Source organism: Macrotis lagotis, chromosome 3 (genome assembly GCF_037893015.1).
Source record: "Macrotis lagotis isolate mMagLag1 chromosome 3, bilby.v1.9.chrom.fasta, whole genome shotgun sequence".
Taxonomy (NCBI): Eukaryota; Metazoa; Chordata; class Mammalia; order Peramelemorphia; family Peramelidae; genus Macrotis; species Macrotis lagotis.
Window position 1 is genome coordinate 79,661,090 of NC_133660.1, and position 72,089 is coordinate 79,733,178.

Sequence of the window (72,089 nt, forward strand, 5' to 3'; positions counted from 1 at the left end):
AAAGGGGGGGGGGGGACAGAGAAAGGGAAGGGGAGTGGGGGAAATAAGGGGAAATAACAAAAGGAAGGGAAGGGAAAAGGGAAAAAGGGAAAGGGGAAAGAAAGGGGAGGGTGTGATATAGGAGGGCAAACACACTAAAGGGGGTGGTTTTCAGAAACAAAAGACTGGGGAATATGGATAAAAGAGGGGAAAGGGGGAAAAATACAAACAGAGGGAAGATAGCATGGAGGGCAATAAAGAATTAGTAATCATAACCTTGAATGTGAATGGGATGAACTTTCCCTTAAAAAACCAGAATCCTACAATATGCTGCTTACAAGAAACTCATTTGAAGCAGAGAGATATATAGAGAGTAAAGGTAAAAGGTTGGAGCAAAATATATTTTGCTTCAGCTGAAGTAAAAAAAGCAGGGGTAGCAATCCTTATCTCAGACAAGGCAGCAGCAAAAATAGATAGCTAAAAAAAGAGATAAGGAAGGAAACTTCATCCTCCTAAAAGGTACCACAGACAATAAAGTCATTTCAATATTGAATATATATATGCACCCAGTGGGACAGCACCCAAATTCTTAGAGGAGAAGCTGAAAGAACTACAGGAAGATATGGAGAGCAAAACTCTACTAGTGGGAGACCTCAAACTCCCGCTATCAGATCTAGATAAATCAAATCATAAAACAAACAAGGAAGAAATTAGGGAGGTAAATAGATTGTTAGAAAAATTAGATATGGTAGACTTATGGAGGAAACTGAATGGGGATAGAAAGGAATATACCTTTTTCTCTGCATTATATGGAACTTATACAAAAATTGACCATATACTAGGACATAAAAACCTAATGATCAACTGCAGAAAGGCAGAAATAGTGACTACATCTTTCTCAGATCACAATGCAATAAAAGTCATATGCAATACTGGGCCAAGGAGATATAGACCCAGAACAAATTGGAAACTGAATAACCTCATTTTAAAAAGTGAGTGGATCAAAAAACAAATTATAGAAAGAATAACGATTTTATCCTAGATAATGATAATAATGAAACAACATACCAAAACCTATGGGATTCATTCAAAGCAACTCTCAGGGGATATATTATAGCTCTAAATGCTTATATGAATAAATTGGAGAAAGAGGAAATCAATGAACTAAACATGCAACTAAAAAAATTAGAGAAAGAACAAATCAAAAATCCCCAATTAAATACTAAATTAGAAATTCTAAAAATTAAAGGAGATATTAATAAAATTAAAAGCAAAAAACATTGAATTAATAAATAAAACCAAAAGTTGGTATTATGAAAAAACCAATAAAATTGATAAACCTCTGGTCAATTTGATTAAAAAAAAGAAAGAAGAAAACCAAATCGCTAGTATCATAAATGAAAAAGGTGAACTCACCAACAATGAGGAGGAAATTAAAGTAATAATTTGAAATTATTTTGCCCAACTCTATGCCAATAAATTTTACAATCTAAGTGAAATGGATGAATATTTACAAAAATATAAGTTGCCCAGGTTAAATGAAGTAGAGATTAAATACCTAAACAACCCTATCACAGAAAAAGAAATTCAACAAGCCATTACTGAACTCACTAAAAAAAAATCTCAAGGGCCTGATGGATTCACAAGTGAATTCTACCAAACATTAAAGGATCAATTAGTTCCAATCCTATATAAACTCTTTGGAAAAATAGGGAAAGATGAAACTCTGCCTAACTCTTTCTATGAAACCAATATGGTACTGTTACCTAAACCAGGAAGAGTTAAAACAGAGAAAGAAAATTACAGACCTATTTCCCTGATGAATATAGATGCCCATTATCACCACTACTATTCAATATTGTATTAGAAATGTTAGCATCAGCAATTAGAGAAAAAGAAATTAAAGGAATTAGAATTGGGAAAGAAGAGACAAAACTCTCACTTTTTGCAGATGACATGATGGTCTACCTAGAGAAAACCAAGAAATCATCTAAAAAACTACTTGAAACAATTAGAAATTTTAGCAAAGTTGCAGGTTATAAAATAAACCCTCATAAATCCTCAACTTTTCTATATATGTCTAGCAAGATACAGCAGGAAGAGCTAGAAAGAGAAATCCCATTCAAAGTAACCCTAGACAATATAAAATATTTGGGAGTCTATTTGCCAAGACAGACTCAGAATCTTTTTGAAAACAATTATAAAACACCTCATGCACAAATTAAATTAGATTTAAATAACTGGGCAAATATCAACTGCTCATGGATAGCTAGAGCTAATATAATAAAAATGACAATTCTACCAAAACTAAACTATCTGTTTAGTGCCCTACCAATCAAAATTCCAAAAAATTACTTTAACGGGTTAGAAAAAAATGTAAGTAAATTCATATGGAGAAATAAAAAGTCAAGAATTGCCAGGAGCTTAATGAAAAAAAGTGCAAAAGAAGGTGGCTTAGCCCTACCCGATCTAAAATTATATTATAAAGCATCAGTCATCAAAACTGTTTGGTATTGGCTAAGAAATAGAGTGGTGGACCAGTGGAATAGACTAGGTGTAAAAGCAGGAGATGATTATAGTAATCTGCTGTTTGATAAACTCAAAGAGTCCAGCCATTGGGATAAAAACTCCCTCTTTGATAAAAATTGCTGGGATAATTGGAAGTTAGTATGGAAGAAACTTAGATTAGACCAACACCTCACAGCCTTTACCAAGACAAGATCCAAATGGTTACAGGACATAGACATAAAAAACTATACTATAAGCAAATTAGAACATAAAGGACTAGTCTACCTGTCAGATCTATGGAAAGGGGAACAGTTTATGACTAAGGAAGAGTTGGAGAACATCACCAAAAAACAATTAGATGATTTTGATTACATTAAATTAAAAAGCTTTTGCACAGATAAAACCAATGCAACCAAGATCAAAAGAAATGTAGTAAATTGGGAAACAATCTTTACAACTAATGATTCTGACAAAGGACTCATTTCTAAAATATACAGAGAACTGAGTCATATTTTTAAAACAAAAAGCCATTCCCCAATTGACAAATGGTCAAAGGATATGCAAAGGCAATTTACAGATGAGGAGATCAAAGTAATCCATAGCCATATGAAAAAATGCTCTAAATCATTAATTATTAGAGAAGTGAAAATTAAAGCTTCTCTGAGGTACCACCTCACACCTCTCAGATTGGCCAGTATGACCAGGAAGGATAATGATCATTGTTGGAAGGGATGTGGGAAATCTGGGACACTATTACACTGTTGGTGGAGCTGTGAATTCATCCAACCCTTCTGGAGAGCTATTTGGAACTATGCCCACAGGCCAACAAAAATGTGCATACCCTTTGACCCAGCAATACCACTACTGGGTCTATACCCTGAAGAGATGAGGGAAAAGGGTAAAAACATTACTTGTACAAAAATATTTATAGCAGCCCTGTTTTTGGTGGCAAAGAACCAAATCCAGTAAATGTCCATCAACTGGGGAATGGCTTAGCAAACTGTGGTATATGTATGTCACGGAACACTATTGTTCTATTAGAAACCAGGAGGGACAGGATTTCAGGGAATCCTGGAGGGATTTGCATGAACTGATGCTGAGTGAGATGAGCAGAACCAGAAAAACATTGTACACCCTAACAGCAACATGGGAGAGATGTTCAACCTTGAAGGACTTGCTCATTCCGTCAGTGCAACAATCGGGAACAATTTAGGACTGTCTGCAAAGGAGATTACCATCTGTATCCAGATAAGGAGCTGTGGAGTTTGAACAAAGTTCAAGGACTATTCCCTTTAATTTAGCAAAAAACAGATAGCTTATTGTCTGATCTTGTTACCTCTTAGACTTCTCTTCTCTTTAAGGATATGATTTCTCTCTCATCACACCCAATTTGGATCAATGTACAACATGGAAACAAAGTAAAGACTGACAGAGTGCTTTCTGTGGGGAGGAGGGGGGAGGGAAGCAAGATTGGGGGAAAATTGTAAAACTCAGATAATATCTTTAATACAAATAAATTTTAAAAAAAGAGATCAGAAAGTGACACAGACAGGCAGACCAATGTTGTCACCAATAGGTTGTTTAATAAATGCTAAATATCCACTCAAAAAAAAAAAGAAAGAAATTTCGGATCTTCAAAATATAAAGTGAAGGAGAGCAATGATGTCAAACTCAAATAGGAACAGAGGCCACCAAAGCATATATAATGATCCCTGTGGGCCATATATTGCCTTAGAAAACCACACATGCTAATGTATTTATTTTTTATTTATGCATCAACATATTAAAATCACATAGGAACTACATTTTAATCTGGTTCAGGACACTCTCCAGACTGCTCTGGGCGGCATGCTGCCCTCAGGCATCATGTTAACACTTCTTAAGTAGATAACAGATTAAATAACTTTTCACCTTTGTCTCTCCAATATCTAGCCCATACTAAGTACTTCATATTTATTTAATTGTGCTAAATCCTTTTCAGTGTATTCAAGAGCAAATTTTTAAAAATCAATTCCCAAATCCTCCTAAAACTCACTGAATACTAATAAGGAACCTTGTTCAATTTTTACCTGACATGTGAAAAATTGCAAGAGGAAGGAAACATGAAAAAGTGAATATAGAAACTTGGGTTCAAACTCTGCCACTCATACATACTGACCATGCCACAATGAGCAAATCACTTAACTCCTATGCACTACAGGTGACTCTCCAAGACTAGAAATTACAGTTAAGAGGTATCTATAATATCTTGAATTCATATTCCTTTTTCTAACTCAGCTTCCAATTCCAGATCCCAGATAAAAATTCTAACATAAACCATAATTCTCTGTCATTTTCTCCTTAATGAGCCTTTGTCAAACTTATAAAACGTTTTCTTCAATACAATTTATTTAACAAAGTATTTTTTGAGTACCTACCATGAGGAAGGCCTTTGCTTGAAGTTATCAACAAGCATAATATAATGCAGTCTAACAAGGAATTGTTCATCTATTCTCTGGCAGAGTTTCAACATCCAGTTCTCTCATAGCAATTAAATCACAACTCTAGATTCAACAAAATGAAATAATACACATCTATGATACAAAGGGGTATTAATCTCCTGAAACTAGCTTCCCTGAGTTCCTAATATATGTTGATCATAAATCTCCAGAATATAGTCTCTGTCTAAAAGACAAAATGTGAATAGGCTGCTTAGGACAGAGTGAGTTCTCTTTCATAGGCAGTCTTGTTGTAAAAATAATTCTTGTTTAGGACAAGTTGGACTAGATTGGTTTCTAATCCTCTTCTGACATTGCAACTCTGTGAACTAGGGGTCAGTATTCCAAATGCTTTTTGTGTCCCTGTGTTGGTGGGGTGGGAGGTAGAAGGAAAGGAATAACAGTCCTGTATTTGAAGGATTTGAGTTCAAAATTGAATTGAAAAATTTGATCCATATTTCTGTTACTATAGTGAACTCCTCTTTCTAAATTTAAGTAAACTCGGTCCATAAGCATTTTCAAATGTATGATGTAGTCAAATCTTACTCTAAACATTCCATTTGGCTTTCTGGAATGAGAAATTTATTACTCATATAGGCAAAATGTTCAACCTAATTTTCTACCATTAGAACTTGTTTGCAATGTGTCAGACAGCAGCATATGCTACTTGACTGCCAATTCTTACACAGATTAATTCCTAATTACATCATGCTGTTTGCATGGCACTGTTGAAAGGCTGTTCCTCCAATAAAAGATAAAAATATAAAGTAATGAAAATTAAGGTCATGCAGTCATGGTTGACAACTGGTCTGTGGTTATTTTCTTCTTCTAGATATGTTTCTGTCACTGCAGAGACATTCAAATAGCATTTAATATAGAGCAGAAAATTTGGCAGCCAACAAAATACTTTACCACAAATTTCTAATAACTATAACCAACTTTTAAAAAAAATTTCCACTATAGATGGTAGTTCTAAGATGCTCAACATTATTTCCACATTTCTAAAAACTGACAGGTATCTAAACAGAATCACATCTATTCAAAGTGGAAGAGTTGAATTTTAGTTTTTCCTCTGGGCCAGCACATATATAATGTAATAGAACTTTGATTTTTCAATGAAAAATATAATTTAGTAACTGTAGTTGCCTGACTTTTTTTTGGGGGGGGGCAAATTAACCAAAAATGTTATCTAAATGGAAAGTCCTACACTTACAATCAATGAATCCAACTGAATGTAAACTGAAAAGGTGCTGTAGAATAAAGCTACACTTAAAATGAGGAAAAAATTCAAGTTCAAATCTTACTAATTTATAAACTCTATGGTCATGGGCCAATCACTTGTCTATCCTGAATCTCAGTTTTTCTCATCTATTAAATGAAAGTATTGGATTATATGATCTCTGAGATTGCTTCTCTCTCTCTAAATCTATCATTCTATTATTACCTATACCATTACCATATCCATAACCAATTGAATGAAAATTTTTACCCTTTATAAATCTGATCTTCATTTGATTCCAAACTTCTTTCTACATCACTAATTTAGAAAAAACATCTTTTCTCATACTTCACCTTCTGTAGCTTTTTATTTTAAAAAAATTCACACAGTAATTGACATCGCAATTTACAGGCACCTAAAGTAATTGTCATCATATAAAAATGATACTTTCTCTTAGAGCACTGATAAACTCCTGTGCATGTAGCAAATGTTACTTGATGCTCTACTTTTTGTTTCTCTACCTTGTTTAATACAAATGCTTTGGAAGAATGATGAGCTATAATTGTTACCTGAAAATCAGGAAGCAAGAATCAGTGCCAGACATTTTACTTTTTCTCACCTAATTAACTCAGTAATTCTAAATTTGTCAGAAAAACAGTGAGTAGAGTGAAGGCAGGCCAATGCCATCTTCTCTCTGATTGCAGTTTTCCATACAGTCTTGAACATATTAACATGTAAAAAGAGATTTTCATTGATGGAAGAAATATGGTTAAATGTAGCTGTTCCACTTGCTGCTGTCATATTTCTAAATTAAACAGTCATGCAAATTGTGCCAGAAGGAAGAATAAGGGTTAAAAACAGTTAAAAGATAACCAGCATTTTTTTTACAGTAAAAATAGGACGACAGGAATAGGTGCCGAAAAGAAAAAAGAAAAACATTATTTTATTGTTAAAGAAATTGTAAACCTTCCAAAGCAAAACTTTCCTCTCAGTCTATGTTTATATTCCTTTACTACATTTTATTCTTTTTGGTTTTTCCTGTTCTCTGTTAGTGAAAGAAAACATTTTCTCCCTGAGACTGGAGGTGTCTTTTTCCTCTCCCCATGTTGAACTGAATAGACAGGAGGACCTCACCAGGAGCAGGATAGCATTCAGAGGTCTCGCACCAAGCTCAGGTTGTCAACAAGCATTCGTTAGTGCTTACTGTGTCCCAGGCACTGTGCTAAACCCTGAAAATACAAAGAAAAGGCAACAGTTAGTCCATGCCCTTGGAAGTTCACAGTCAAATGGGGGAAAATATGAAGCCTTAAGAACGAGAGAGAGAGAAGGGAGAGAGAGAGAGAGAGAGAGAGAGAGAGAGAGAGAGAGAGAGAGAGAGAGACAGAGAGACAGAGACAGAGACAGAGACAGAGAGACAGAGACAGAGAGACAGAGAGACAGAGACAGAGAGACAGAGAGAGAGAGAGACAGAGACAGACTCACAGAAAGAGGTAAAGAGAGATAAAGGAAGAGAGATAGAGAAAGGAAGAGAGATAGAGGAAGAGAAACAGAAATAAAGAAACAGAGACAGAGACAGAAAGAAGTGGAAATTATCTTAGAGTGAAGGGTCAAAATTTAAGGGCTGTAAAAGTCTTCTTAGAATGGAACTTTAAGTGAAACTTGAAGGAAATCTGGAAGAGGAGATAAATAGGGACAGAGAACTCTGGGCATGGGGGACAGAGCAGGGTGAGCCAATGATTATGTCAGGACATAAGCAATGGAGTGATGTGTATAAATGATTTCCCAAAGGTCACATAGATGAACTGGTAGCAAAGCCAAGAACAAAATCCAGATTTCTTGATGCTCTCAGCTTTTCAGGGGTAGAACCTTCATCATGGTCCTCAGTTCCTTACAGAGAACAGTTAGACTGCTTTATACAGTGTATATCAGAGGAATTTTAAGTAAAAATGAGATAAAAATGCTTACATGATAACTTTTTTAATATTAGCATTTTTTTAATCTCAAAATTTAGATAGTTTAAATAATGCTGACTTTTCGCCTCAAAAGCTCTTCTAGGTCACTAATTTCTAACTATACAATGCTTATCAGGAAATCCTAATCTCCAAAAAGAATTTCAGGTGAGATCATGAAGCTTTATTCCTAATCTCACAGCCAGGAAGAGAATTTCTGGTGGGATTAGGAATTCTTAGTTGGTTTGATGTGGTTAAGAAGTGTCAATCTGTCTAGAGATTCAACACTTCATAAAAGCTTTCCTTGGTCTAAAAATATTGCAACATTCTCAGGGTACCAATTTTGCTTTGTTGCTGTTTGCCTTGAGAAGGGTGGCATGTGTTCCATTATAAACTACAGCATCCTAAAGCAATGTCTAGATATATGGTATGTGCTTAATAAATATTTATTGAATAAAACAAACCTCAAACTGAAGACTGTGTAATTATAATGGCCAAACCTGTTTCCCAAAAGAGAAGAAAATTCATCTTCCCTTCTTTCAAGAGCTGGGGGACTAAGGGAGATAATGAATAGATTTGGTTAGTATGTTTATTACTTTTACTAAATTATTTTTTCCAGTCTTTTAAGTTCTTTACTACAGGAAACAGCTCTCTGGGGGGGGGGGGGGGAACTATAGTAAAATATTGGGAAAAGAAAGAAGATATAAAAACAAAAAGTAACAATATAAATTTATTTTAAATTTCATTGAATTAGCCTAAATGGGAAGATAGCTTTAGGTTTTTTTTTTTTCTTAAATATCTTGGTTTTAACAAACAAAAACCAAGAAACCTCCAAAAAAACTATTATTCTGAGGCAATTTAAATTCTTCTTTTAGACTATACTTAAAACAATATCTGCAAACTCTCTAAAAAGACTTTTGTTTGAATTTTATTCCTTAAACTAAATTAAATATCTTGTTGTTTTTCAACTTTTGAGAAAAATTCTTTTGTTTCAAAATTGGGGTTGATTAGAATTTAACTGGAGTCAAATCAGCTCGTCTAGAAAGAATGAAAATTTGTTATGAATCAAAGCCAAGGATTCAGCTCTCACAGGATAGTGCTAAATAGTTATGTTTCTTTTGTCCTTTTGGTTTTGTTCTGGACTTGTAATTCCATCAGTCTATGGAGTATTGACACAGAAATTCCATATACCAATGCAAATCAAAATGGGATGGGGATGAGGAGGAAAAAAATTAATACTAAAAAGATAAGTGACTTACCCAAATTACACAGCCAGTGTGTATAAAATGTATGACTTGACTACAAGCCTGCTTCTTTATTCTCTAAACTATGCTTCTCTCAGTTTGGATTTGTTTAGATTTGGGGTTAGACTTATGATTTGATTTGAATAAAGAGCTCCCCTTAGTCAACCTTTCTCACCAATGTAAATTCGTAACTATTCCATACTCTATATTCTAAGAAAATAACTCTCTTAAACCTATCACCCTGAGAGAATAAGTGAATAAAGTGAAGTCTTTTTAAAAATTCTATTGTTATGTGTCTCTAGTGAAAGAACTCATACAATCATCAGCAACCCTTCATTTATATAACTGCTCACATTCAGGCCGTGTTCATGACCAACCAAACATATTGTGTTTCTAAGAGCTGGTTTGATCCCTGTTGCTCACAAATTGAGATTAGGATGTAAATTTAGATTCATTTCTGGTATGGACAGTTGTATCATTTAGTAGACAGACCAAGAGGAAACCTTCCTAAGTATTGCAAGGAATTTCTGTCCAGGGAAGCAATGGTAAATATGCAACAAACAAAAATCTCTGGAAAAAAAATTGAATGACATTCTACATTATTAACATTTCCTCCATCATTTCCTTAAGTCAAGATAATCAACAAAGCCATCAATCAAGCCCAGATATGTAGCATTTGCAATTCTCTGAGGTCTCTTTGGGCTGTTTTCAGCACCACTCCCAACTGTATCACAGTATGATGACAGAAGCATAAGAACTGGGATTTTGAACAACAAAACTAAAAATTGACCCCAGTTTCCTTGGGCAAATAAATCATTTCCCAACTCTGGGCCTAAGTGCCCTTATCTGTTTAAAAAAAAATAATAAAAAATTTGGCTAGGTCTACTTCAAGGTCCCTCAACATATTAACATCCTAAATGTTAAAGAAAGTTCTTTATGTCTAAACTAAATCTCTTAATCCCATTATGCAAATTTATTTCTTTCTCTTCCAGCCTTTAAAAATGAAGATAGCCATCCTCCTGCACAGTTCATGAATTTAAATGTTTAGAGATCATCAGTCCTGTGTTTGTAGCATATCTCAGAAAATATCTAGTAATGGTCCAAGATGTTTAGGTAATGGAATTGAATTTAAAATATTTTTTTTAAAAAATAGATGTTTGGATTAGCTACTTAATCCAGAGAAGGATAGGAGAGGTATATGCAGATAGAGATAGCTGGAGGTCTTATGTTAATTTGATTTTGTGCTTTGGTTTGGTTTGGCATTCTTTTAGGCATGAGTATTTTATGTAAGTATGTTATATGCCTGGATGGAACCTCAGTGACTGTATTTTGTAGTAGGAATATGTACTGGAGAAAGTTAATTTTGTCATTAGCAATTAGGACTCAATTTATTGTTTTATTGATTGTCTAAAATGTTAATAAATGCAGATTAAATTTAAAAGTGCATCATGTGTACTTTTCTCCCTCACCCCCCACCCCTCCCCCAGATCTCCTGGTTAAACATTTACCAGTACACTTTAGACTAGCTCTTTAGTCTAACAAGAAAAGGAGATATGCAGATAAAGAAAACTGTACTGGCTGATGAATATCCATGAGTGCTGCCCTAGACTTCAAAAGAATTCTACCAACTCCTGTATTTAGGCTTATCTGCTTACCTAAGGCCAGTGCATTCATAAATGGCATCATCAGTTCCTTTTCTATACTGCAGTACAAAATCACAAGACCCCTAATATCTCTAGGCTATCCCATGGCTTGGTTAGTTATTATAAATTATCTGGATAGAGATGACCTTCAGGAAGCATCAAGCAAATAACAGATGTTATTTCCCCTAGGGAAAGGACAAATCAAGTTGGGAACTCATCAGGTAGCAAACATGTGGACCAAATAATGCATATGCCTTCTTGTATCCTCTTAAATGATACCACATACAGACCCTGGTTCTATTTTTGGGGGTTTTGGAACTGGAACCATGATTAAGAAGGAGAGCCAGGAGCTTTCATATTGTATTGCTAGAGGTGGAATTCTTGGACAGGCACAAGATGGACCAGAGTGAAAGCATTTGCCAAGAATGCTTTCTTTAATCAAGAATAAAAGTTGGAAGTTCTAAGATGACCAAATACCATCATAATTCTGACCATAAACTATGTTGACTAACAATCTGGAGGCTTTATTCTCATGATCTGCTGGGTATCTTCCAAGAAACCAAACCAGAATATGTGTGTAGACCTGAGAAGAAAGGCCATACTGATTATTAGATGGTTAAGAAACAGGCTTGGTTATATCATGTTGTTACCAATTTGTCCCCAGAAAATCACCCACTAATACTCCTGTTGTTGCTAGAGCATTGTGATGCATTGATAATATGGGAGGGAACTATATCCATAAGGCCAAGGACTCCCACAGCATCCAGACATCACCAGAAATCCTGTTTCCTATCAAATCAGGATAAAATGGTTGTGGAAAAGGCATTGAGAAAGATATCATTGCACAACATTCCCTTCATTCTAATAAAAATAGCATGCAAGTCATAGTGATATATGGAATGAGTAGCTAAAGACTAGAAATCAAATACCTATACTCCCAGTTGAGTGTACATGTGTTCACATATTTTGAACTATTAAATCATCGATTTATAGCCCCCCCTTCATTTAAATCCAACTCACTTTCCTATCATAGCATCACCTCCCTGATGCCATGGTCTTCTTCAAGAATGAAAGGGCAAACAACAATGACAACAGCAACAACAGCAACCACCTCTAATTCCTAGGATGGTCTCCCCAACCTACTCTTTCCCAACTTCAAGACCCAACTCAGGGACTTTTTGGAAGTGGCTCTTTCATAAAACTTTCCCTGAGCCATATGAATCTCCATGAAAGGAGAGATGTATGGTACAATGCAAAGATCAATGTCTCTAATGTCAGAAGTGCTGAATTTCAGTCATGCCTCTGGTCTTTACTACCTCTGTGACTTTGGGCAACTTACTCAGTCTCTTGGGGCTCAATATTTTCATCTGCAAAATTTAGTTGTACTAAATGTCTTCTTTTGGCAATAGTTCCTATGAATCTCTGAGATCTTTTAGACCCCATCAATATGTCTAAGAATTTTCTGAATTATATCTCTTAAAATTGGTAGTATTATACATCCCATCTGCCTATTAGACTATAAATTGCTAGAAGAAAAAGACCGTTATTTTCTAGAGCTATTTTTCTAGTTTTCTAGACCCCAGAATGTGCTTAAAGAGAGCTGATTGACTAATTACTTACTCTCAAATTTTTGCTTTTTAAGACCTCAGAAATTGACAAATAATATAAATCAGGATTTAAGTGATGTTTTCTTCATTGTCTAAACCTAAGAATTTATAGGTAAAATATTAATAATGCAAATAAAACTTAAAAGTATATGTTATGTACAGGTTTGTTTGTTTTTCAGAAATCTAATTGTTAAATATTTACAAGTCTACCCTTGCAAAGGCTCAGCCCTGCAAATATTACATGCATGATCGATGTTTGATGGATTCTGTTTGATGTAGGATTATTGGACAGTAAGGATTGTTAAATACTGGAATCAGTAAAGGAAGAAATCTACTTATTTGCAGGATTTGGAAGTGAGCTGGATTTATAGAACATGGTCAGGAAAGAGGAAGATTACCTCTAAAGATCTCTTTGACTACTATTATTCCAAGATTATGAAAATAGGAAAAATGAAGTCACTTATGCACAAGCTACATCACAAGGTCACATATCATGAAAACCTATCATCTGTAAAAAGTATTTTAAAATTATTTTAAATTTTAAAATTATGAGATTATAATGGAAATGTTAGTGCTATATCATAGCTATACATATATATGGTACACTTCTGGTAATCTCATTAATTACCACACTTGCTCAATTGATAGTCTTTGAGTATCATCTATTTCTTTTTTTTTATTGGAGTTAGAATGAAAAGTCCTATGCAAATTGTCCTTGAAGTAAAAGAAGCCTGAAAAAGCTTTATTATATTTTACTCTTCATTTCATAAAGGGGAAATGAAATGACCAGAGAAATTTTCTTTTGTTTTGGCATATTCTATAATTGAAAATGTTAAACTGATCACTGTCTCCTCTTGTTAAAATTTATTTCAGAAAAATACTCCCCAAAGGAGTTATTTTAGAAAAATAATATGTACCCCTCAATTGATGTTATCACAGCTGGATGTGGAGTTAAATCCCTAGCTGCATTTTAACCACCAAGAACCAAGCACCAGATGGCTTATCAGCACCTCAGTCCAACAGCTGTGTCCTGAAATGCACAGCTGGTCTTCATATTTGAATGACAATATTTAAATGATAAAATTATGTAATATAGAAAAATATGCTCAGTTAGCACAGATTCTGAAAACTAGATGTCTGAGTTCCGCTTGCTGGTAAATGCACAACTTCAACTATGGATTCAAATTCCATCTATTTATGCTGATCATTCTTGACTGGAAATAGCCGCTTACTACTGCCTGGAAACATTCCAATGTTAGTCATATTGCATATCTATCAGTCTATAATGTTTCTTCAGGATAATCAGAGTGATAAGTTTTCTTTTATATAAAAATAATAATAATAACATTTCTATTTTGAAGATGGGGTGTTTTTAAAAGGGATAATTAATAGATTTTTATGGGTTTATCAGAATGAGATTAAAGGACTTTTGGTAGAAGACATATCTTCAATAGTTTTGGGATGTTGTTGCTCATCTTCCTGCTCAATTACCAAATTTGACAGACATTATGATCAACAAAAAAATGAATATTTGCCCCAAAATAAAGCAGGATTTGTCACAAAACAAAACAGAAGGCAATTTCTTAAAGAAAATGTTCCCAAATTCTTCTTCTGACATGAAACATTTTCCATATTCTAATGACAGATGGCTTTTCTGGTATGCAATGTTTTAATAACTAAAATAAATAATAGTGACTTCCTAACTGCACAATTTGATGGATGCTCTCAAAGCTTCTCATCAAACATTGAACAAGCCACATGATACCTCAACGTGTCACAGAAAACCTCTTCTTTTGAGGCAGTGTCATACTGTCGAAAGAATAAAATCACAGAATGACAATTGGAAGGAAACAGAACTCATCACTTTATACATGAAGAAAAGTAACTTGGTCATGGTTCCAGATCTAAAAGTGTCAGAGTAAAACTGGAACAATGGTCTTCAGGCTCCAAATCCAGTACTCTACTAGGATTGAGAAGATATGAATTTGTTCATTTTTTTCATTCATCCAACAAATTCCTATTGAATCCTTATTATAAGCAAGAGACTGTTCTACATGCTATAGTGAAACAAGAAATAAGATTCTTGCCCACACAGAAATTGTAGGTAGGGGATAACAATTTAAAGAAAAATAATTATATAGAAAGAGCAGGGAGTTGGAGGTTTGTACCAGTTCTATTGTTTTAATTATATGTACTTGAGCAAGTCATTTAATTTATCAAGATGACAATTTCCTCATTTGTAAGGACTAAGTGACTCCTGTGATTCCCTTCCAGTTCCTAAATCTATCTTATGGAATAATTAAACTGAAATTCCCTCAATTATTCTCTCTAGAGTGTCATAGAATCAAAAGATATTAGAGCTCTAAAGGACATCAGAAAACTTCTAAACAAATATATTTTATTTTCTGAATATGGAAATTGAGGTATAGAGATGTAAAATTATTTTGCCATGGTCCAGGAGCTAGTAAATTTCTTACCCTCTTCCTTAAAAGAAGGAAAACCTTTCTATGCCCTAATTTTCCCTTTATGTCTATTTATTTCCATCTATTTCAAACTTTTTAAATTAAGTATCAACTGCTTATAATTCTTCATTAAACTGAACAATTATGAAGCATCTACTATATATATATATATATATATATATATATATATATATATATAAAATATATATATATATATAGCTATAGCATTAAGTGCTAGGTCTCCCCAAAACTGAAACTGAAATAAATCATGTCACAAATCCTGATCCTCAAAATTCTCCTAAGGCTAAGATAGGCAAAATATGACAAACTTAAAAAAGAAAGGAACCAAACAAAGAGGAAAATCTGAGGAGAAAGAGTCTGTTAGTTAAAGCAGGGGTGGGGTGGGGAGAGAGACAGGGAGATTGAGAAGGGATCAGGAATAAGTTTCCAAAAGAATGTAGCATCTGCACTGAACCTTCAAAGAAATGACCCCAAGTATTCCCTGAACGTAATGGTGTCTGTAGTAAGATCTGGACTAGTGCTATGAGTTTTGAAACTATTGATACTAATGAAGGCAAAGATTTTGAGAGATCTGAATAAGAAGTAGGTACAGAAGTTATTTGATTTCATTATTAGTTGCTATTTATTAAGATGCACAAATGAGAAAAGTAACCAGAACAACCAGGAATAACATCTCATCAAAACTATTGGGGCAGTGAGGTGGCACAATGGTTACAGCATTAGCCCATGGAGTCAGGAAAGACCTGAGTTCAAAATCTGGATTCAGACACTTAATAATTACTTAGCTGTGTGACCATGAACAAGTTATGTTATCCTATTGCCTTGCAAAAAAAAAATATTGTTAAGGAGTATTTGAAAAATATGCATCTCTTGTTTTTTTTCTCAAGGTGTTTTCCTCTGTAATTCTGGCATAACTAATGAACTTGCTAATCTTGGTTGCTATTTTTGTTTTTCTTCTAAAAGTGTAAAGGAAATTTTGAATAGAAGATAGGAAGGGAGAATATATTAGTACATTTCCCAATCTTTTTTCTCAGTTGTTATCCACCAATACCAACCCAATCTCAACATGCCCAAAAATAGAACTTTTGCTCCTAAATGTGCTTCTCCTTCAAAACTCCCTTTTCTAAGGCATCACTATCTTCCCCCTTACTAAGGTGAATAACCTCTTAGTCATCCTTGTTTCCTTCTCTACTTTATTCCACCTCCCAAACCTATTCAGTTGCCAAGTACTATTAATTCTGCTTTATCAACATCTCTCAAATCTATATCTTTCTTTCTACTTTCACCCCACCACCCAAAAGAAATCCTCATCACCTCTGACTTAAACTATTGCAACAGTCAATTAAACTCTCAACTTCTAGATTCCCTTTTCCTTAATCTATCCATTACACAGTTGCTAAAAATCTTCCTAAGTCACAGATCTGTCCATTTTTTCTCCTCTTCAAGAGTTTTCAATTATCTCTCTATTGCTCCTTGGATAAAATAAAAATGTATTAAACTTTCCTCAGTTTTTTCCATTTAAAGCTCTTTATAATCTAGTCCAGTCTAATTCCTAATGTCCCTTATGCATGGAATGCATTCCAGTCACTTCTTTTCATTTCATCTTCTACCTCCATACCTTTGCAAAAGTTCATCCCCATTCCTGGAATTCACTGGAATGGCACTCCCTTTTCAATTCTGCCTTTTAAAATCACTAGATTTCTTCAAAATTCAGTTCTTATTCCCACAGTTGTCCCTAGTTACTGGTGACTAGAAATCTTCTGGGTTGAGAGTTCTTTTGTTGTAGCTATAGTCTATGAGCCTCCACACAGGACTAAAGGGCTTATAGAATCACTAGTCAGATGAAGTGACTCCATGCTAGAACTTTTTATGTTGTTGTTCATCATCTTCAGTCATGTTCTATTCTTCATGACCCCATTTGGAATTTTCTTGGCAAAGATGCTATTTCTTTCTCCTATTTCTTCTTTCTTCTGTGGATGAGGAACTGAAGCAAGCAAGCAGGGTTAAATGATTTACCCATGGTCACATAGCTAAGTGTCTTAGGTCAAATTTGAATTCAGGTCTTCTTGACTCCAGCATAGCACTCAATCCACTAAACAAGTCTGCCTAAACTAGGACTAAGTCTTTTCTATTATATGGTCTGTATTTAGCACTGAAACACATATCCCTTGATCCAAACAACTATCAGAATTCAGTTCCATATTCCCAATCTTTCCTCTAGTCTGATCTACAAATGAATTTGAAGAAAAACTAAAATCAAATGAAGGAATAAGGAAAAGTGGACAAAATACATATATTTATCAACAGTAAAACATCTTGACTTTGCTGCTTTATTTTAGTAATGAAAAATCTCACTACGAGGGATTCATATTCAGGTACCAGCTGACTTCTCTTGAGTCCCTGTACTCCTTATCATATTTTCAATTGCAGTCTGTCAAGCTTTAGGTTTGGATTATTCTCAAAATCTACCACTTTTGCTACCATATACATACTGCTAAACAAGCAACCTTTCTTATGGGATTTACTACAAATTTACTTACAAATCCTCAACTGGGCCTACACTGCTGCTAAGCAATCCTTCTACACACCTTATCAACTCACTGCCTCATTCACAACAACTCACAGTGGTTCTTCCAAATCTTTTTGTTAAATCTCTTTTCAAATCATCAATGGTATCCCCCCCCCATTCTCTGTACTGAGAACCTTGCTTCTTATTTTACTAAAAAAAAAAAAATTGAGGCTATTTACCAAGAACTCCCTCTTCTCCTCCCCTGATTATCTCATATTAGTCAGACATCTTCTGCCACTCTGTCCTTCTTCACCCCTGTCTTACTTGAAGTGGCCCTTCTCCTAGCTATGCTAAACCTCTTTACCTACACAAGTGATGACATCCATGTCATTACCTCTAATAAATTGCCACCTTTATCATTTCCACTTTCTCACTTAATTTCATCTCTCTCTGTCTACAAGAAGCTTCCTTACTATCTGCTATCTATAAAGATGATGTCTTCTATCCCTGCTATTGTCCCATATCTCTATCGTCCTATCTAAAATGGGCTCATCATTTCCTCTCCTCTCATTCTTTTCTTGACTCTCTCTATAATCTGACATCCAAAAAACATTAATGATAGCTTAATTACTAAATCCAATGGTCTTTTCTCAACCCTCATTCTTCTTGACCTTTCTGTATTCTCTGACACTAACTAATCACACTCTTCTTTTTGATACTCTCTTTCATCTAGGTTTTATTTTCCTCCTACCTTCTCTTTGGTCTCTCTGTTATAAATCTCTCCTTGCTCCTGTCCAATGTTCATTAAGCAGCCAAAGTGATTTTGCTAAAAGACAGGTCTGACTATCCCACTCCCCACTCTCAACAGAATTCCATTCTTTCCCTAATAACTCCAGGATCAAATACAAATTCTGTTTGGCATTCAAAGCCCTTGATAATCTAGCCATCTTCCCCTCCTCTTTTCCAATCTTCTTATTTCTTATACCTCTCCATATTCTCTTTGATTCGATGACACTGGCCTTGTTCACCAAATGAGACATTCCATCTCTAGACTTTGGGCTTTTTCTTTGGTTGACCCCTACCCTCCCCCACCCCATTCCTATAGTGCTTTCTCCTCTTCTCTGCCTCCTGACTTTTCTAGTGTCCTTCATATCCCAGTCAAAATCTCACTGTCTACAGGAATCCTTTCCCAATCTCTCAATTCTGATGCTTAAGGCACGAGCTGCCTTCTGTCTTTATATCTCCAGTATTTCTAGTATCTGGCATTTTGTAGGTCCTTAATAAATTCTTACTGATTTGCCTTGACTCTTAATCCTTTCTAACTCTGAGATTCTCTGATTCCTGATAATCTATCTCTCTCTTTATATGGACTTCTAAAACCACCTGATAAATAGAACTATAAATATATGAATGTGTGCATTTGAAATTGGGAAGAACTGAATTCAACTACTGCCTCTGGCACTTACTAGCTGAAAACTCATTTAATCTCTGTCAGTGTCAGATTCATTATGTATAATACGAATGAGGGGGTTGGACTCAGTGTCTTCTAAAGTCCCTTCTAGATCTGAATCTGCAACTTTCTGTCTGTCTGTCTGTCTCTCTCTCTCTCTCTCTCTCTTTCTCTCTCTCTCTGTTTCCCTCTTTCCCCAAACACAAACACACACACACACACACACACACACACACACACACACACACACAATAGAAAGAACACAGGGCTTGGAAATTAGGAAGACTCCTCTTCATGAGTTCAAATATGATCTCAGATACTAGTAGTATGATTCTGAATAAGTCATTGAAACCTGTTTGCCACAGTTTCCTCACATGTAAAATGAACTGGAAAAGAAAAGGGCAAACTTCTAGTATCTTTGCCAAGAAAACCTCAAATAGAGGCTGCTAGGTTGTGCAGTGGATGTGGATAGAGCACTGGCCCTGGAGTCAGGAGTACCTGAGTTCAAATCCAGCCTCAGACATTTAATAATTACCTAGCTGTGTGGCCTTAGGCAAGCCACTTAACCCCATTGCCTTGCAAAAACAAAAAACCTCAAATGAGATCATGAAAAGTCAGATAAGACTGAATAACAAGTATATATGTATATGTATAAGTATGTATCTATAAATACACACATATGCATATATTCAAACTTTCTGTCTTATCATTCACCTAAGAAATACCAGCTACCTAAGAAATGTTTTGATGCATTCCCTATATTATATTGAATTACTATTTGCAAGTCATATATTTATTAGCTTTTCATTTCTTATTTCCCCAGTTAGATTTGGAATTCTCTTAGGGATTCATTGATTTAGATGTAGAAGGAAAAGAAACCAGTGAGTCCAACCCCTTCATTTAAAAACTGAGGAAACTGAGGCTGAAATGAGTTTTCCAGACTAAAAGTGCCTAAATCAGGATTTAAACTCAGATGTTCCTGACTCCAAATCCTGTTTTCTCTAGATGCTTGTAGGATAGGGACCAGGTCTTGTAATTTCATAGGATTTAGAGTCAAAATGAATCTTAAAGCTCATCTAATCTGAGGCCTCATTTTATAGAGGAAAAAAAAAACCTAAGTCCACAAAAATGAAGGGGCTTCTTTAAGGTGATGAAGCTGATAAGATGCAAGATGGATTATGAACTGGACTTGACTGTCTTTGTTTTTAATTTAGTGCAGTTTTAAGATGCACTTGGAAAGTTCCTGACTTTCTCTCTGACTTTAATTGCACTTGATAGTCCAGGGTAACTCAAAACCAGCAGGAAATTACAAAAAAGACAAAGGGCAAGCTATTTTCAGTATTTTCTTTTCACTGATGCCATTGTAAATTATTGACTTACCTCAAATCTTTACCTATTTCCCAGTCCTTTTATCCTATGCAAAGGCTCAGAATTCCTTGTTTGGGCTTCTTCTCACCACCCATGTCTCAGTACTACACAAGTTATGTCAGAAATTTCAAACTATTATTAACTTCATTATCCAAAATAATTGACTGATTTTCTTTAAAAAAAAAACAGAAATGCTTAAACATAGTTGTTTTGTGTAATTTATAATGTAAGGATAAATAGTATCAACTTAGAAAAGTAATTTTCCATTGAATTTTCAAAATGGTATTAATAAGAATCCACCTTAAATTGACATTGTGAAAGTTTTTATTCTAAAGGAGCAGTGAGTGTCAATGGAAATTCAGGTCTTAAAAACCAGATGGATACTCTAAATTCTATTTCCACTTGCTAATATTGTATTAATTGGTAAAAATCACTATCTCATAGCATATGAAGTAATTCTTTTCTAAATGGAAAATATATGTATTTAATATTAGAAGGGATATAAATTGTATATAGCATATAGAAATCTTTTGGAAAAAAGTAAATGCAATATTCAAAATAAAATAAGAGTCACATGGGGCAAAAAAGATAAACTCCTCTAATGCATTTTTAAATGTATTGGCACATATATAACAAATTTGGAGTTCAGGAAGATAAGATTAGGTCCTAGTTCTACCAAGATATTTCCTGTATGATCTTAAGTAAAGTCATTCTCTTTGGATGTCAGTTTTCTCATCTATAAAATGAGGATATGGGACTAGATGACCTCTAAGGTTCTTTCCAGCTCTAAACTGATAACCACATAGTATATTATATTTGGTCAAATATACATCAAGCACATTTTTTCATAATGAAAATGTTTTCGCATTTCAAATGATAATACCCAACTGATAGAAAGCAACCTAACAGCACAGAGGACTTTAAACTATTAGAAACTGGGTTCCAGTCACTAACACTATAGGGTAAGCATCACAGATTCATTTAGCCTTTCTTAGCCTCTTTGAATTTATTCTCTGAGATGTCAAGGTGAGTTGAGAGGGGAGAGGAGGGAGAAACAATTCCTACAGTGACAAAATTACAAATGTTTGGCATATTGGCATACTTAACCTATCTTGGTATTATTTAAAAGGAGCACTTTTGTAGGTTATTAACACATATAATCATTAAGAAACATTTTGAGTCTTCTAACTTCAAAACCAAACTTTTCTCCCTCTTTATGATATGTGAGATGAGATACCAAACTCAAGGCTACATTCAGAGAAAACAGCAGATTCCTTCTGTTCCCCTACAACTTTATTATTGCAATGGATCACATCTATGAAGACATCTGAAAGTTACAAACAGTTGTAATAAAAAAAAAGCAGAACCAACAATGTAAAGTGGTTTATTGCATGCTTGGTATGACAACTTTATTACTGCAGTGGGGCAGTATTACTATTACAAATGGGAAATATATTACACAAAACTTGTTTTGAGACAAAATGGCCCAATAGGCCAGCATATTACTATACGATTCTATTCTTTATAGGACATAATAATTACTTTTAAGAGTTAGGAAATCAAGAAAGTGGGCTTTCATCATCTGCCATCTGCTATGACCATTTTTTTCCTGTGCATGAACCTGAATAATTATTATAGGAAGGAAGGGACTATTCTTTTTTCCTGTTTAAGCTTCAATAAGGGCAAATAAGATGACATCAATTTCTGTAAAATAACTCTATATTCAAAAAGTACAATAAAATAGTAAAATCAAATGTTTCTCAATTAATATAAATTCTAATTCACATTGAAACCATTAGTGTACCACAGTTCTCCAACATCAGCAAAAACCATCATTTACAGTTTATGAATCCTGCAGCATCAAACGTCAATCAAATAAATAATGAGCTGCATTTAGATAACCCAGGAAATAGTTTTCTGGTACATTTTTTAAAAGCAAATTATTATTTCAATGCCAAGTCACGCTTCCAGCTTTGAACAAGAAGCAAAACACCGACATGTTTCTCAAATGGATTTCACAGCATCAGTGCAAAAGCCGGAGGGGATGGCTTTGTTTTTTAAGCCTCAGATTTGAAATACCTAGACTCCCTGGAACCACAGCTTCAAATCCTCTGTGGGACCACAGTTTCCAATCCTATCAGGATCGACTCAACTCTTCATCCTTCTGAGACTGATAAATTGAAAGACATGAAGTTTAAAGCAAAGGGAGGGAGTTTCACAGTTAGATCCTAAATAGGAGGACGGAATTTGGATCTCATACCAGGAGTCATTTTAGATAGTGAGTCCTAGTGTCCTTCCTTCATCAAGCTTGGAGATACAACTTTTGAGAAGCACGCAAAGTCAGTGACAGGCCATCCTTTTAATGTGTGTTAGCCAGTCCAAAGTTTTAGGCCCTAAATTTTTTAAGCAGTCTCTAAAGTGGTGAAAAATGGAGTTTCAAAGATATTTTTGAATGGTAAAGGAAGAGTACCAGACCACAATTTATTAATCTATAAAAAGAGAAGTTCCGCCTGGATGGCCTCTGAGTCCCCTGGCAGTGCTCCAGACTGCAGATCTATCATTCCATCATGACACGGTGAGAATTAGAAACAACAGGTGGGCAGACTAAGATACGATACACTGTTAGCCCAATAAAGTGTTAGAATGGGAAGAATGAAGACCTCTGGCAAAGAATCTGTAAAAAAGATATTTTACAATCATAAAGTGTGGAAAAGTGAAAATCTACCTCTGCAGAGGGAACAGCCACATTGATAAAATTCTTGATCCATCAAATACTCTAAGATAATCAGACATAGTTATTAAGGCACTTCCATTTTTTTTTCCATTTAATACATCCAAGGACATTCTAAGTGATTACTTTGAGGGTAATTTCTTGTTTATCATGAAACCAAAAATCCCAAATTGAATTCTTCTTTCTACCAAGTAAGTTTCTGTCTACTTCCCCACCCAGCCAAAACCCCATCTGTTAATGAGAATATGAATATCAAAAAAACACATAGTTAAAGATCTGAATTAGGAATGGGTATCTGTAACAGTTATGACTCTATTATGTGGGAAGGGGAAGATGTTTATAGTGTGTCCTATGTATGTGTCAGATACTACTAAGAATTTTTTACAAATATTCTCCTATTTGATCCTCAGAATAACCCTGCAAGGCAGGCAGATTTATAATTCCAATTTTGTAGAAGAGGATACTGAAGCAGAGATTTTAAGTGACTTGCCCAGGGTTACACTAGTGTCTGAGACCAAATTTGAACTCAGATTTCTTGACTCCAAAGTGCCACCCGTGACTTAAAGATTTACTAATAGATCAAGCATTTTTGCTACCTGAGCTGGCTAGTTTGACTATTATTATCCCTAGAAATAATGGAACCAAGTCTCTGGAAATTAAGTTCTATATTAATGTGAGCTATTATAATTAATGAATGGGTGTTCAATAAAATTTGATGCATTTTTCTGTTTTATTTTACTTTGTAGCTAAACTTTCCTTAAGCACTGTGGTCATTTCAGGGATTGCAAAAGTGAATCTGTTTATCAAGTCCAAACACATCCCAAGAAGAATCAAACTCCAGAATAGTTAAGTTGACACAGTCTTCAAACATATAGAAAGGCTCTTTGGGAAAATTAAAGTGAAGTAGAAAATTGTCAATGGGACCAAGAGTCATATTTCTGTGGCTTAGATCCTTTTTCCTCAAAGGGCAAAACATACATATAGAGAAGTTTCTGATGTCCATGCAGTTTCTTCAATAGTCAAGTTACTTGCTTCATGTGCCTGGAAAAACTAGATAGAGGCTTGTAAGGGATATTTTAGACAGATACCTTTAAGCAATTCATCCAAGCCCTTTCTTTCTCACAAGCAGAGAGCAGATGTGAAAGAGATTTGGCTGTGATGTCTATCACTCTATTGATCACCAGAGTTGATTAAATTGAATTAGTTGGCTGGACAGTCTTCTTTTCTCACTTAGAGTTCCCTGTGTCTTTACCCTCCTAACTCACAAGTTTGGAATTCTGTCAGAAAATGACTTTCCATATAAAGTTGTACATTTCTTAAACATGCAAGCTCTCAAATTCATCACAGAAACAATAACTGAGATGAACCACTGAGACACCCTGGAAACCTCATTCAAAGTGAATCTAGTTGTAAGAAACCACATTTCACCTGTGCTCAGTAACCATAGAAGGTTTCTGATTCCAGTAACCACAGGGGTAAAGCTCAATTACCATTTTACCTAAGGCTACAATAACACTTTGACTGATGGAAACCGTCATGGGTTGCAATATATCTTGAGATAATAATACTTTGATGGATCCAAGAGTCCATTGGTGTGAGTTATCTTAAGATCAAATATTAAGTACCTTCTATGGAAGGTATTATGCATAACACCTAATGTGGAAGGTTACCAGGGACATATCTCTAAGAAAAGTTAATACTAATATACAGATTTGACCAGGCCACTCACCTGTTCAAAAATTTTCAGTAACTCTTTTTTGAGAGAAGGATGGAATACAAAACCTCAGCATGGTATTTAAAGCCATTCATAACCTGGCTTCCAACAACTCTTTCAGTCTCATTTCAAACATTATACTTGCCACTATGCACTCTCTGTTATAAGCAAACTAGAATTCTTTCTCCTTATAAAACACTGCATCTCCTGCCTCCAGAGTTAGTGATTTCCTGTTTCTGGAATTTACTCCTTCCTCATCTCTATCTTATAGAATTTGAAGCTGATTCAAGTGTCACCTTCCATTCCTTAACTTTTCCTCCCCCCTGCCCCCACCTAGTGCTCAAAAGAAAGGGTTTTTTAGCTTAGGTTGGTGAATTAGAGATAGATAGATGATATATGGGTAGACAATTGATAGAACGACAGATGGATAAGTAGATATAGGTATGGATAGATGATAGATAACTGTATTTCAATACAGTTTCCGTTTCAGACCATCACAATAAAGTGAGTTAAAGTTTTTGTTTCCCAGTGCACATATATGTGTGTATATATATATATATATATGTGTGTGTGTGTGTGTGTGTGTTTATATATATATATATAAATATTATATTTTCAAATAGCATTATGTCAAAAAATGTATATGCCTTAATTAAAAATACCTGATTGCTAAAAAATGCTAACCATCTTTTGAGCCTTCAGTGAATCATAATTATTTTACTGTTAGTGGGTCTGGTCTCCATGTTAACTGAACTGGTCTGGCTGTTAACTGATCAGGGTGATTTCTAAGGGTTGGGTTGTCCATGGTAATTTATTAAAATGAGACAACAATGAAGTTTGCTCCATTGATCAACTCTGCCTTTCACTGAATTCTTAAAGGACATTGTAGGGCTATTAATTGACCTAATTTCAATATTGTTGTGTCTAAGGAAGGAGAAGAGAGTGGTGATCTGCCAGGTTGGTGGAGCAGTCAGAACTCACACCACATTTATCAACTAAGTCCTATATGGGCTTGGTTCTTGATTCCTCAAAACAATCACAAATGTAACATTAAAGGTCAATGAATGCAGATCATGATAACAGATATAATAATAAAGGAAAAACTTTGAAATATTGTGAGAATTACCAGAATGTGACACAAGAGACATGATATTGGAAAAATAACTACAATAGACTTGCTGGAGGCAGGGTTGACACAAACCTTCAATTTGTAAAAAGTGCAATGAAGCAAAGCACTATAAAATGAGATAGTCTTATAATTGATTTTCTTTGTAATCTCAAACAACTTATTTTATTCATTTAAAAACACTATTGAAAATTCTGCGAAGGAGCCCATAGGCTAAATACTCAACCGTGTTTGGAGAATACAAAAATTAGCAAAAACAAATACAGCCCCAGAAAGACAAGGCATTAAAGGAGTCAAGGCTTAGGCTACTTTTGTCATCTTGCCTGAAACAGTAACCGTGCATCCTGGGCAAGTTGGCTCCTCTACTCAATTATAAGACTAAGTTTTATTATGTGTTATTATTATTCTATTTTAAAGTCCCTTCCAACTCCAAATCTATGCCCCTACATTGTATTTACTTCCACATTTCATCCAATGAGATTACTGGAATGGAAGGAGCAGCCTTGGGGTACAGCCTTTAAGCTGAGGAGGTGGGGGAACTGCTGAACTTCACACAGACTGGGGGAGGGGCATTAAGGACAGGCCAGCACACAAGGCATTATGGGAAACTGGAGGCCGTTAAGTGAAAGGCCCAATATCAGCAAAAGTTGCAGGCCTTACTTAGAACACGATCCTGTCTCCACAACTTGATGTCGCTTATTTGGTTCCTCTACCAAGTTCACTTTGCCCAATAAAAGCGCACAAAAAAAGAGTCCAAGAATGATGAAAGGGCCCCAACTTTCTGCCACGCCTCCTTCAACCCTCGGCCAGGCGGGAGTTCTGCTTCTCGCGGGACTTCTACTTCTCGCGGGACTTCCCTACACTCCGGAGGCGGAACTTCCCCGGAAGCCAATTGGTCGAGGAGGTGGCGGGGTGGAGTCATCGGTCCCCGGTGGAGAGGGGAAAGGGAAAGCAGCAGCGCGGGGCCGGTGCAGAGAGCGCGAAAAGGGACTGGGGGAGAGGAAGAGCCGCTAGGCCGAGCAAATTCCCGGGGTCCCCGCCCCCTTCACCCTGGGCCCGCCCGGGTCTGGGTTCGAGCTCGCGGCGACACTGCGCGTGCGCCGCGCCCCTGGCAGAAGGGGCGCCATGGGGGTGGGCCCGCTGCTGCTGCTCCTGCTGGCCCGGTCCAGCCTGGGCAGCCCCGGCCTGCTGCCGCTCGTCCTCAACACCTGGCCTTTTAGGGGTGCGACTCTAGCAGGTGCGGGCGAGGGTCGGGGCGGGCGGAAGAGGCCTTGACTTTGACCCCATTCCCGCTTTGGGCCCTGATTGGGGGAGGGGAGACTGGCCAGAGATGAGTCCCTTCCCTGTGCTCCCTCAGGACTAGGAATAGGGAAGCCGAGAGGCCCAGGAGGAAGGAAGCGTAGACCCCCCCAGGGTCGCCCACCCCTACACTCTCCTTTGGTAGGTAGCAAACTGAGGCAGGCGCGGAGGAGATTAAGCGACTTGTGGCCACTCATTGCAATTCTTATGCCTTCAAATCCCAGAAGGTTGGAATAAAGTAAAGAAGCCAGGGGTGAGGACTGCTGCTGCAATTTGGAGAAGCTTATTAACTTTGACCCGGTTAGGAAGGACCCCAGAGATCATCCAGCGCAGCCCCTTCATTTTGCAGAAAGGAAACTGAGGCCAAGAGAAGTCTTAAGGGAAGGTGACAGAGGTAAGAATTAAGCCCTAGCAGTCTTGCTCCCCAGGGCCCAATTCAGCAGTCTCTCCCTTGTATGAGACCTGCTGGGTGTAATTGAAGCAAAGAGCATCCTAGACACTGGAAGGGACTCCCAGAGCACAGCCAGCATCTTACAAATAGGAATCTGAAGACCAGAAACCTCCATTTGTTGAAGGGCAAGAGTACAATAGCGAGTGCTGCAGATCCTTGGACTCTAAATTCAGCTATTTTTTCATTGAAGCATGTGCTTGCCAGCTTTTGCCAATCCTATACAACTGACTCAAGAGGCCAGCACAAGGCCTTGCATTGCTGACTTGTCTTTTTTTTTTCCCCACTAGACCTTGTGCTGTTTATGTTGTATCTCAAATTCTTTATCTCCTGAAAAGTTGAGGTAACTTGAGGGACAAAGAAATAAAACAATAAGACAAGTGTAGAATCAGTTTAGGCACAAGAAGAGAAAGAACCTTTGAACTCACTGGGTTGAATTCAACACTAGTTTTATAAAATAGAAATATGAATAAGCTTGAAGTTTGCTTGAAGGCCTTTTTAATTTTTTTAAACAAACATCTCTCCAATAAAGATCTCCTTGGTCTTATGATGGTGGGCAACTCTGAACCCCTGGTTCTTAAGACCAGGGAGGCTATTCTTCAGTTATGCAAAGTACTCCCAGTCTGGGAAGCAAGGCCAGATAATTAACCTCTTATCCTTCAAGGGCCAACCTACCTAAAATTCCATTTGCACGGTCTTGTAGATGATGGGTGTTTTTGTTTCATTTGGTTTTGTTTGCTAACCCAGCAGCTTTTGAAAAATTCTGCGAAATGTGGAACCTAGATTATGATCTGTCCAAGGTTCCTGCACAATTGAAAGAAGATTGTTGAAATGGGTAAAAGCACTGTAATTCGGTATGTGCAGTAGTGGTGTTTTAAATCCAATATTCACCAAGAATGTTATCTAGTCTCCCAAATATTTCACTTTTGCTAGTAAAGGCATGGAGTCAGCTGAGGATTTGTGATTTAAGAAAAGGTTACAGGGAGTTGGAGGAGGATTACAATCATACAACTTACGAGCTTTGACATTTCAAGCTGTTCCTTTAGTATTCTGTTCCAAGCTTTATTTCTGAACCTGGAATCTAATACGTGTGTGTATATATTTGACTATGAGGTAGTCCTTTTTATTTAACCTTAGGGGACTTAACTGTAGGTTTTGCTTTAATAAAGGTAGTATATTTTATTCAAAGATGCATTTCATCATAAGTTCAGAAATACACAATTGTAAATTCTCTTTCTATATGCTTTGTTTTATATTTCCATTATAATAGAAATCAAGGAGCCATAATTTTAATGGCTCTCCATCCAAACTACCTTTGTGTAGCTAACAGTTTTCTCTTTTAAAAACAAAAGAGAGAGAATCTCAGTTTTCTTCACTTTTCTCCTCTTCCACAGTCTCTCATCTCAGGACAGTGTCTTGTCACTAGGAGGAACCAGAAGAGAAACTAGACAGTTTTTTTGAATTGACAGCTAAAGTCTTTGAATCAATATATTCATATTGTGCTTAATTTATATGGCAAGAAAGACTGCTGCTTTCCTCAATCAAACTTTTTTAATGGGCAAAGTAATTGTGCTAGACCCTGGGGATACAAAATATGAAACAGCCCAGCTTAGAGGCTTCCTCAGCTTCAAGGACTCATTTTTGTGCCAGAGATTATAGGATTAGCTCTGAGGATACATAGGAAAGGCAAAAACAGTCTTTGTCCTCAAATAGCTTAAACTCTAATGAGAGACACAAAATGTACATACAGGGCAAATATAGAATATATGGAAAATAATCTTAAGCGAAAGAAGACTTCCTATAGACTGTAACATTTGAGTCCTGTGAGAAGAAAACTAGACTGTGGGAAGGAATAATGTTCAAGAAGAATGGAAAGATATGGAGGGACCAGGTTGTAATGAACTTTAAGTGCCAAATAAAAATAAGTCAAATAGTTTATCTCAGAAGTAATCAGTTTAGAAAAATCATTTTGGCAATTGGGTGAAGGATGGATTGGAGTTGGTAGAGACTTCAGGCAAACAATTTAGGAGGCTGTCTCAGTTGTCTCAATAAACTACAGTGTTGGCTTTGTGAATAGAGAAGGAACATACAAGAAATTGTTAATAGAGAAATGACAAGATTTGCACCAGGTCATATAGAGTGAAGTGTCTAAGGTGGCAGTTTTGTTGAAAAATGCCATTTTGTTGAATTTCTCAGAAGTTCCAGACATGTATTTACTTAAATCCTTGTGTTTTGTTTCACAGCATGGGAAAATCTACAGGCTGGAGGTTCTGTATTAGATGCAATTGAAAAGGGGTGTGCTTGGTGTGAGAGAAATCAGTGCGATGGCAGTGTAGGCTTTGGTGGAAGTCCGGATGAATTTGGAGAAACGACATTGGATGCCATGATTATGGATGGGTAAGTACACGAGTCAAAGTGGTCCTTTAAAGGAAAGCTTAGTGTCATAGAGGTGAAGTCTTAAGTTCTCTATTTTGATAACACGGGCAGAAAAAGAAGAGAGGTATGGACTTTTAGGGAAGAAATATAAGGCCAGAATAATATTCTGGTGAACAATGGTTACTCAGATCTCCAGATGTTAGTCAATCGCTGTGCCTTGTTGATGATGATTATCCCATGGAGATAAACAATTTTGTTTGACTGAGACCAGCAAGAATCCAGAACTACTGAAGAATGGCTTTGTCCTCTTAAGTGTCTCCTCCTGCCTTTCTTAAATCTTTGAACCTTCTGGCCTTAGCGATTTCTTACTTTCAACTTTCAACATTTTTAAAAAATATTTTACTAATACACTTTTCTTTTTTTTTTCATCCTTGTTGCTTCCTTGTAGCTCTTGTCTCCTGATCCCTTTTCTTCCTCCCATGTAGAATCATTCCTTTTAACAATTAAATGCAGTCAAGCAAGTCAAGGCAACATATTAGACATTGATTCTGAAGTCAAGGGTCTCCCCTCTGCTATCACCTTTGTGACTTCAGGCAAGTCCCTTTATCTGCCTGAGTTTCACATTCCTCCTATGTGAAATGAAAATGTTGGATTAGATGCCTCTGAAGTCTCTTCCAGATGCAGATGTGATAAGTGTTCCTAGATCTGAAAAATGTAGACCTCCTTCTGTATGCCTGTTCATCCCAGGTTGGGTCTTCTGAAGTCACCATTGAGCTCTCGTGAAACAGAATTCTAGTCTTTCATTGTTTCCTTTCTGTTATTATGATCAGTTCAATAAACATCTTTAAAAGAGGCCAGGAAGGAGTAGAATTTATTATAATTGTTATTATTAATTATTTCAATGTGAGCTCTTTGAGAGCAAGGACTGTCCTATTTCTCATTGTATATCCAGTGTTTAGAGCACAGTGCTTTGTATGTAGTAAGTGCTTAATAGATAATTTATTCAATAATGCTTTAGGTTTGAGATGGAACATACACTAGGGAGAAGGGAGAATTATTTCCCATCACTATTAAAGGAAAAAATTATTATCAAGTTTGAAACTTTTAAATGTCTTTATAAATAGTTGATTTGAAGTGTGGCACAGGTTTTTTCATCAAAACTCTAAAACTTATTGTCTGCATTAAATTTTGCAAAAACAAAACTTTAAATCATTCACTAAAAAATATACCTTTTCTAGGTAAGCTTTGTCCATCAGAGAAGTAATATTAAATAAATGGAAAATTTCAGAATAAGTAAGATTTCATAAAACCTTAAGACTGACCCTCTTGCAAATTTTTCTTTAGCAACACCATGACAGTAGGGGCTGTAGCAGATCTCAGACGAATTAAAAATGCTATTGGTGTGGCAAGAAAAGTAATGGAACATACGAAACACACACTTTTAGTGGGAGAATCAGGTACTATTTTTCTAATTCTATTTAAATATTCTAAAAAACGTGCTTCTTAGGAATCAGGACTTAGTCACTTAAATCTGTGATTTGATTCATAATTTAGTCTTTAAAAAGCAGTGACATTTAAAGAGAGCTTTACATTCGTGTAAATGAGAATCATGACCTTTATCACATATTTTTATGCAATTAAGATCGCATACTTTTCACCTAAGTTAATAAACATTACAAAACTGTATAGTTTTTAAAAATGTGAAGCCTTTAAACATTTGTGTTGGAAAATAGTTATGATTTATTCTTCCTCATCACATCAGAATTTTATGTTGATTATACTTTGTTTCTTTTCAGTCCCAAAGGTAATATTCAATATGTCCAGGAACATTAAGTGAAAAATATAGTTGGTTACCTTAAACATCATAATTAGATCACAAATTCCATAGTTGACTCCCTGCTGTGTAAAGTACTTCTTTACCTTGAGGCTAAAGTTATTCTATTTCAAACTACCTACAACTTCCTTGAACCTAAAACTACTTCCTTTAAGTTCCAACAATACATGAATAGAGGAAGAATTAAAACAAAAACAAAAAATTGTAAAACCAACAAATAAGATACCACTAAAAACTTGTTTAAAGAATATATGCAATGTGTTCTACACTTGTGGACCTTTGCAAAGGAGTTGGGGGTAATGAAGGGGGAATTTCACTAGCTACAAATTTAGAAAACATCAAGTTCCAACATGCTAATCCTCAACCCAAGGTAAATCCTTACAACTTAGTTTCTCTGTTTCTGCCCCTAGACTGCCGACAGTTACTGCACAGAGTATTCCATTTCACCCACCAACAGTTTATCCTGTGATAATAACCACCACTGGGCTCCCACTGCTCTTTGGTAATCTTTCAGTTCTTGCTCTGACTTTTTCTATCTCTACCCCAGAGTGAGGTAGTATAACCAGAGTACTGGTCTCAGAGTCAGGAAGGTTGTTGTTGAGCTTCAACTTCAGTTGTGTCCAAGTTTTTGTAACTCCATTGGGGTTTTCTTGGCAAAGATACTGGAGTGGTTTGCCTTTCCCTTCTCCCAACTTATTTTACAGATGAGGAAACAGGTGAACAGGAATAAGTGATATGCCCAGGGTCACAACACCTTGTGTCAGAGGCTAGTTTTGAACTCACAAAGATGAGTCTTCCTGCCCCAGAGCCATTGCTCTATCCTCTGTGCCACCTACTACTCAGAAAGATCTGACTTCAAATTCTGCATCAGTCATTTAGTAGTTGTGGGGCCCTAGGCAAGTCTCCTCCTCAGTTTTCTCATCTGTAAAAAGTGGATCAAGAGACCACCTACCTAAACAAAGTTGTTGTAGTGAGATAATAGAAGTGAAGGTCTGCAAATCTTACGATACTATATAATTGTTAACTATTATTATTATTATCATCATCATCATCATTATTTATAACTGCTTCTTTTCCTTGATAATCAGTATATGTAGTACCTCTCTATAAAATCTTCTCTGATCCCATTCTGCCTTCTTTCCAAGCTAAAAATGATAATTTCCTCCTATTTTCCTTCTCCTCCTTTTCCTCTCATTCACTTGTGTTCAGTTTATTTGTATTTTTGTCATATTTCCCATATGGGTATCTGAGGATAGGGTCTATTATTTTTCATCTTTGTATACCTAGCCATAGACACCTTACCTTGCACACTTCACTCAAAAAAAAAAAAATGGTAGATTACTTGAACAACTGGAAATAAAAGATAAGTTTGGTGAACAAAGAAATGGGGTTTTTTGTCCTCTGGTAGTAGTGGGTATGTAGGGGAGAGTGGGAGGAGTTTGCAATCAGGAAGGTTTATGTACCTTCTTCCCATCTTTATTATCTTCATGTACAGGAGAAATTATTTTCTTCCTAAATTCATAATTTACTATAATTTCCATAAAACAAAGGCTTCCTTTTTATTCCTGTTTTACTATAGTTTTACCAAGTTACACCTTTGCCTATTGCTGAAATATTTTTTTGCTATCTTTTATTGAATGTCAAATAATTGATTGTTATAGCAATTTTGAAAATTTTAAGATGCCATAAGTCCTATTTCTCATCACCCTCATGAACTATTATTTTTGTTTTTATCTTCATCTCTTTAGCTACCCAATTTGCTGAAAATATGGGATTTTCAAATGAGGATTTATCTACCAATGCTTCTTGTTTTCTCTTCTTGGAGTGGCTGAGCCATAAATGTCAGCCAAATTTCTGGAAGGTATGTATGTTTTGTCATAGGATGCTACTGATTGTCTGACAGTATTGGAAGACTTTGGGGATTTGAAATATAAATTATTTTAACAATTTAAATATTTTCATCTATCTACATCTGAGAATCATTTGATACTTTGCCATCAGAATGTTGTCTGTGCCTGGAAGTGTTGACAGGTTTATGTGCTTTGAAGTATAACTACATCTTGTTGGGGATTGCTGCTGTCAGATTCTAGTGACTTGGCTGCTAATTCATACTACCATTTACTATATGAGCAGACTCTTTACCATTATAATTGTCTAGCTTTGGCTCCAAGAATCGTTGTCTACCCATCCCAGGAAGTGCTTAGTTCTTCACACAGTCCTTGGTCCTACCCTCATACCATTATCACCACCACCACCACCATTTGAATAACTGACTGGAATTATAAACTTAGTACCTGAAAATGTGTTCCAGTTCATATGTGAGGCATTAGAAGTATCTGTCGGTTTATATGTTTGACATAGATAATTAAGCATCAGGTTCTCTGCTGTCTTGATTAATGAAATATGTACTTTTAACATGGGTTTTCAAATGGAACTTTTCCCGAGAGAAAATTCTATGTATGTAACACTCATTCCTAGGATTTTGCCATTTTCTAAAACTTTTGTAAGATACAGTTCTCTCTCTCATCTCCATATATACACACATACACATATATACATAATAACATACTGTAGATACACATATACAGTGTTATATATATATATATATATATATATATATATATATATATATATATATATATAACACATGCAGTAATGATTTGCATGTTAAGTTTTATAAATGACTTTACAAATAGCTTCGATAAACTTAGTAAATTATGAATTTGTTTTGCTTTTAAAAGTCCAGGAACCTTATTCTAACCATAGTAAATAATGTACTTCCCAAACTTAATTATCATCTATGTGCCTGATTCTATTAAGGTCTTCTGTTGCTTTTTAAGAATCTCATAGTTTAGATGAAAAAGATTGATATCTGTTCTAAATAATATAATCTAGAAGTAGTAAGTTGTTAAAATATATGTTTTACAAATTCATATTATTAAATATAGATATCAGGATAATCATGAAATTAACTACTTAAATATGATCAACATTTATATTGTGATTTAACGTTCTTCAAAATGCCTTCATATACACTATCTCATTGAAGTCTTACAACAATACAGGTGCTATTATTATGCTCATTTTACCTATGAGGAAATTGAAGCAAATGGTTGAGTGACTTACCTAGGGTCACACAGCTAGTAAATGTCTGAAGCTGGATTTAAATTAATGTCTCCCTGACTCCAAGCATGCTCTACCATGCCTCCTCGATACCTCAGTTAGCAGCTTGCAATGTACCAGATTCCTGTTGTTCTTTTCTGTTGCTTGGTTATGATTATTGTTAGGTTGTTTTTTGTTGGGGGTTTTTTTTTTGGTAGATGTTTTTTGGATAAAGCATACTTACAGAAAAAAATATATTTGAAATATTATTTACAGAATGTAAAACCAGATGCATCAAAATTCTGTGGACCGTATAAACCATCTAGAGTCCTAAAACAGCATCTTCACACCTCTGAGAAAATAAATATTCACAGTCATGATACTATTGGTAATTTTTCTTTTATGAATTTTTCAAACTTAAAGAGTTGGAATTTTTAAATTGCTTTGCTAATCTCTTAACTTATCCATGATTATTTATGTTTCAGGAACCTGATACTTTTGTAACAATTAAAGAAAAAGATAGTCTAGGAATAAACTTTTCCTATTAATGCCTAAGGAAGAGTGGACCTCTTTTCTATGGCATCTGTTTGCCATTTGGTGACTCATCCCTTCTAGGACACTAAGTGACTTCCAGAATGCTGAATAGCTAATGAATATTCAAATGCAAGCTTAAAAATCCATTCAATTCTTGATTTCAAATTTACATGCATTATTTTTTTCTTAAGGTTGTGGCTAGAAAATTGGCGTCAGTCTGCCTCAATGATTTTCCTTAATTTTACTTTTTAGTCAGATTTTGAAGGATGACTGTCCATTTTTAGGAGGAAAATCAGGGGTGGTTGTGGCACCTCTCCAGCCAAAAGAATAAATTATGAAAATTGCTCATTAAAAGCCATAAATTCGGGATCCTCTGCTTCATTGACTTGATATTAAATAATGTCAATGATATTTTCATGGTTCTCCACTTTGCTTCTTCCATCCCTTTACCCTGAAAACACCTAATGGGAATGGTATTCTAGAAAATTTGATTAATTTTATTGTTCTTTTATTTAATTGTATTTCATAAGTCTTTCTGATTTGGTAAAAACTGATTTTGTTTTGTTTGGTTTGGTTTTTTAACTCCTAGGCATGATTGCAATTGATAAGACAGGACACATTGCTGCTGGCACATCCACAAATGGTGCGAAGTTCAAAATACCTGGGTCAGTGATTGAGTAATGGAAAATTTTTGCTGGGTGGTTACTACATAAAGGCTGAACTGGATGCTAAGGGGGAATAAAAAGAAGCATTATCCTTGCCCTTAAGCAACAGATTTAGAATCCAAATAGACCTCAGGGGCCATCTGATCCAACTCCCTCATTTTACAGATGAGGAGAGGGATCAAGTGGCTGAGTTGCTTACCCCAAGTCACAGAATAATTTGTTATCTGCTGTGCTTATGATGTGGTGGATCCAGTTCCCTGAAGGATTTGAGTCCTTCCCTGACTCATACTGGCCAGGTAGTCTTGGGCAGGTCCCTTGACCATCTTGTTTCTCAGGCCTCATTTACCCAGTTACAGGTGGGAGCAGGGAGGGAGGTCCCCACAATGGGAGTTGTGGTGATATTACAGGTCCTTGAGGGATTCTGCCTGATGAAAAGGAAGGCTCCAGTTTAGGGAGGTCCATTCCTCCAGTACTATCTCATAGCTATCTGTGTGTGTTCTAAATGTGTGCTTGTTTCCTAGATTATGGGCCTATTTCCTCCAGATCTTTGCTCTTCTCCCATTGAATCTCATTCCAAAGTGCCCTACTTTGCATTTTCCTCTCCAGGGCCTGATTTCTGTAATCAGAGTTTTTCTTGATATGCAGTGTTATTCCAAAAATCTGTGCCTTTGGTGGGAGGTATGCTCCTCAACCCCTACATTCTGCTCCTGAGACCTTCCTTCTACCCTGTCTCAGTGATACTATGAAGATAAATTTATTCCATACATTAGGAGCTCTAGTTCATCTTGTTTATTATCCTATATCATGCATTTCTGTGTATAAGTATCTGACACCATCAGTTTTTATACTCTTAGGTATTTTTTCTTGTGAATACAAATTTCTTCCTATTTGGTATTCTCTGTGCCATCTATCTTGAAAGATCTACATTGGCAAGTTCGTTTATCCATGTTTCCCCCTTCCCTTCTCTTTTCAAGCTAAAGCCCTCTTGATCAGATTTGTTAATTTTCAGGTAAATGGATTTTTTTAAACCAAATCCTCTTTAAATGCAAACTATCCCTTTCCAAGAACTTTACTTTTTCCAAATCCATATCATTTGTGGTTTCCAAGAATAAGTAATATACACTTTATAGATCCCACAAAATTCTCCTTATCTCTGGAAGCAAAATTACTCAGTCCCCATAATTCATTTTGGTAGCTTTGATACCTGTTTGTTGCACTAGGGATACTTGAGTAAGACTTTATTTATTACAGACTCTTCCTATCTTTTTTGTGATATTAACTGGTTAGCCCTGCTGCCTTTTGGGGGCATTGGTGATGCGGTGAACTCTCCTTCTTGCCTGCAAGACCTTCTCAAGAAGTGTGATGTATGTCTGTAAGAACTTCTCAAACATCTCCATACATCACACTACTTCCTATATCTTTCTTTTTCCTACTGAACAGACTATAGACGCCATCTCCCATCTTGTCAATGAACTGTTGAAGTGTAATTAGGTTTGACAGCATGTAATAAATGCCAGATAAGCATTATTGATATTAAATTGCTGGTGGAGTTAAGTAGGTAGAGCTTACTTGCAGGCAGAAGGTAGTGACAACATGTTGTCCTTGACATAGAGTTTGAATGATGGCAAGGACAAGGAAGGATTTTTACATGAATAGCATGTGCAGAGTCAGATTGAAATTTTTAGGACTCATTGGTAGAATAGAGGGGCTCTGTGAGAACCTATGGCACATAAGAGACTATAAGTAGTAAAGTTAAAAAAATAGGGGTGAGGTTATAAAGACCTTAAAAGTGCTTCCCTAAAGTTTGGAATTTACCTTTGTTAGTGGCCTATCATTGAAGTTTTTTGAACCAAATGGTATGATGGAAACAGGTTTAGCAAGATGAATCTAACAGGGTTGATTGAAGTTGTAAGAGACTAGTGGCCAAGAATGGAAGTTAGGAGGCTATTAAAATCCTCCACTATAAAATGATGAAAGCTTTAATTAGGCAATGGTATACATCAGAGGGGTCAAGCCCCAAATCCTGGAAACATATTAAAAATGTCATTGGCATATGATTTAAAAAAAAAAATCCCAAAACACTGCAACCTAGATAATGTTAATTTGTGGTTTTCTGGTCAGTATGCCATGCAGGATTTTGATACCACTAGTCTAGATGACAACTGTCTTTTTATCTCCCATTCTGATTAGTATATGTAAAAATGCTGGTCTAAAGAACAGTCTTTACAAACTGTTCAACCTATAATAACACTTTCTGAGTTTATATTTTTGTTTAGGCAAAACAGTAGACTACCATATCTTGAACTAATAAAAATATATGTTCTAGCTTTTTCTCTTGTGATATTTATTTCCCTTTTAAAAGTCGAGTTGGAGATTCTCCAATAGCAGGAGCTGGTTCTTATGCTGATAGTACTGCTGGAGGGGCTGCTGCCACTGGAGATGGTGACATCATGATGCGCTTCTTACCCAGGTAGTTTTCTTCTTGGCGTCATGCTTAAGGTAGTTATCATGGTTTAGCATCGCTATTGTCACTGAATTTTTTTTCTTGAATCATATGGGATATTTTCTGAACTAAATGTGCCAGCACAGAAGCTTATGAACTTGCCTTTGAACTGTCTATGCAGGGTTGTTTTGCTTCTGGCTTCATAAACTTACTAGCTTGTATTCTCATTAATGACCATTATCGTCATCAAAAGTATTTACGATTTGTTCTCCTGGGGTACAGGAGACATTTTCCTTAATTTACAGATGAGGAAACTTAAGTACTGTTTAAGTAATTTGCCCAAGGTCACTCAGCCAGTCAGTAAAAAGACTGTGATTATTGATGGCCAAAGTGGGAAAAGCAGTCATTGTATACAAGTAATTGCTGAAAGGTGGTCATTATGACTGGACATTGTGCACACTAACGACATTTTGCACTTAGACTATAACAGCATTTTTCTTTTAAATGGGACCTCCACGCTTTATGACTTCTTGCTGTAGTGACCTCGCTGACACAGTTATTCAACTATAACAAAAAGAATTCATTTGTCTTTTATTTAAAATTAATTGGTGGATTAGTTGGAAAGATGACTGTTGCATCAAAGCTGATTTTTTTTAACTGAGTCAACTTGTTATAGGATTGCATTCATTCTGCTGAGTATGACAACTTTTGAAGTAGCTTGAAATCTATAATTTCAGGTTTATTAATTTTAGCATATTTATTAAAATAATGACTTAATAGAATGTGGGATTTGGAGTCAAAGGACTTAGGTTTGAATTCTAATTCTAATATTAACAGTGTGACATTAGACAAATCATTTAACTCCCCTGGATCTCAGTTTCCTCAGTTGTAAGACAGGGAATGTTGTAACAGATGCCCTCTCAGGTTCATTCCAACCCTAAAAGATCCTTGTTCATGGTGGTCCCTATTTCATATATATGGTCCTGATGTAATAAAGTTTACCCTTATTGTAAGCCTGGGGGGCTTACAATAATTTGGGGTCCAGGGGTCTTATGGATGCTCATAGTGAACTGGAATGGGCAAAACATTGCATCTCTTTTTTCACTAATCTTATCTTTTGTAATCATATGCATTGTATTTTGTGAGTTTAAATACATTATTTCGAAAGGGGATTTATGTATTTCATCAGCTTGCCAAAGGAGTTTCTGACATTAAAAAGAGTTAAGAATTCCTATGCAGACCTTCTCATTAACTTTTTTTTAAACAGTTACCAAGCAGTAGAATATATGAGAAAAGGAGTTGATCCCACTGTAGCTTGCCAGAAAGTCATTTCCAGAATCCAGAAATATTATCCTGAGTTCTTTGGGGCTGTTATATGTGCCAATACAACTGGAAATTATGGTGAGTTATGGTTTAATAAGTATGTGATGATACACTTAACATTAAATTACACTATTTCACTTGGCTTTGTACAAGAAATAAAATAGATCAGTAAATGTTCGTGAGTGATGGTATAGATAACCTTAAATATTAAAGGACCTAGTTAGCTAGACTTTAGCATGCTCCATCATGGTTCTGCCCTGATTTTGGCCACAGACTCTACCCTCTCATTTATGTCTTACATTTTTATTTCTTACTTCTGTATGTTCTGTTACCAGAGTGGCATAATCTCCTTCATTTTCACCCTTCCTCTGAATGTCACAGCTCACTAATAGGTCTTACTTAGGGTATACAAGACTGTCCTTGTATTAAGTATTTCTAATATGTAAGCATAAGAATAGATAGGATAATTATTTTTGCATTTTAATGTATATGTCTTTTGTATCATCTGCCTCCTTTATAAACCTTTCACAGCTTCAAAGCACTTTGAGATCAACCACTGTGCTGGTGCTCATTAGTGAAATTTTAGATCACTAAAAAATACAACTTAGTAATCAATGTGTCATATTAGCTTAGACTGCTTATTAGAGTTCTTTGATCTTTTCCTTCCACAGTTCTCTTATTTGAAAAACTTGAATTTGAGGAATTTATTTTTCCTTTCCAAGTATTAAGGTAAATATTAAATATAAATCAGAAAAGAGTGAAGTTGAAAATATCAGGTCACTGAATTTCTTCAATAAGCAAAATCTTCTTAAAAGTCCCAAAGATAAATTTTACAGGATGTAACAATGATAATTAAATAATTATAGATTATTTTAAAATTGATTTATTGGATAAAACTAGGAACAGGATAAGGATCTTTATCCAAATAATGATAATGACAAAGATATGAGTCCAGGTAGTAGGATAGAGGAAGGAGTTGTGATTAGAAGGACAGAGAGACCCCAGGGGGAAGCTAAGCTAGTGAGATGAAGGCTGTCACTTAGCAGAAGAACAGATGCCCATGCTTGGAGGAAATGATGGAGGATGGAAAATGATTCTGACTGACCACTGGCCTATAGGTATAGTATTACCTACTTCACCAGCATTAACTTCTTTAAAATATTAGATGAGATAATGAAAATAGAAGGTATAGAAAGATGTGTAGAAAGTATCCAGTGAAAATATAAGGCTGATTAGGGAGAGGGTGTTCCTTACTCTCTAGGATTTTTAATGCCTTGTAAGAACTAAGCAGATTCATCTATATATCAGTAAGTTTTGGATAGAGTAAAAGGGTATTTAAAACACTGAACCTTGAGAGAAAAGCCCCCAAATGAATAAATAACAATTTATTATTGCATATAGTATTAGAGAAGGAACAATTGTTCTGGAGGTAGAGGACCTGTGTCCAAATTCTGATCCCCCTTCGGTAAGACCTTCTTGGGCCTCTGGGGTCTCTTCCAGCTCCAGATCTAGGTTTCTGTATACATAATTGTAAAATAAATATAATTAATATTCACCAACATCTCTCTCTCTCTCTCTCTCTCTCTCTCTCTCTCTCTCTCTCTCTCTCTCTCTCTCTCTCTCCCTTTCCCTCACTCTCTTTTTCTTACTCTCTTTCTCCTGCTGCAGGTGCTGCCTGCAACAAACTTCCAGGATTTTCTCAGTTTCACTTCATGATTTATCATCCTCAGCAAAGACAGCCAATTGAAGAAAAAGTAGACTGCATTTAATTCTTCTTTTCTGTCATCTATATTTAAAAGATGAAGAAACAAAGGCTAAAGGTTCACTAACTGCCATTTTTGAACATACATATTCCCGCTGTCTTACCACATTCCTTTGTGTCCCTATGATCGTCAGAGTAAATTTGTGCTGACATTGCACTGTCCACATTCTCCACTTGAATTGTTTACCATGTCAAAATGCTCTTTCAACTCCCATGCTTTCTTAGAATGTGAGGATACATACATACATATGTATGTATGTATGTATGTATGTTATATGATCTTAGAACTATTTTCTTCCTGGGTTTAATGAAGTTACTCCTTTGAGAGGCAGTGTGATATAGTTGAGAGACAATCACCATCTTTGGAGTTAGAAAGCCTGGGCTCAGATCTAAACTCCACTGTTCACAATGTATCTGATTTTGGACAAATCACTTAAGTTGTTGCTGTCTCAGTTTTCCCTCCCTGTAAAATAAGGACTAGAAAAATAAGGACTCATGTTTAAAAAAAAAAAGCTATTCCCCAGTTGACAAATGGTCAAAGGATATGCAAAGGCAATTTACAGATGAGATCAAAGCAATCCATAGTCATAAGAAAAATTGCTCTAAGTCATTACTTATTAGAGAAATGCAAATTAAAGCTTCTCTGATGTACCACCTCACGCTTCTCAAACTGGCCAATATGACCAGAAAGGATAATGATCATTGTTGGAATGGCTGTGGGAAATCTGGGACACTATAAAATTGTTGGTAGAGCTGTGGACTCATCCAGCCTTTCTGGAGAGCAATTTGGAACTATGCCCAAAGGGCAACAAAAATGTGCATACCCTTTGACCCATCAATACCACTACTTGGTCTATACCCTGAAGAGATGATGAAAAAGGGTAAAAACATCACTTGTACAAAAATATTCATAGCAGCCCTGTTTGTGGTGGCAAAGAATTAGAAATTAATTGAATGTCCTTAAATTGGGGAATGGCTTAGCAAGCGTGGTATATGTATGTCATGGAACATTATTGTTCTATTAGAAACCAGGAGGGATGGAAATTCAGGGAAGCCTGGAGGGATTTGCATGAACTGATGCTGAGTGAGATGAGCAGAACCAGAAAAACACTGTACACCCTAACAGCAACATGGGGGTGATGGTCGACCTTGATGGACTTGCTCATTCCCTCAGTGCAACAATCAGGGACAATCTGGGGCTCTCTGCAATGTAGAATACCATCTGAATCCAGATAAAGAACCATGGAGTTTGAACAAAGTTCAAGGACTATTCCCTTTAATTTAGAAAAAAATAACAGATATCTTATTGTCTGATCTTGTTATCTCTTATACTTTATGTTTCTTCATTAAGGATATGATTTCTCTCTCATCATACTCAATTTGGATCAATGTACAACATGGAAACAATGTAAAGACTAAAAAATTGCTTTCTGTGGGGGGTGGGGGAAGGAAAGTGAGATTGGGGAAAATTGTAAAACTCAAAATAATTAAAATCTTCAATTAAAAATTTAAAAAAAAGAAATATAAAGACTCGATGGTCTCTAAGGCAGTGGTTAATAATCAGAAATTTATGAATAGAGATAGAGATCCCTAGATATTGTAATTAATTGGGTTATACTGTATTCCTAAATATTTTTATCTTATGCATTTAAAAACATTATTCTGAGAAGGGGGTCATAGGCTTGATCAGACCACTAAGGGCATCCATTTGAAAAAGGCATTAAGAACCCCTGCTCTACTGTCCCCTCAGCTTTAAATCTTAAATTCCATGAGTGTACATGCCATTAACATCAAATTTTTTTTAGGGAACTTCTTGCTACCCCTTAAAAATAAAACAAACTCACAGATGTCTCCATAAGTGGCATTCTTTTTGAAATATCCAAATATTTTAGTTGAGGAGCCAAAATGAGGCAAGGCATGATTAGTCATGATTGAATTTCTATATGTTACAGTGATTTATCCTTTATCACTGATTATTGCTCCTCTTATAACTAGCTTTAGCATCTGCCTTCTGGCAACTTGGAAAGGGAAGATTTCAGTATAGCATCTCATTTCCCTTCCATTTCTGCTCTTCCCTAATACTCTAGATGCTTTTGTGTGTGTAATGGAAAATGTGGGCAGTGTGCTGATGAGCAGTCTTATTGATTAACTTGCTCTGTGTCCATCTGAAGGAGCCTTTGTGGTGCATTGGCAGGGTTCTCAAGCCATGTTTCCATTATCTTTTACCAACTTGCTGCATTCATAGTAGCAGCAGTTCATGTTGAAAGGGTTTTAATTTGGAAAACATGACCTCTAATGGAATATCTCCATCATTCATGGGTCCTCTTCCAGCCCCACCTCCACCCCACCCCCATCTCCAGCATCACCACCCTTAGTGACTGTAGACATCTTTGCCAACTGGTATGTGTTTACTGTCTGTTGCCTGAGTACTATTCTTCAAGCCTTCAAGTTCACATTAAATGGTTATTTAGATTTTATTGATACAAATTACCTGTTATTAAGTGACACCCAGTTTTCTTAGCATATTAACATTTTTTTTTTTTAGATTTTTCAAGGCAATGGGGTTGAGTGGCTTGCCCAAGGCCACACAGCTAGGTAATTATTAAGTGTCTGAGGTCGGATTTGAACCCAGGTACTCCTGATTCCAAGGCCGGTGCTTTATCCACTGTACCACCTAGCCGCCCCTTAGCATATTAACATTTACTGTTCTGTAGATTTAGGATGAAAAGCTATGGTATGCAACTTCATCTAGACAACTACAAATTTGGGTTTGGAGGCCAGCCATAGAAAAATGGTACAACTGCATACTTATCATAAGACACATATTGTAACTATCCTTTAATGATTCCTGTGGTGTGCAGCACACTTGAGTTTGTACAAAGAGTACCTTAAAATATATCTTTCAAAGTAAGTTTAAATTTCTTCTTTGCTATAAAAATTATAATACTTTATATTTATATGCTATGTTATAGTTTACAGCATGCCTCCCCCATAACAGTGAGGCAACATTGCTTAGTAGATAAGAGTATTGAAATCAGGAAGGCTTGGGTCTGAGTCCTTTCTATCTCTGATGCATTAAAATTTCATGAATTTGGGCAAATCCCTCTGTGTTCTAGGTAATTCTCTAAGTTATAGAGCATGTACAATTTTGCATGGTCATAGGGATTCACATTACCTAGGAATTCTCTATACTAATGAAATCATAGATTCCCCAATGACTGTGCTCCTTAAACCAAATTCATTTATAAAACTGAAGAATTTGGATTGAATTCTGATAACATTTCCAGTCAAGGTGATTATCATTAGATTTCACTAGTCAAAAATAATAAATGTAAAGTGCTTTGCAAACCTTAAAGATGTGCACAAATACTAGTTATTTTTTATTAAGTGTGTGTGTGTGTAGATGTTCTGAGTGTGTGGTTTCCCCCCCCTTCTGTCTGATTTTACTGCTAACATAATATAGCCTAGAAGACACTCAGCAGGCTATAAATTTGATGAGTAGATCATAGGGACACACTAGTGGCTCATTTCCTGTTAAAATAATTCTTAGCATTGCTAGCCATATAGGATTAATTACACCTCACACCTGGGCCACTGAAAAACTCTTCACAGTTAAATATCCTCCTGAAGATAGGATACAAAGCATTTGAAGACTCCCAGAGGGACTCTTGACAATGTTTAGACCACAAATTAGATATTTGTGATTCTTAATTTAGTCTAACCAGAAGGCTACATTCTTTCTGACTTTGTAAACCTTAATACTTATTTGCAAATTCATTAGCATTCAAAATGTAGGGAGTTCTCTAGGTTCTTGCTCATACTAAATCACTTTAATGACTACAGGGCCTAGGTGGACAGGGAGTGGTTTCCCCAATATTAGCATCTTAGCTGAGACTCACTCACAGAGCTAGTTGTCTTGTGTAACTGGGGTTTTCCTGAATCACAGAAGGCATTCAGCAATCTGTGACTTTCCTGCTAGAATACATAATCTCAGTTCCATATCATTAGCATTTCTGCATGCCCTTCAGTTCTTTGCTTCAAAAATTATCTGGTATAATTATTTTCAGATTTTAATTGCTTTATTTAAAGAGGGTTACAGAAAGATATGGAGAATAGTCTTTTCCCATGATTTCAAGTACTGAAGTGAACTTGTGAAATTTGTAGAAAGATACAAATAAGTCATTTTGATAATAAAAGCTGGTATAGCTGGTCAGGTCTACTTGAAGGTTTGCAAAGCATTTTCAAATATTTTATCCTCAGCAATCCTAGAAAATAAGGAGATAGATGCTTTTCTTATCCCTATTTTACAGATGAGGCAAACAGAAGTTAAATGACCCTCCCAGGGCTTGTAAATGTCTGGTTCTACATATGCACTCAGATCTTCCTCCCTCCAGGACCAGTACTATCCACTGAACCACCTCACTATCCAGCAGAGGAACCTGCATGAAGGGACTGTGAAATGTAGCATTGGAGAGAACTCCCAAATCATTGACCATGTTCATTAGAATACTGTATTCCAATAATAAGAATAAGAAAATAATAATAATAATAATCCATGTACATGCACACACAAAAATTACTTCAAAGAATGAGAAATTGGAGGGAGATGTTTGGTAATGAAATGAAGCTGATTATATTGATAAAATTATAGATTATCTGTTCCTTTAAACCTATAAGAGTTCCATGAAAACCATAGGAAATATTTAAAGCCTTGGGAAAGAGGAAAGGGGGATATTTACAGATAAGTACATACAGATTATATGCAAAATAGAAACAAAGTGAAATGGGAGGGGGTGCACACTAAGGACTGAGGGAGTCAGGAAAGGTTTGAAGGAGGCAGCATTGGTTAAGTTGATCCTTGAATTACAAGACAGAATGGGGGGGGGGGTGGAGACAGGCATGGGTGAGAGGGAATGTCATACATAGGAAGCAGCAAATAGGTCCTTTTGGCTGCAGTGTCCATCACATTATGGAAAATAATATGTAATCAACCTGGAAAGGTTGGCTGGAACCAGATTGTGACAAGCCTTAAATACCAGACAAAGGAGTAATTTATCCTGCAGCTAATAGCTACTCATATTTCTTGAAAGGGGATGTGGCCAGATCTGTGAATTTAGCAGCTAAGTTGGAGGGATAGATACAAGTAAGAGATGGGTGAAAGAACCAATCTGACTGATTCTGTCTTTCTCTAGCTCTTTCTTCTGTTTTATAGAGAACAGGGTTTCTTAACCTTTGGGGAAATCACAGATTCCTTTGGCAGACTGGTGAAGCCTTTGAACCCTTTCTTAGAATAATGCTTTAAAAATACATAAAATGTATAGAATTAAGAAGGAAACCAGTTATTTTGAAAAAATATTTAAAAGCCTTCATGAATTTCAGGGTAAGAATCTCTTGGCCATGGAGTATAATATTGGAACTAGTCTATGTGTGTACATATGTGTGTGTGTATATATATATATATATATATATATATATATATATATATATATACATATATATATATATATATATATGATTGTGTGTGTTAAAGGAGAATGGGAGAATGGGAGGAGAAAAAACAGATGAACTTATTTTATCTGTTATAGAAACAGTTTTTGAGTTACTAACATTGAATATAATTATAAAATTAATATATCTCATGCCTTTAATATATGAAGATTTTTTATAACCTTTGATTTCCTTTTTAATGTGCCTTGGTGTTTGAGATCAGTCAATTAGATTAAGAACTGAAAACTTAATTGGATTCATCTAATCTGATATTTTAATTAACTGTTTATTTGAATAAAACAACTATTGGGTAGGTGACATAAATATATCTTAATTAGAAGCTAATTGTGAAGGTAGATTAAGATATATTTTTCATCCTACATCTGGTACACTGATTTTACCTGTGTCAAAAAAATTAAACTTCTTAGAAACTTTTTATTAAAGCTATTAAAAGTTTAATTTATTTTTCTTATTCTTGCCTGTGTTATCAACTGTTTTGCTGCTCAAGTACTGTTGAGCATACTGTTCTGTCTTAGTGATAGGTTAAAAAAAATGAAAATAAAGAAACTGTGAGCTAATGAGGGCTACCAAAAAAGTGTGCTTGTTGATTTGTGGGTAATATTCTCTCTTCCACCAAGCAGAGTCTAGACAGATTTAGAAAACCATTTTTCTACTGTTCACTTGATAAATGCTTCCTTATACAAGTCAGGGTCAGCAAGGAGAGGAATATTATAATTCAGTGTTTAGAAAATGCATGCTCATTTGAAGAGGAAAATAATTGCCACATTCAAAGTGGGTGTAATGGAAGTTAAAGCTGCTGTGATCAACTATTTGCTCTGTATTAAAGGGAAAGGAAATAGTTTATAGTTTTAATGCATGAATGCTGCACACAAAAAAAATTGGTCAAATGCCCTGAACTTATGACCTCTCTATGCTATGCATTAGCTGTAGTTTCTGGCTTATTTCTGTAATTAAAATTCATTTTCTATGATATGAATACAGACAGAAATTGCATTGAGGAAAATCAGATTTTAATAATGGGGTTCAGAAATAATAATCCCACTTCAAATTGTTGTACTTTTTCTCCTTTTTTGCTTTTTAACTTGCATAAAACACCCAAATACCATAAATGTCAAAACACTCTCTTTCCATCCTAAACAGGACTAATAAGACTTTTAAGAACTTTGGGTCTGTTTTTCTTTTTTTTGAAATATTCTAATTTAAAAAAAAAGTGAAATCCAAACTGAAAATTCAGAATAAAAAGATTGTTGAAGAAAATACAAGATAATTCATTTTGATTCTAATAACAAAATAAATAAATGGTTGTGCTGTGATATATATTCTCATTCTAATTCAGCTTTGTGCAATTTCCCAGAAGAAAGCAAAACCAAAACAACCACACCCCAGACAATTATCAAGTTGAGTGTTCTTTCTTTTAATCATGCTATTTAATCAAAGTAGCCTAGCTTTCACTTATCATTTTAGAGCCTTAAAAGACTTTAGAAACCATTTGTTACCTTTAATTTTACAGATAAAGAAAGTAGACCCAAAGAGGTGTATTAATGGTAGAATGAATGCTGACTCTGGAGTCACTCTAGAGAATCTGGTTCAACTGCTACCTTTGATTGAGCAAATGACAATGCTCTGCCCTCCAGCTTGGATCACTTGGCATCCAGCTCTATGAGCTTAGTTACTTTCAAAAGTAGTGAAGACTAAGGAGTCAGTGCCAATGTACAATCTGCTATACTAACTATACTATACTCCCTTCTGCTCAGTGAAGTAACTTTCCTCCTTCACAGTGTATCCTATCCAATGACCACAAATCCTTCACTAGATCTGTGATAGTAAGGACAGTTTCTACATATTCTGTTTCTCTCTCTCTCTCTGTCTCTATCTCTGTCTCTCTGTCTGTCTGTCTGTCTGTCTGTCTCTTTCTTCCTGTCTTACCCTCATCATCTGCTCCATTGAATCCTTTCCTCTTCCTCCTCTGCCTTTCACATATTCTTGCTCTTCTTGTCTCTAGTTCAGAGGAGGGACTCAACATAGATGTGAATATCATTGTCCCAGATGGGGTTAGATTAGTTGTTTCACTCAAAATGTGTTATGATTCCTGAGAACTCTGGATATCCAGCTGCATTTCTTCATCTGTAGCACTCAGAAAACCTTGGGCTCTCAAGCTCTAACTCAGATCACATCAGAATCACATAAAATCTCTCTTATCCACAGAGTACTACAGAACTTAGGTCATGGGCAGGCTTCTTAACCCTGGGTGTCTGTATTCTTTAACCACCTTTTACATATTCAGTACTCAGCACTCTTTCAAAGTACAGAGTTTTTCGTTTTCTTTGAAGAATAAATTGCATTCATGGTTCTGGTGCCCTCAGTCACCTAGGAGAAACTCACAGAGTTGTTGGGTGGCCATCAAATAGAAAACTACTGCCCAAGAGCTATCATTCACATAGAAAATGAAATTCTTGAAGATAATGAACCCAACTCTGCCTTTCTAAAAACCTCTTTAAAAAAATGTTTGATTCAGTAGTTGAATATTCCCAGCAGCTAAAATGAGATGCAAAAAAATCTGACTTCACCCACTCCCTAACCTTGTTCTGATTCATTTTGCTATAGTCTTTTAAATGGGTGTACCTAATTTTGGAGGTGCCTCACTTAGGCAGATTACAGGAGGGGTCCACCTTATCAGGTGAACAAAACTTAGACTGGTGATTTTTTCTTTCCAATAGTCTCTAACCTTTTAGTATCTCCCAGGTTAAGAAGCGAGTAAGGTGACTTCAGACCAAAGTTCTTGCAACCATTAATGGAGAATGTTTTAGGCAGTTCCCCAGAGAGGTTTTAAATGACTTAAATATACTGAAAAGAACAGTACCAGAGCATAACTAAAAGTGTTCTGTCTCCACCTCCAGAACTACTCTAGATCCTAATTTAATTCCAGGAAAGCAAAAAGAAGGATATAGTAGAAATCAAGGTTGGTTCTTGAGATATCACTCTTTAAAAAATTTAAATCAGTAGTTCTTAACCTTTTCAATTTCAAGATTCTTTTTTCCCCTCATTGAGGAAGCTGAAGAGCTTTGATATATGTAGGTAATATCTATTGATATCATATTAAAAATTAAAACATTTTGCAATATATTTACTAATTCATTTTTATAAGTTCATTTTAATGTAGCATTTCATGAAAAAATCTCCAAAAATAAAAACAATGGTGTTCTCTCTTTTTCTTTCTTCCAGATCTCTTTAATTCCTGATTTATGATAACTGGATCCTCTTATCTGTTTCTGCCATCAATCTATTGTGACATTTTTTTTGGTTAAGAAATATGATGAAAATCTATCTTCAAAGATAATGTGGTTTGGAAAAAGAGGGAGTATTTTAATAGGCAAGTCATTTAAATATTATGAAAATCATTTTCACTTTGTGGGTCCCCTGAAAGGGTCTTGGGGATTCCCAAGGGGCCATTTATTTCATTTTGAGAACTAATCCTGTCCCTTAGAAAAGAGTCTCCATAGTAAAATAGAACCTCTATTGTCACTGGCATAAACTATTAAGATCAGCCCCTAAATGAGGAGCCCAGATATTCTCTGGAGCTCAATTATGCAAACCACAATGCTAGAGCTAGCTAAAACATTAGAAACCAGTCATTTTATAAATAAGAAAACTGGCCACAGTTGCATAGTCTGCAAGTAGCAAATTGAGATTTTAAAAAAGGAATCAGACTTTATTGATTCCATGTTCCCCATCATCCCATGTTGTCCTAAAGATCACCAAAAGCTATTTTGTAGACTGCAAGTTTTTTTCCTCCCAAAGTCAACAAACATTCTACTTTTTCCCCTTGTTTATGGACATGGGAAGGAGTGATAGATCCAGAATCTCTGAAGGTTATACCTAGAGAAAGATCTAGCAGTTTTTACTCACTGGGAAAGGATGCAAGAATGATGTTTGTGGAAGATTGGTAGTCCAGTCATCAGCTAAATTAGGTCCAGAGATTCTGCACCAGAAAGTTCACTCTAGGTGAAAAATTATTTGGATATGAACTAGTATAGGCACCTTTTTTTTTTGTTGTTCTGCAATAAAATACAGTTCATGATGTTCCATTATCCTCATTTTACAAATGAATTTGGAAAGAAATAATATCCTAGTTCAACATAACTTTAGAGCAGTGGTGTCAAACTCAAATAGAAATGGAGCCCACTAAACCTTGCATAAGACTCCCTGACAGCACTACATTACTTAGAAAATCACAAATTAAAATTATATATTGCTGTATATTTATTTATTTTGTTAAATATTTACCAGTTATATTTTAATCTGGTTCCCAAAGTGTTGTTGGGCCCTGCCTTTTGATGCCTCTTGTTTAGAATAGGAACTTATTTGTTAAATAATGTAAATCATTATTTCTTGAAATTTGAAAGACAGAAGAATGGGTTAGGAGGAAAAGGGAGGGACTGAAAAGGAGGGAAAGATAATCTTGCTTCATGGATGAGAGTATATGCTAGCAATGGAAAAGAAATTCTAACAAAGATTGAGATCTTTCAGGGGGTATGATCTTCAAGTTGGTGCTTTTCAGCCTGCCAGGAGAAGGCACGGTGAGCTCCTAGGAGATGCAAGTGTTTTTTGTATGCAAACTGTATTTATCCATAAGTGGTCTGTTAGTTTTTGTTCATTGTCAAGGATCCCCTGAAATGATTTGTCTTTTTTACCTCTGAATTTAAAATGAAAAATTTCACCAGTTCTTCTGTCTCTCCAGCGAAGATCTGTGAGATAGCCTTCCATGGCAAGGCTACTCTTTGGGTCTTTTTGTAAGGTTCCAGATTTCTTGTTTTTGCAATAGCAAAAACATCATTTGATTTCAGTTGCAGGAGGGATACATCTGTTCATTGTTTATTTGGCAGCAATTAATGTTTGAAGATACATTTGACCAGTGATTATACATTACTCCCTTTTATACTTCACCACTATCTCTGTGAAGGTAGAAGGATCATAAGGGTCATAGATTTTGGATTTAAAGGGACTTTTGAGGCTAACTGGAACAACCCCCTCATTTTACATATGAGAACACAGGTATCATAAGCTATTTTGTTTTTCTACTTTAGATAAAGTAAAATGAAAAGCAGATGGTGGGTAGAAGCAGTTTATAACAGAAGTGTCAAACTCCTAGCCCACTGGCAGAATGAGGCTGCTAAACTCCCCAAGTAAGGACTGAAACCCAAATTAAAATATAATTGGGAAATATTTAACAAAATAAAAATACAATATGGATAATGTGAATTTGTGATTTCCTAAAACAATATGCAGAATTCAGGGATCTATTTGAGTTTGATCATTAGTCTATAGTATATTTGTAATCAACAGTCATGTAAGTGCCTATTAGGTATCAGGCATACTGCCTAGCTAACCCTGGGGGTACAATGGCCCTCTATGTTTAGGAAGTGACATGATTGAAATAAAAATCATATGAACCTTGGAGAGTGATCAGGTTCTGATGTCAGAGACACTGGGTTCAAATCCTATCTCTTCTGATATTCATCCCTTTATGATCCTTGTCAAGTCATTTAAGTCATTTGGACTTTAGATTTCTCATCCCTAAAGAGGGGGCATTATTACAAATTTTTGAGGACTTCTAGATCTGTGTTCCTATGAGATACAATCAAAGACATACAAGACCAGAAAAATAATTACATAGCAAGAGGGATAAATAGCAGGTAGGCAGCATTGATATCTATGGCATAAGAAAAAAAAACAAAAGAATAAATTAATTGAATTTTCCATAGTAAATTTCAGGGGTTAGGAGAGGGGAATAGAATCATGTAGGAGAAGTATGGATGAGTTCTGACCTATGCCAATGGAGAAAAAATAAAAATAATCTAAAGTGCCCACAAAAGTATTCTCAATCTACCCTTTTCCCACATCCCCCTACACACATACACACAAACAAAGCTACAATATCTTTAAGTCTTAATGGTCTCAGCTTATTTACCTTCCAAAGTCAAATCACTCCTAGGTGTCATCCAAGCAGAATTGAACAAAGCTTTAATAAGGCCTCTCCTTATTACAGTTAGGAAACAAGAGGATTTTGGTCAATTTCCTTACTGTTGTACTGTCTCCTCTGAGATGATTTTTTGAAACCTTGATAAGAGACTTGGTTGTTGCCTAAACACAAGTTTATGTATGTGTGTGTACCAGAGGCATTCTTCCCAATAGGGTGGCTATTGACACTGCTTTCCTGATAACCATGGGGGTATTTTCAAGTCACAGTGAGAGTGAACGTGTATTTACTTTGTCAAGAGTAAAATTTCCTAAGAGATCTTTCTAATGTTGTCCCATTATGTTTTGAGGTTATATATTTTTGAAGTTTTCTGAAGATATTTGAAACAACTCATTTATCTTAAGCATACTACATTTTGAGTTCTACCACATTGTGATTTTTCTTTAAATCTTTTTGAACAGGTATCTGGTAGATCTTCTTTAATTGGTTGGAGATTATCTGTAAAATAGAATACTGTCAAAACTACAAACATTATTTCTTTAAAAAAATTCTGGCAAAAGAATTTTTTCCTGGAATAAGATGTCTGGATGTAGATGAAAAAAAGACCATGATCTCATGCTTAGAAAGACTCTTTGAACTTGGATTGTCAAGCCAAGAAGAGATTTAAGCTCTCCTATTAATAACTATATTCTCTGCTTCGTTTCTTTAAATTGAATTATCTACATTATGTTCATGACAAAATGAGTTGAAAAAAGAATTGTATTTGAGATAATAGTCAATAAAATATTTCTGTAGGTATTCTTTCAATCCATAGACTAACAAAAGTCCTTGATTGGAAAAATACTTTTTAAGAGTTTTATTTGCCATATTGCAAATATTTAACACATATTATAAGCACATTATACATACACCAGCCATCCACATTCTTTTTTCCTTGTAGAAATCTAATGCTAGTAAGTTTTCAGGGCCTGAAAAACAACAAAAATAGCATATGAGAGTACATTTGAAGGGAAACTGTATTTTAATGTTTTAAAAAGACTGAACTTAGAGTCAAAAAACCTGATTTCAATTCCCAACCCTGCTGTATACAAGCTATGTACCTCGTATGCACAAACTCAACTGTGAGTCTGCTTGTTTATCTTTAAATGAATATGATGCTTTCACTACTTAGAGTTAAAGGGTCTTTGTTGGAAATATGATATAATATACATGAAACACTTTGTAAATCAAGTTACATAAAATTCTGAGATTTTTTTTTTCCTCTTTATTTTGGTCCAGACTAGAGAATTCACAAATATAGGCAATTCTTAATATAAATTAAACTCCTTTCACCAAAGATGATGACCAATTCAACTGTATCTTGGATACAGAGAAGTTAATGTACATGCTCATAGTCACACCACTAGAAATCTAGCTTCTAGAATCCAAGATCACGCTATATTCTATGCCAAAGGATATGCCATACAAGGCCCAAACAGCACAAAATAAATAAAAATACAGTAGGACATAGTTAATATGAACACATGATTTTCTGTATCAGAATTTAACCTCAGAGATTCTTATGGAAGTTTCAGTAGTTCCCATTTCCATTTGAGTTTGACACCACTGATTTAAGGAACACTAAATTTGCATTGAAGCATGAATGCAAATGAAGAAACCTAATTGCAATCTTGGTGGTGCAGTGGATAGAGCATGAACTTGGAGTCAGAAGATGGGAGTTCTAATCCAGACTCAGATGACTGACAATTGTTAACTATATGACCTTGATCACCTCACATCCAGGGCCATCTCCAGGCATTTTGATTTATATCTGGCTGCTGGACCCAGATGCCCCCCCGTCATTCAAATTCATGTGCTTGTCATAGCATCACCTTCCTGATGTCATGGTCTTCTTTGAGAAAAAAGGACAACCACTATCATCATACATAGTCTTGAAGTTTTCATGTGTTCCATGGAAGTTCCATATGTCCCCAATATATTTGAACTTGTCTCATTCAAATGAACAACTACTGCTATTTTGGAATCCCGAATCATTGCAAAAATTTATCCTAGAACTCTGAATATACCTAAATCCCAGATAAGTGAGATGTCATAGGTCATGCTCTTACACATAGACAAGAGGCATCACTGGGGACATGTATGACTAGAAAAGGAAGGGTTCACTTCCAGTCAAGATGGAGAAAAGACAGGCACTGTGCTAAGGTCTCCTGGTTTCCCCTCAGAAATAATATGAAAGAAACCTCTTAACAGAAATATGATCAACAAAACCCAGAAAGAGAAGCTAGGAGAAGAACATCTACCAAGTGGTCTATCTCTGGAGTTCATGGGTGAGCCAGGAGCAGAGAGCAGACAGCCAGTGGTGGCATGGTGAGATCCAGATTAACCTAAAATCAGTCGTGGAGGCTTGGCCTAGGATCCAGGATCAGAGACCGTGGAGATTGGCTGTGGGAGTGGAGATCTGGAGTTTACCATCAGGGCTGGAGGGTGAGTTCCAGCACAGAGAGTTGCAGAGTGCGGCTGGACATCTATCTGTTGGCCTTGGGCTGTGAGCTCCATACTTTCAGCAGAGTCCTCTTCCTAGAACAGAGTGACAGCCCTCTGACACCCCCCCCCCCAGGCTCAGACGTGGGCATCAGAGCTCCCTCAGCTGAATAGGGAGATTAAGACTCCCCCAGCCCACATTGTTCAAGGATAATTCAGACCCTGCTACTTGACCCACCCCCTCAAGGCCTAGGAAGAGGGCCTCAAATCAAAGCCACAGACACTCCAGGGAAAGTAGCCAGCACTCACTAATGGCCGACCCATTTAGAGTTATTAAACCCAGTGAGCAAAGCCACTAGGGTTTTCAAAACCAAACCTCTGTGAGCCAGCCCCTCCCCCAACACAAGAACCTAGGAAAATGAGGAAAGGCCAGCAGAAGGGGGGCCCATCAAAAACTATTTTGAAGAAATAGATCCTAACCCAGAGAGATCTAGAACTTCTGAGGAGAATATGAATTGGTCTCCAGCCCAGAAAGACTTACTACAAAAAATCAGGAAGGAAATTAAAAATCAACTGTAAAAGTTATGAAAAGAAACTCAAGAAAAAATTAACACCTTGCAAGAGAAAATTAACATTTTGCAACAAGAAAATAAATCCTTGGAAAATACAATTTGACAAATACAAAAAAAGGAAATAATTCTCTCAAAACTACACTTGGGCAAATGGGAAATTGACCAATTGGAAAAGGAGTTGCAAAAGGTAAATGAAGAAAATTCTTCTCAAAATAAAAGCAATCTGTGGAAACTAATGACTTCATGAGACAACAAGAATCTGTTAAAAAAAAAACTAAAAATTCAAAAAAATAGAAGAAAATGCAAAATACCTCATTGGCAAAACCACTGACCTCGAGAATAGAACCAAGAAAGACAACCTAAGAATTATTGGGCTTCCTGAAAACATTGAAGAGAAAAAAAAAAAAAGCCTGAACTTAATATTACAGGATTTAGAGATGGAAAACTGCCCTCATAGCATGGAACCAGAGGGAAAAAGAATTATTGAAAGAATATATTGACCCCCTACAGAAAGGGATCCTAAAATGAAAACACCAAGGAATATTGTGGCTAAATTCCAGAACTATCAGATAAAAGAGAAAAATCCTACAAGCAACCAGAAAGTAACAATTTAGATACCAAGGAATCACAGCAAGGATTATACAGAACCTGGCTGCATCAACATTAAGGGATCAAAGGGCCTAGAATGAGATATTCCAAAGAGCAAGGGAGCTTGGAATGCAGACAAGAAACCACTATCTGGCAAAACTGAGCCTTCTCTTCCAGGGGAAAACAAAATTTAACAAAATAGGAGACTTCCAACTCTTCCTGATTAAAATATCAGAGCTAAATAGAAAATGTGGATATCAAACAGGAGACTCAAGAGACACATGAAAAGGTAAAAATAAAGGGGGGGTAAAGAAAAAAACTGCTATCCTATAAAATGAAACTGGCTATGATTCCCACCTGGGAAAAAGATTCTCATAACTATCAAGAATTGTAACTCTATCAGAGAGAATATACTTAGCCAGAAGTAATGGATACTCATGACTTATCCACGACTCTGATAGAATGATTTAAAAATAATCTTCTTAAAGGGGGGGGGACAATAAAGATATGGAAAGATGGAGGAAACTGACTAGGGTGAATCACATTACATAAAGAGGTACAAGGGACCTATTACAATAAAGGGGAAGAAAGGAGGAGATAAGAACCACCTGAATCTTAATCTCATTAGATTAGGCTTAAAGTTAACATACACACACACACACACACACACACACACACACACACACACACACACTCAGTTAAGTTGAGAAACTTATCTTTCACGTATTATAAAGGGAAAGGGGAAGGGGGAGAGGAAAACAGAATTAACAGAAGGAAGAAGGGGCAAAGGGAAAGGGGAAAGATAGGGGAGGGGTTGGATATAAGGGGGAAACACACTGATATTCAGAAACAAAAAACTAGGGAATATGGATGAAGGGGGAAAAGGGGGATATACAGAGGTAAAATAGCATGGAAGGCAATAAAGACTTAATTTTAACTTTGAATGTGAAGGGGATGAACTCTCCCATAAAACATAAGCAAATAGCCAACTGGATTTAAAACCAGAATCCTACAATATACTGCTTACAAGAAACACATGTGAAGCAGAAAGATATATACAGAATAAAGGTAAAAGGTTGGAGGAAAATATATTTTGCTTCAGCTGAAGTGAAAAAAAAGCAGGGATAGCAATCCTTATCTCAGACAAAGCAGCTGCAAAAATAGATTTCATTAAAAGAGATACAGAAGGAAACTATATCCTCCTAAAATGTACCATAGACAGTGAAGCAATTTCAATATTAAATATGTATGCACCATATGCATTCATATTTTTAGATAAGTTGAATGAGTTACAGGAAGACATAGACAGCAAAACTTTACTGGTGGGAGACCTTAACCTCCCACTCTCAGATTTAGAAAAATCTAGCCATAAAATAAACAAGAAAGGAGTTAGGGAGGTAAATAGAATGTTAGAAAACCTAGACAGGATAGACCATTGGAGAAAGTTGAATGGGGATAGAATGGAATATACTTTTTTTTTCCCTGCAGTACATGGCACTTACACAAAAACTGACTATGTACTAGGGCATAAAACCTAATGATCAAATGCAGAAAGTCAGGAATAGTAAATACATTCTTCTCAGATCATAATGCAATAAAAATCACATATAATAAGGGGCCTTGGAGAAATAGACCCAAAACTGAATGGAAACTAAATAACCTTATTTTAAATAATGAGTGGATCAAACAACAGATTATAGAAAGAATTAATGATTTCATCCTAGATAATGACCATAACAAGACAACATACAAAAACTTATGGGATACAACCAAGGCAGTTGTCAGGGGATATATCTATCTTTAAATGCTTACATGAATAAGTTGGAGAAAGATGAAAGAACTAAACATGCAACTAAAGAAATTAGAGAAATAAAAATTTAACCCCCCCAATTAAATACCAAATTAGAAATTCTAAAAATTAAAGGAGAAATTAATAAAATCAAAGGCAAGAAAACTATTGAATTATGAAAACCAAGAGTAGGTTTCATGAAAAAAAACAATAAAATTGATAAACCTCTGGTTAATTTCATTTAAAAAAGGGAAGTAGAAAACCAAATTACCAGTATCATAAGAGAAAAGGGTGAACTCACCACCAATGAGGAGAAAATTAAAGTAACAATGCAGAATTATTTTGTCCAGTTGTCTGCAAGTAAAGTTGATAATCTAAGTGAAATGGATGAATATTTACAAAAATATAAGTTGCCCAGGTTAGATGAAGAGGAAATTAAATTCTTAAATGACCCTATCTCAGAAAAAGAAATTCAACAAGCCATTATTGAACTCCCTAAGAAAAAATCAGCACCGCCAGACAGATTCACAAGTAAATTCTATCAAATATTTAAGGAACAATTGGTTCCAATTCTATATAAACTCTTTGACAAAATAAAATAGTTGAGGACAGAACTCTACCTAACTCTATAATACCAATATGGTACTGATGCCTAAACCAGGAAGATTCAAAACAGAGAAAGATAGACCTATCTCCCTAATGAATATAGATGCAAAAATCTTAAAGAAAATCTTAGCAAAGTCATTACAGCAAGTTATCACTAGGATAATACACTATGACCAAGTAGGATTTATCCCAGGAAGGCAGAGTTGGTTTAATATTAGGAAAACTGTTGGCTTAATTAACTATATCAAAAACAAACCTATCAGAAATCATATGATTATCTTAACAGATGCTGAAAAAGCCTTTGACAAAAATACAATACCCATTCCTACTAAAAACACTAGAGAGCATAGGAATAAATTAATTGTTCCTTAGAATGATAAGCAGCATCTATCTGAAATCATCAACAAGCATTATATGCAATGGTTATAAACTAGAGGCATTCCCAATAAGATCAGGGGTGAAACAAAGATGCCTGTTATTATTACTACTATCCAATTGTGTTAGAAGTGTTAGCTTCAGCAATAACAGAAGAAAAGGAAATTGAAGGAATTAGAATTAGGAAGGAAGAAACAAAACTCACTCTTTGCAGATGATATGATGGTACATCTAGAGAATGCTAAAAAGCTTCTAAAAACTACTAGAAACAATTAGCAACTTTAGCAAAGTCACAGGATATAAAATAAAGCCTCATAAATCCTCAGCATTTCTGTATATTACTAGCAAGATACAGCAGCAACAGCTATAAAGAGAAATCCCATTCAAAATAACCTCAGACAATATAAAATACTTGGGAGTCTATCTGCCAAGGCAGACTCAGAAACTCTATGAAAACAACTACAAAACACTTCCTTTACAAATAAATATTAGATTTTAAAAATTGGGCAAATATCAACTGCTCAGGGATAGGCTGAGCTAATATAATAAAAATGATAATTCTACCTAAATTAAACTACTTATTTAGTGCTCTACCAATCAAAATTCCAAAAAAAAAATACCTTAATGAGTTAGAAAAAATTGTAAGTAAATTCATATGGACAAATAAAAAGTCAAGAATTTCTAGGGATTTAATGAAAAAAGTACAAAAGAAGGTGGCTTAGCCCTACCAGATCTCAAATTGTATTATAAAGCATCAGTCATCAAAAATGTCTGGTATAGACTGAGAAATAGAGTGGTAGATCAGTGGAATAAACTAAGTGCAAAAGCAGGAAATGATTATATTAATCTACTGTTTGATAAACCCAAACAGTTCAGCTTTGGGGATAAATATGCTCTCTTTGATAAAAACTGTTGGGAAAATTGGAAACTAGTAAAGGAAGAAATTTGGATTAGTTCAACACCTCACACCCCATACCAAGATAAGATCAAAATGGACCCAGGTTTAGACATAAAAGACAATATTATAAGCAAACTAGTACATCAAGGAATAGTTTAGCTGTGAGTTCTATGGAAAGGGAAGAGTTTATGACCAAGGAAGTAATGGAGAACATCATTCAAAACAAACTAGATAATTTTGATTACATTAAATTAAAAAACTTTTGCATGGACAAAACCACTGTAACCAAGATCAAAAGAAATGTAGTAAATTGGGAAATAATTTTTACAACTAGTATTTCTGACAAAGGACTCATTTCTAAAAATATATAGAGAACTGATTCAAATTTATAAAAAAAAAAACAAGCCATTCCCCAATTGACAAATGGTTAAAGGATATGCAGAGGCAATTTACAAATGAGGAAATCAAAGCGATCCATGGTCCTATGAAAAATTACTCTAAATCATTACTTGTTAGAGAAATGCAAATTAAAGTATCTCTGAAGTACCACCTCACACCTCTCAGACAGGCCAATATGACCAGAAAGGACAATGATCATTGTTGGAAGGGTTGTGGGAAATCCAGGACCCTAATTCTTTGTTGGTGGAGCTGTGAACTCATCCAACCTTTCTGGAGAACAATTCGGAATTATGCCTAAAGGCCAATAAAAATGTGCATACCCTTTGATACCACAGTACCACTACTGGGCCTATACCCTGAAGAGATCATGTAAAAAGGGTAAAAATATCGCTTGTACAAAAATATTCAAAGGAGCTCTGTTTCTGTGGCAAAGAATTGGAAAATGAGTGAATGTCCATCATTTTGGAAATGGCTGAACAAACTGTGGTATTTGTAAGTTATGGAACACTATTGTTCTATTAGAAACCAGGAGGGATGGGAATTCAGAGAAGCCTGGAAGTATTTGCATGAACTGATTCTGAGAGAGATGAGCAGAACCTTAAGAATATTGGCACATAACAGCAACATGTGGTTGATGATCAGTCTTAATGGACTTGATCATTTCATAAGTGCAACAATTAGGGACAATCTTGGGGTATTTGTGGTGGAGAATACCATCTGTATCCGGAGAAAAAATTGTGGAATTTGAACAAAGATCAAAGACTTATACCTTTAATTTTTTTAAAAATGTTCTTATTATGTAATTTTGCTATCTCTTATTTTTTTACTTATGGATATGATTTCTCTCTCTCAAAACATTCAATTTAGATCCATGTATAGCATGAAAACAATGAAAAGACTAACAGACTAGGTTCTGGGGGGGAGCAAGATTAGGGGGGAAATTGTAAAATTCAAAAATACATAAATTTAACAATAAAAAAGAAAAAGAAGGGTTCTAGTCATATAAAAAATAATAAGGAACTAACTGATGGATAACTGAAACTTTGTACTCTAATTTATGAAATATTCAAAGAACCTTCAGTACATTAGTAAAACTTCAGTGGAAGATTCATGGAAAAATACCAACAGGAGTTATTAAGATAAGAAAGTGTAGAAGAATTGCCTTCAGCAACAAAGGACAGTGAACCAATACCAGTAAAATTGCTAGGAGTTTGGAATCAATAATCAAGATTAATATTTGAGTTCCTTGTGGATCTTACCAAAACAAAAATCCTGGAACTAAATTCATCTAACATATGATGTGCCAGAAGATAATGATTTGTTGCCCTTTTTTAATCCCGCATTTAAATTTGGAATATTGGTATAAGATTAGACATGTCTAAACATAGCTTCACATCTCAATTTAAGGAAAGCCCACATCCTAGTGCCTAATAGACAACAAACCTTCCCACCACTTCACTTTTATCAATGAACATGGTCTTGCAAAAAATCAGAATGGGACATAGAGGGCTGCCCCCACCACCACCCCCAGGGTGAGACTTTTAAAAGTTCCTTTTGTTCCTCTTCTCAGTATAAGTGCTATTTTGAAGGGATGGTTTAAATAGCCAGGCAATTTTTCTCATTTTTCTTTGCATGAAGAGTCCTTCACCAGTGCTTAGAGGAACTTTAAACTGGGCAGAAATAGCTGGCTTAGCACCTCGCTAAACTCAATTGCACTGACCATTTATCTAAAGTTGCTACCTTTCACACTGAGTTGAAGCATTGACTGTGGGGTGTTTTGATCAGTGACTTGCTCCTTTCCTCTTCTTGACATAAATCCATCCAGGTCTACGGATGGCTTTATTGGAGGTGCTTGTTAGCTTAGTTGGGCATATTTTAACCAAGGCACCTGCAGTCTGTAAAAGTGATTAGGTTTTGCTGCCAGGATCACTTCTGGTAAGCACCACTCTAGTCAATGAATTAAGAGAAGGATTGCCCTGAACTGCAAAGCGGGGAGTCAGGATGATGAGTGATGGAGGAAAAAAGGAGAAAAATGATCAGAGGAAAAGTCAACCATTATACAAAGTCTGATAGTTTGTATTAGCATAACCACTCTTACCAGGAAGCGAAATGCCATACAGTGTTACCTGGACACTGTTTTATTAATACTAGCAAGGATTACTTCCCTCCTTCTTCAGTCCAACCCCACTTTAGGCCACTGATGTAAATTTGACAAGTATGGTGTTTCAAGAGCAGTTCATCAATCTGGAGTGCTTGGGATCCTAGATTTAGGGTTAGAAAAGACTTCTGAAGCCATCTAGTCCAAACCCCTTTCTTTGACACACAGAATGGATAAAGACTTAAATGTAAAATCAAAGATTTACAATAGAGTAAGAAAAAACTTAAAAGAGATCATGTAGTCCAACCCAGGATCACAGATGCTGAGATTTGCCCACAACTATACAAAGAGAAACCTGCAGAGTTCAACTGGCAATTTAAACCAGATCTTGCGACTTCAAATTCAGTGTTCTTTCTACTATCCCCAATGAGAATTCACATAAATCTTTGAGAGATGGTTGTTTATTGAATGGTTTTTGCTTGTATTCCATTAGTTATGTTTGTCAGACTGTTTTGCTCAGTATCTAACTATAACTTTGATCAAATAACTTAAGTATTTTCTGTTGGAGTGTGGGTCAATAGAGTGGATAGGGTTAGATCATGATTCTTCCAGATCATCTGAGTGGGATATAACAGGACAGAAAACCTAGCACTGTGTATAACAACTTATATGTGAGAGCTGTTACATCATTTCACATTTGATCAGTTTTCCTTTTTTTTTTCTTTTTCCTTCCTAGCTAGACTTGTCTCTGTAATTTTCATCTTTTGTTCACTCTTCTCTTTTTAAAAAAGTAATATCTGTCTTTCACAGGACAACTACCTTTCAAATATTCAAGTATATCTCTACCTCCCATATCTCTACCCCTATTCTCTCTTCTCCAGATTAAGTATCCATAATTTCCTCAACTTGGTTGAATTTTGAGTTCTTTATTCATCCCAGTTACCATCTCAACTCTAAAATATTTGCCATAGCTCCCCATTGAGAGAGGGACTGGAGATTTGGGGTGGAGTAGTGGTGGCAGCAGAGTAACAATAACACAAGACTTCTGAGAATGGGGAAAAAAAATTGGGGAAGGGAGAGGAAGTACATCTGCCAATATAAACCCTCTGGCCAGCTCAACATTATGTTATCCTTTTCTCCCCCCTCCTGGCAGTAGGAATTGTCATACCTAAATCCTTTTTTAAATCCTATCCTCATATAAATAGGCTTTCTTCTTTCTTCCTAATCTTTCTAACCTATAGAATCAAGCTAAATTTTCAGCACAGTTCTTTTAAGGTTTCTTAAGTAGTTTTTATTGTTTATATTATAGTCCTGGAAAAGTTTGAAATAAGTCCATTGTGAAGGGGGAAAAGTTTCTTTAAAAACCCTAGGAGTTGTATTTTTTTCCAGCTTGGAAAGAGAAGAAATTAATGGAAGATAAATACTGGAGGGTGAAATTTTCAATTACTGGGTGTTTTAAGAAATATTCTCAAGTAGTAGAACACCTGAAAAAAAAAGGTACTATGGGTCTTCACATACATTCTCTTTCTGTCTTGTCTCTCTCTCTTTGTGTCTCTCTGTGACTGTCTCCCTCTATTTGTCTTTGTTTCTCTGTCTCTGTCTCTCCTCTCTCCCTTTCTTTATCCTTTCCACTCTATTTCCTTTCCCTCTCTTCTTTGTTTCTCTTTTCCTTCTCCTTTTTTTCCTCTCCATCTCCCTCTTTTCCTAGCCCCTATCCCTCTCATTCCTACACTATCTCTTTGTATCTCTCTCTCTGTGTCTGTGTGGGACTCTCTCCCTCTCTTCCCCCCTCTTGCAGAAAAAAAGACAAAAAAAAAAAAAAGCACAGATCCTGTAAATGGATCCATGCAAAAGATTAAAGTTAAATTTATTAAATATGTCATTAGGTCAGCTAGGTTCATATTATCCTAGCCCTTTTCCACCTTAAGTGAAGGTGTGATTTTTGGAATAAAGAGGACTTTTTGATGGGTAAGGGTGACTTTTTCTGGGACTGCTCTTGCCTGGACAAAGTCAGAAATATATACTAAGTAGGAATTAGGACTGGAAATCATAGTGGGGGGGCAGGGATAGGAAGAAGGCACCTATAAATGCAGAGCAGTAGGCAGTGCTGAAATCAGCTAGGATAGGGAAGAGGAAAAGTCAGAAAGATTCCAGATCAATAAACGCTAATAGAAAAAGCTTTCTTGCCACTTATTAGGTCTGTGAGTCCTTTAGTTTACAGGGACTAACTACTTAGCCTCAGTTTGTTTAGTTGTAAAATATAGATTATATCACTTGTATTGTTTACCTCACTAGAATGTTATGAGGAAAACTAATGATATATAAATGTCAACTATAAATCAGTAAATGTCAGAGCTAAAAGACTCCTTGAAGAGAATCTAGCCCAGCTCCTTCATTTTTACAGATAAAGAAACAGAGACCCAGAGAAGTTAATTAACTTTCCCAAGGTCATAGAGGTAGTAAGACTTAAGAGAAGAACCAGAAACACAGCCATCTGACTCTTAGGTCAGAATGTAGGCAATAAAGGGGACTTACCTTTGTGGAACAGCACTAGCTGACAGTTCTTTTATTTGGTCTCTCTTCTCTTAGTCACAGAAAGGACACAAGGAAGGGTCAGGATCTCTCTTCTATCCTTCCCTGATTGATTACCATTCATCATCCTGTACTTAAAGGAGAGAATAGAAGCCATAACATAAACATGCTCAATAAATTATTCTCTGTTTACATCTGCATATGACAATTAAGCAATAGTAAGTGACAGACTGTGAATTAGTCTGTGGTAATTCATGCTCAGGGTGTTAGGCATAAGTGTGATAATAGGATGCCATTATAACACAGTAGGCACGATTACAATATCAACACATAAAATATTACTTTGCTAGTTGATTTTTAAAAAAAAACCCTTATTGGTTATTGTTTGATTTCATCAACCACTTTGAGAGATATAGGGAGGAAACATCTTTGATTTCACTTTGAATTAATCTGTCCAGTTCTCCACTCAACCTGAAAAATGGAGAGACCCAAGTCAAATTTATGGGACTAGTTCCCCCACTCTCTTTATAAATTCAATTCAATTAAATTCAACTAAACTTAATTCAGTTCAAACATTTGTTAAGCACACAGTGCTAGATTTTTTAAAGATACAAGGCCAAAATAATATTGTCCCTACCTACAAAGAGCTTACATTATTTTTGAGGTGGAAGTGGAGAAAGATACTATAATTCCCTCCCCCAAAAAGATTTGAGAAGGGGAAAAGTATCACTTGTGTTAAATTGAGAAGAGTGAAATCAGAAAAGGTTTGCAGAAGAAGGGCATTTGAGGTGAGCCAGAAGAAAAGTGAGGATTCTAAGCAGCAATCACAAAGGAGTAAATTCTATGCATAGGAGATATGTGAATGTGTGGAGACATAAGATTGTCTTTCCTGTCTTATTAAGCCAGTTGGGTTAGAATATAGACTTTGTAAAAGAGTGGAAAAAATGGTTGGAACAACTCTGTAGAGGAAGGCTTAAGAACTAAGGAATTTGTATTTTTAGAGTCAAGAAAGACCCACTAAAGGCTTTTGAGCAGGGAGCAATACTCATATCCGTGTTTTAAGAATATTATTTGACAGCTCTGTAAAGAATGGATTGGAAAGAGATAGCCTAGAGGCAGAAAGGACAATTAGGAGCCTATTACAAGATTTTAGACAAGAAGTGTTGAAAGCCTGAGCTAGGATGATGGTGGTGTAATTAGAGTGAAGGGGACAGATATGAAATGTTGTAGAGGGAAAGGCAATAAAACCTATCAACTAATTGAATATCAGGGGTTTCAAGCCTAGATGATTTGGATAATGGTCATTAAATCAAAAGAAATAAGGACATTTGGAAAAGGTCAAACCTCAAAGAGAAAGATGATGCAAACACTTCCACTTCAGATGCATATGCATGTATAGGTGTACACTAGGTTGATGAAAAGGGAACATGCTGAAAGTGGAAACAAGACCAGGGAGTGCCCAGCTCTTTCAGTAATCCATTCTTTACCCTCCCCTTAATATATGCACAGAACTAATGAGCCTAGCTCTAATATGTTTGCACAGAATGCTTGCCATGATGCAATGTCCAAATGGACTCTGGAGATGTACATATATTCTGTATCTGGCTTTCTCTTTACAGTTAATATCTATTGTTCTCCATTTCACATTCTCTTGATCTACTAATCCTATAATACCCAAATGACATCCACATTTCTCACCACTCTAATCTGCTCATTTATCAGTTTCTGTTGGTCTCCTAAAGCAGCAGAATGAAGACTCTGCAGACATTTTACCTTATCATCATATGCCTGCCATCTAGTGGTAAAATTAGGAAATCATAGGGTATACTTTGACTTCCAAAACTGGGTGTGGTGACACACAAGTCAAAATAGTTGCTTTTTTCTAATCTGCTTTCAGATATGGTTTCTTAAAAATAAAAGCTAGCCTATACCCTCTACTCAGAAATTATATCTCAGAAATTATATCTATATCTTCTTTAGGTCATGCTGAATGATCAGAGACTCTTAACTGTACCTTTCCTCCAAGATTCTGTCATTGGACCTCTCTCTCTCTCTCTCTCTCTCTCTCTCTCTCTCTCTCTCTCTGTCTGTCTCTCTCTCTCCATTCTCCCTTCATGATCTTATCCACTTTCTTTTCTTCAATTTTCACTTCAACTGTACATTTTCATAGATTTTTTTCATAAATTTATTTATTTTTCTAACTACATGCAAAGGTAGTTTTCAACATTCATTTATTTGGATAAGGTTTTGAGTTCCACATTTTTCTCCCTTCTTTCTATCCCTCCCCTTCCCCTTGACAGCAAGTATTCTGATATAGATTATACATGTATAATTATGAACTATACATTTTTTAGATGTAACAAATGATATATTTGTTTTGTTTGAATATAATTATTTTTAAAGGAGGTTTTTAACTTTAGGTTGAGGGGAATGAGATATGTAGAGAGAGAAGAAAAAAGAGGAGGAGGATGATAATGATGACAACAAGGAAGAAAGAGAAATGTAAATGAAACATTTGCTATATACATAATGGAGTATTGGCCTATGAATTCAGTCTATATGAGCTTGTTCAGAATGCTTGGATAATGCAGTACTCAAGTAGACTTTGGAGATATACATACATTCTGTAACTGGTTCTGGTCTGCTAACCTGGTCTGCGAGTACAAAGGATAATCTCTGATTGGTTATGAAGCTAGAATTGGGGCATATTCTAAAAGGTCCTAGTCTTTCAGAATTCTTTTCAATTTGCTTCTGGCACTAGAGAAAGCCAAAGAGCTTCTGAGGGCCTGTAGGTATGAGGATGGGTTCAAGCTTTCTGTCATCTGGAGGTAGCAGGGTGCCAATGGTTTATTACCCACGTTAGGTAGTGGCACACTGGATAGAGCACCTACCTTGGAGTCAGGAGAACCTGAGTTCTAATCCAGCCTCAGACTCTTAATAATTAAATAATAAGGCTGGACAACCTTGGACAAGGCACTTAATTCCATTGCCTTGCAAAAAAAAAAAAAGAGTGTATGACCCTGTTGATGTTTCACTGTTATGTTTATGCTGTTATATTATTAGTTAGAAAAGGTTCAGAATAGCTGTTATATTGCGAACTTTAAAAGGTCGGGAGAGCAAGACATCCAGTGAAGTCCATACTGGGTGTTGCAGTTAGCTAGTCTGGTCTCAAGGTCCTGAGGAAGGACCTTCAGGACCCAGCCTGGAAATAACTGAGTAGTGCACCATGTGTCTTTTAGAAATGAACTTGGAGGAATCAAAGCCAGAGAGAAACTCCAAAATGGGGGCTCAAACTCTCCTCTGAGACATAGATCCATCCTTTCTGAAAGAACTCCCAGAACTTGGAGGGGGAAATGTAACCTTCTTCATTACAGAAGTCTAAATTCAGAGCTGATCACTACATATGCCTTTTAAAAACAAACTGTACATAGCAGAGCTTGTGGTGACCTAATTGTTCCATCAAGCCTTCCATCCTAAGCAACCCTTTGAAATATTTTGTCTGGTAATTCTAGAAAGTTTAAGACTTCTAATTTTTTTTTATCTTTATGTTTCTTTTTTTTTTACCACTTTGTCAAGATAACAGCATAAACAGAAAGAGGATGTATCCTGTCTGTTTCTTTAATGGGATACCATAGCCAAAGAACTCATCACCTACTGGTTAATCTGCTGCTGATAAGCTTCTCTATATTTACATAAGCTCCTCTAAGGACAAGCAGGCACAATCAGGCATGGGGAAAATTACAATAAATCTGGGGGGAAATCTTCCTTTCTTAGATCTTTAATTCATTGTTTGTCTTTCATTCTTAAGTGTGACTATCACCCAAAATTCTATCCTTGGTCTTAATCTCTTCTCTATACATTTCTTCCTCAGGTCCCATCAAGTCCCATGGCTTCAATTATCAATCACATTAGTCCTTAATCTATATATCTAGCTACCTCCCTCTCCACATGGTTCTAGTGCCTGATAAATCTCTCTATTCAGTACTTCAAAATCAGCATGTCCCAAATATCTCTTCTTCCAAAAGTCTGACCTTCCTTCAATTCCCTAATTCTGTTTATGGCATCAACATTCTCCTAGTCATTCTCCACTGTCACCAAAAAAACCAACTCTTCTTGGTATTACCCACTGAAAAGTTCTTAGAATCATAGATTTAAAGCTAGAAGGAGCCTTGGAGGAAGTCAAGTCCAACATCCTCATATTGCAGATGAGAAAATTGAGGCACAGAGAGGTTTAAATGACTTGCCCAAGGTTATATAGCCAATAGGTATGCAAAATGGGACCTAGATGCCAGTCTTCCTGATTCCAAATCTAATACCTTATTCATTATCACATACTGCTTCTCAGTTGCACATTGCTAAACCCTCGCACAAACATACCTCCTTTTTGGAAGAATAACTTTCAAAGCAAAGCTTCCTGCAAACAATGAATACACACACAATAGTTATATCATACTCATTTATTGCCTTTGTTTGACAGTGCCTACTTTTTTCCTTTATTTTTTTTTATTCTGTACCTTAAAAATGCCAAATGAAAACAAGCATTTTCAGGTACATTGTTGAACAGAAGGAGATTATACATGGAACTACTATATATGAAACAGTTATGTAGCAATTGCCTTTTTAAGTACATAAAACTCTGAACATGTAACTTTCAAATCTGTCCTGCTTGTCTGATTCTTTTTGAGGTTTAAGATCTTTACTTTGTCTGAATATTAAAGTTTCTTAAATGTCTAAGAGGTGTTCCTCCTATTCTAACTGAGAATATTTGGAATATAAGTATGAAAGGAAGAAAATAAGAGTATGTACATACACACACACACACACACACACACACACACACACACACATTACAATTTTCCTATAGCATTGAGTATATGGGGAAGAAGAAAATAAGATAAAGTTGAATTGTATATAGCTTAGAATGCCAGGTGAAAGTGGTATGATTTCTTATGTCTCTTCTAGATTTTCTTCTTGTGTAACCATAATAGTTTTGTGAAATAAGTCAACATAAGAGGTGGTCCACAGTCAAATTCATCCCCCTTTGCCCTTGGAGTCACTCTTAACTGAAGCGTGTATTTTGAGCCTTTAGTTGGAATTATAGGAGTGCATTGTGTTCTGTATGTTAAAGTATTTCACAACTTGACGTGGAGTTGGGAGGGACTGTAGTGAGGTGGAGTAAGGGAGTTTGAAGAGGGGGTGTCTCACTTCCTCCCCTACATACAATTGTCATTAAAGTATGCTGCCAAAGAATGTGACCCACCAAGTGCCAGATTTGTCAGACTTGGCTGTCTTTGGGAATAGTTTTATCATTATCATTTTATCATTTTTGTTTGAGATGCTGAGTCAGGAAATTGACATTTTAGTGTTGTGCTTTTAAAAGTATTTGCTGTGTCTTCATTTTTTTCCTCTGTGACAGTTGAAGCAGAAGGAGTACTTAGCTTTCTTGATTTCAATTATCTTCCCTGTAGTATATTGCTGATATGTTACTGTGTCAAATGATGTTAGGTGAAGAAAAAGAAAATGTCACCTGGTAAATGTGACAGTTGTTGAGGAGGATTTGAGAGACATTTCCTGTCACTGATAGGTCTTCAAGTGCACTTTTGAAGACAGGTAAAATTCTTTGAAAAATTGGAATTTGGATTTTTTTCTGCCAATTTTGCTAACTTATGATCATGCAAATGTCACTTTTTGTTTCTTATAAAGGTTCTAAATTGAGGCAGGCAGAGTCATGTTCTGCTTGATTTTGTTTTACAGTTGTTAGTTGGATTGGAAGATATTCTTCATCTACAAACATCTAGAAATAGTCTTCCATTTTTCATTTAGAGAGAGTTTCACTTTGAGATACAAAGATCTGGGTTCAAATTTCATTTGACACACTATCTAACCATGATTAAGTCACTTAATCACTCTATGCTTCAGTTCCTCATCTGTTAAATGAGAATAATAATATCACTTGTCTCACAGAGTTGGCATGAGGAATAAGTGAAAAAATTCTAGGTGTGAAGGCAGAGAACTTGGGTTCAAATTTCAGTGACCTTGGACAAGTCACTAAGCCTTTTGATTCTTACTTTCCAAATCTATAAAGTGGAGAAATTTGGCTTGATGATATCCAAGTTTCCTTCCACTTCTAAGATTTATCCCAAACATTAACTGAGTTTATTTTTTGTTTTGTTTCCTGAATGTTTTCTGTGAAGCAAGAGGGAAAAAAGGTAGCCTTAAATTAATAAAAAGTTCATTATCATTCACTTCTTCTCTAAAAATGTATAGCACCTCTAAACTTATTTCCAGATAAAGTAGCTCGATTACTTTTACTTGCATTGTGATAATTTACATAAACATTAAAATAGAAAAATATCATGCATATTTCTGAAACCCAGAAAATCCCTGAAAACCACCAGGGTAGAATGAAGGAGGGCTGGTAGATGTGAGATTAAAGAGAAAACAACAATCATTATTTATAGGGAGTTAGCAAG

At 35.7% G+C, this 72,089-nt stretch overlaps 1 protein-coding gene across 1 annotated transcript; it reads left to right on the plus strand.

Moving 5' to 3' along the window:
* Window positions 1-26,964: 26,964 nt before the first annotated feature.
* AGA (aspartylglucosaminidase) lies at window positions 26,965-57,647 on the plus strand. The gene is made up of 9 exons (XM_074228918.1): window positions 26,965-27,244; window positions 29,998-30,151; window positions 31,475-31,587; window positions 33,713-33,825; window positions 35,343-35,454; window positions 36,190-36,265; window positions 38,628-38,735; window positions 39,976-40,109; window positions 41,700-57,647. Exons 1-9 carry the CDS (start codon window positions 27,133-27,135, stop codon window positions 41,798-41,800), a joined length of 1,023 nt encoding a protein of 340 aa, XP_074085019.1. The 5' UTR covers window positions 26,965-27,132; the 3' UTR covers window positions 41,801-57,647.
* Window positions 57,648-72,089: the final 14,442 nt, after the last annotated feature.

Coding starts and splice junctions, on each gene's coding strand:
- AGA (XM_074228918.1), top strand. CDS start 27,133: ATGGGGGTGGGCCCGCTGCTGCTGCTCCTGCTGGCCCGGTCCAGCCTG. Junction 27,245..29,997: donor TAGGGGTGCGACTCTAGCAG/GTGCGGGCGAGG, acceptor TTTGTTTCACAG/CATGGGAAAATCTACAGGCT. Junction 33,826..35,342: donor GTCAGCCAAATTTCTGGAAG/GTATGTATGTTT, acceptor TATTATTTACAG/AATGTAAAACCAGATGCATC.